At 47.5% G+C, this 60,948-nt stretch overlaps 1 long non-coding RNA gene across 1 annotated transcript; it reads left to right on the forward strand.

Annotated features, from left to right (window-relative positions):
* Positions 1-31,262: 31,262 nt before the first annotated feature.
* Positions 31,263-48,507, forward strand: LOC143269681 (uncharacterized). The gene is made up of 2 exons (XR_013046259.1): positions 31,263-31,409; positions 47,443-48,507. It is a non-coding gene; the product is annotated as an uncharacterized LOC143269681 (long non-coding RNA).
* The last annotated feature ends 12,441 nt before the right edge of the window (positions 48,508-60,948 follow it).

The raw sequence follows: 60,948 nt of genomic DNA on the forward strand, positions 1-60,948 counted from the left end.
TGGGTCGAGAGCAGGAGAGGAATAGGGGGTGAGATGGGGATCTAAATCCTCACAGGAGTGTCACCCACTTGATGACACCCACATCTGTCCCACACTGGCTGTGGACAACAATGCAACTCTACCGTCTCTCACTGAGAATGCTCATGCGGCCCTGCCAGGTGCTAGCTCCCTGATGGATGCTGGACAGAACTCACCATTCTGTACTTGGCCACATCCTTACTCTACCAGGCTCCTGGTCCAGAAGAGGGTAGGGTGGATGTTGTCACATAATGTCACAATGCCCACTTCTCCCTGGACATTAGGATGCAGTTGAGTCTGAAGGTAACACTGCCACCAGCATCACCCTGGCTTTTCCTGGAACTCTAGAGTGCTAAGAAGGCTGGGAGAGTTTCTGCCAACTTCCCAGTAAATGGAGGGTTAGGCTGACTGTGGGTTGAAATACATGGTCAGCTGCTCCAAGTGCAACCAAATTAACAGTCCTGAAGAAGACAGGAGTTCCTGTCTCCTGCAACAGTCTGGCTCAGCCAGCTCTGCTCCAAAGGTTGCTCAGCTCTTCCCAGCACTCCAGCAGTCTTGGCTTAGGGTGTGATGGTGATGACTCACCCAGGCCACCCAGCACGTGATCTCTGGGCGCCTGGCAGAGAACACAGTGATTGATCTTGTGGTCTCTGGAGTCACGGACACAAATAGCACTTCTCACTTCTGTTCATGAGCCTCAGATCACAGCTAAACTAAAGCTCATGGCCTGGCTTGGCTGCAGCAAGACCTGGACAGGAAGACTGTGTCTTTGTGTCCCCATACTCAGTTAGTCATGAGACATCCATGACCACAGAATGGTACCTTCTGTCTCATCCTTGTAGAAAACTGTTCTTCCTGAAATGTCATTCTCTGTCACCTTGCTTTCTCCTTTGTAAGCAGGAGAAACATATAGATATAGAGCCATCCCCTTGTGGGTAGCTCTTGTTTTTTTTTTTGTTGTTGTTGTTTTTTAAGATTTATTTATTTAAGCCAAATGAATGGAAACACATGAACTATGAACCAAAGGCTGAGGGGCCCCCAGCTGGATCAGGCCCTCTGAATAGGTGAGACAGTTGATTGGCTTGATCAGTTTGGGAGGCAACTAGGCAGTGGGACTAAGTCCTGTGCTCATTGCATGAGTTGGCTGTTTGAAACCTGGAGCTTATGCAGGGACACTTGGCTCAGTCTGGGAGGAAGGGACTGGACCTGCCTGGACTGAGTCTACCAGGTTGTTCGCAGTCCTCGAGGGAGGATTTGCCCTGGAGGAGGTGGGAATGGGGGGTAGGCTGGGGTTAAGGGGAGGGTGTGGGAGGGGGGAGAATAGGGGAACCCATGGCCGATATGTAGAACTGAATGGTATTGTAAAATAAAATAAAATAAACATAAAAAAAGATTTATTTATTTATTTATTATGTATAGTGTTTTGTCTGCATGTATACCTGCGGGCCAGAAGATGGCGCCAGATCTCATTACAGATGGTTGTGAGCCACCATGTGGTTGCTGGGAATTGAACTCAGGACCTCTGGAAGAGCAGTCGGTGCTCTTAACCTCTGAGCCATCTCTCCAGCCCCCCGCTCTTGCTGTTTTTAATTTAACTTTTTATTGATTCTTTGTAGATTTCACATCATGCATCTCAATCCCACTCATCTTCCCATCTCTTCAAATCTGCCCTCTGCTCCTGCAAACCCCCACCCCAGATAAAGCAAAATAAAATTTAAAAGAAAAGAAAAGGGAAATCTTGTTGTAGAAGTCTCGTAGTGTAATACAGTGAGTATATGATATACCCTTTAGTCCATACGTTTTACTTGCAAGTGTTCATTGCAGAGTCACTGGTCTGGTTCAAGGCCTCTGGTTTCTGCTACACTATCAATACTGGGCCCTCACTGGGACTCCTCTCAGATATCCTCTTGTTATCCTGTGTTATGGGGATCCTGCAGCTTCGGGTCTGCAGGACCTGCCCCTTCATGTGCTCCAGCAGATCATAGATTGGGTGGATGTTGGGCTTGGTGGTATGCTTCTGTAATCCTAGCAGTTAGGGAGGCTGGGGCAGGATCGGTGATTGAGAGCTCCGGGCCAGTCTCCTGAGCAGTTGTTTTGTCCCATTGAACTTCTTTCTGACTCTTCTAGAATTCAGGTGAGTCATGCTATGTGAGAGCCAAAAGTTGTGTTTTAAGTTTTAATTCCTGTGCCTAAGAGACCTGTGAAATAAAAATGCCTCTCAAGCCGGGCGGTGGTGGTGCATGCCTTTAATCCCAGCACTCAGGAGGCAGAGGCAGGTGGATCTCTGTGAGTCCGAGGCCAGCCTGGGCTACAGAGTGAGATCCAGGAAAGGCGCAATGCTACACAGAGAAACCCTGTCTCGAAAAACCAATAAATAAATAAATAAATAAATAATTAAATAAATAAATAAATAAATAAATAAGAATAAATAAATATATATAAATAAATAAATAGATAAATAGATAAATAGATAAATAAATAAACAATGCCTCTAACCTGTAAGCCCCTTGCCCAAAGACAAATGCTTCCTGGAATGCTGGCAACTATTGTTTATGGGAGACAACAAGCCATGTGTTTCTCCCCTAAACAAATTTGTTTGACCCAACTGCCCCAGATGTGCTTGATCACATGTAGGCGGGAGGTTCATGGGCAGGAAATACGTCACCATATATGGTTGCCCCTGGATGGCCATGTGGGTGTGCCTTTTTAAGCCTCTGCAAAATGTGCCTGGTGGCCATTTTCTGGGAACCCAGAAATGGGCCTGGTCAGAGCCGATCATCCTGGCCAGTATTTAATTAAAGCTTGTGTCACATTTGGCTCAAAGCTGTGATAGTGGTTTTCTTCTTCCCTAGTGGGGTTCACAGTTGCTCTCAAGTCTAACTTCATTCAGATTCATTCTCGGGGAATGCGACTTTTAAAAATACTAACGTCAGGGTTTGGAGAGAGAACTTCGTGGTTAAGAGCTAATAGTATTATTATTCCAGAGGACCAAAGTTCAAATCCCAGCACCCATGTCATGTGGCTCCCAACTGTCTCTAACTCCAGCTCCAAGAGAATGGAAGCATCTGGCCTCTGCATTCACATACACAAATCCACACACATTGATATAATAGAGAAATGGAGATGGCTCAGCCATTAAGGGCACTGGCTGATCTTACAGAAGACCAAGGTTTGGTTCCCAGTACCCACCAGGCAGCCCACAACCTTCTGTAACTCCAGGGAATCTGGTGCTCTCTTCTGGCCTCTGTGGACATCAGACATACACATGGTTCACAGACATACATGCAGGCAAACCATCCATATACATAAGAAAAATACTTTTTTTTAAAGGTAGTGACCACCAGGCCCCCTTTTCCCAGGAAAGCCTAGTTTAAGATATTTGAGTTGCATCAGAGAAGCCTCCTTTGCAGTAGATAGTGATTAATAGAGACCACAAATGGCCAACATGCAGAGCCTAAGACATTGTGGAGTGCTCAACTCTAAATGGGACATCAACATCACACTTCCTGTCCCTAATGAGCAGAGGTCACTACAAACCAGGGGCAAAAATATTGTAAGAGCCACAAGGGATAGATGTCGGGTGTTGCTGTGACTACATTCAAAAGACCCGCATAAGCTCAATCCAGCCAAAATCCTGGCATGGATAGAGGAGGGGCTGACCCTTAGCTGAGGAGCTATTGGCAATTGATGGCTTCTGGGTGTGGGAGGGTCATTTTTCTTCAGCTATGTGGGTCCTAGTAGGCTACCCATAATCCAGAGTCCAGTAGACAGTCCTACATCCATGTGCACACAGGCAGCACTAAGTGGACCGGTGGATGAGAGAGAGAGAGAGAGAGAGAGAGAGAGAGAGAGAGAGAGAGGGAGGGAGGGAGGGAGGGAGGGAGGGAGGGAGGGGGAGGGAGGGAGGGAGGGAGGGAGGGAGGGAGGGAGAGAGAGAGAGAGAGAGAGAGAGAGAGAGAGAGAGAGAGAAGTTGGGAGGACAAATTGTTGGAAGGATAGGGGAGGAGTTGGAGGGGGATTGAAGTATAGATTTGATGAAGCATATTACATGCATGTACAAAATTCTCAAACAGAAAAATAATAAAACCATATTCAAGAAGAAGCTGTGTATTGGTTACTTTTGTATCACTGTCACCAGACTTGACATAAACAGAGATTGATCTGGGCTCATAGCTTTGGAGGGTTAGATTTATCATGCCAGGAAAGAATGAAGGAGAAAAGTAGTTGACATTGTGTTAGTCAGGACACAGAGAGAGACTAAATGCTGCCTCTTGGCTGGATTTCCTCCTTTTCTCTTTGTTTAAGCAGTCTGGGTCCTCAGTTCATGGGAAGGTGCTACTCACATTCAGCGTGAGTCTTCCCTCTGAATTATTCCCCTGGAAATGGCCTCTCAGACACCCTTGACTGAGGTGTACCTCACTGTCTCAGTTTTTTTCTTGTTGCTGGCATGAAACACCCTGACAGAAGCAACTTAAGGGAGGAAGGGTTTTCTTGTCTTCTTACTCCAGGTTACACACAGTCCATCGTTGCTGGAAGTCAAGGCAGCAGGAACCTGAAGCAGCCTGCAATGTAATGTCCACAGGCAAGAGCAAATAGCAATGAATGAGTGAATGCATGCTGGTGTTCAGTTCACTTTCTCCATGCAATCCTCTACGCAGTTCAGGAACCCCTGCCTAGAGAATAGTGCCACCCACAGAGGCAGGGTTTAACCACCTCAATGAGCCTAATTAAGACAATCCCTCAAATACATGCTCATGGGCTAACCCAATGTAGACTGTTCATCACTGATACTTCCTAGTTGCTTCTACTTTGTGTCCAAGTGACAATTAAAATTAATCTTATACTCACCTTCCCCTAGGTGCTTCTAAATCTAGTCAATTTGATGATGAACATCAGCTATCAAAGGTTGGGAACAAAGCCCCAGGAGATGCAGATGGCTGTCCAAGCTGGGAATGGCTCCCCCAAGCTTAAATCCTCTTTTCCCACTAAGAATTAGGCTGGCACTTCTGGACACTGGATGACAGATTCACCAGAGTGAGCCAAGATGTTCAGAGAAGTGTTAGGATTGTAGTGGGTAGCCATTCCAGCTTTGATCTGGAAGTTCCAACCCCCATTGAGGCTTCGGTAACCATCACACCTACAAGGCAGGGCCAAGAGAGGACACTGAAGATCTGAGATCCAGTTGCACTGTCTCTCTTGGTTCCTGGACCCTGGACAATGGAGGTAGACTGAGCAGAGTTCTCCAGAGAACACCACCGGACTGTGACACACCTTCCCCAGACCCTGCAACCTACCTATCCCTTCATTTGTAAGTTACACCACTAAATAAACCTCCCTTTTAACTACGTGGAGTGGCCTTAATAATTTCACCAATAAGGACGGTTATGACCTCTATGTGTGCTAACTACTGATGCTTGGTCTGATACTCAGCGCCATGCAGAAGCTGTCACCTGCTGTTCCTGAGATGGAAACATCCTCCCCTTGGCCCTCTGGTGTCAATGGTTTCTTGACAGATCATCAAGAGCTATATAGAACATAGATTCATCTCACCTCAGTGGAGATGGAAAAGAAGAGTATTCTTTCATAGTCCCCTTGCCTGGAGGTTAACTTTTCTCTCCAAAGGTTTCCAACCCCTAGTTATACATGCCTTTTATATAGCTACTTAACTATACAAACCACACATTTTATATTGGTGACGGTTTTCTAGTTTGGTTCTCACAGTGACCTTTGCTGTATTTGCTGTAACCCCATCGCTCCCCTGTCCTCAAGGCCTGGGTCTGCCTCTCTGCCATGCCTTTCTCACACCTCTCACCTCCACCCTGGGCTGGGAATCATCCTTGTCTCCACCAGAGAAGTGGACGGGACCCACCCAACTGACTTCTCATATTGCCTCCTCTAGCCTCATGGCCTTTCCCTACTCCTTCCTCCAAAGCAAGCCTGCCTGGCCAAACCATCTAGCTGCTGCCTCCCCCTCTGGAGTTTGGGATCTTTACAACCAGATGAGTCATGTTCCCATAGTGTCCCAGACTCAGGAGAAGCTCTGAAGGGCATCAGTGAATGGGAATGTTGTCAGGTGGTGCTTGTTTCCTTGGAAGCGTCTAAGCCAGTGGTTCTCAACCTGTGGGTCATGACCCCTTGGGGAGGGCTGCATATCAGATATTTACATTACAATTCGTAGTCGTAACAAAACTACAGTTATGAAGTAGCAATGAAAATAGTTTTATGGTGGGGGGGGTCACCACAACATGAGGAACTGTATTAAAGGGTTTCAGCATTAGGAAGGTTAAGAATCACAATTCTAAGTTGTTGAATAGGGATCCATTCTGATCAGCTAAGGGCTAGCCTTTTGTCGGAACTGGCTTCTTGGTGTAGCAGATGGAGATCAATGGGAAGGAGTTATTTGGAGTTGCCTTGGGAACCAGGGAAGGAAGTAGGATTGAACCAAGATTGGATGGGAATGGTCCCAGGCCTGCTCTGGCTACCTGGAGCTCTGTAGGACTGAGCTGTTGGCCCTGCAGACAGCGGTCATATGGAGTTGTGCCAAGGTAGTGAATTTGTTTCCTGGCATGAACTTGGTGGTTCAAGACAGTAGAAATACAATGTTCCTCAGTTCTGGAGGCTGGGAAGCTAAGGCTAAAGGTATTGCCTGGTGTAGTCTCCTCTGTTCCTGTATCTGGGAAGACAGAATTCAGCCAAGACATGTAATTTAAGCAGAAATTATGTCACAAAGTGTGTGTGTGTGTGTGTGTGTGTGTGTGTGTGTGTGTGTGTGTGTGTGTGTAGAAAGAAAGAGAGAAATAAAGATGGATGGTGAGAGACAGAGACAGAGACAGAGATCACAGCAGGCTAACCTGAAGGATCAGGTAACGGCCTATTGGGTTCTGCCTTACAGATTTTTATGATGACTTGTGAATATTCATGAAGCTGTTGACATATTCATGGGAATAAATTAACCTTTTTCCTTCTCAAATCACAGCAGGCCATATATCTTCCCACAATCCTCTTGAACAGCCCATGGATGTCATAAGTGCCATACCAATAGGATTCTCATGGAGCTGTGGTCTTCTCAAGATGCAGCTGTTTCATACATGTTTAGAAGTGGGAAAGTGCCCGGTGCTAGTTTCTCATAAATCAGGAAGAACATTCACTTTCCAAATAAGAGATTCTGGCACCAGAATCTGTTAGCTAGATACTCACAGATAAGGCCTCAGTGGGGTTCCTGTCAGTATCTGTGAAGAAGGACAAGGATGCTTGCATGAGCAGCAGCTGATTCTAGCTCTAATATTACATTACACCACTCTTGCCTTGTCTAGGCACTAGTACCTGGCAGAACTCCTTGTCATTCTTTGGATTTCAGATGCATTACCCAAATCTGTGTCTCCATAGAAAGCTGGAAACAATTGCCTCTGTCTTTTTGGATAAGGACATGGATCATATTGAATCAAGGTTCCATCCCACTTGATGTGATCTTATCATAAACAATTCTATTTGGAACCACAGTATCAAACAAACCCTGAGGTATTGGGAGGTAGACCTTCCATTGTATCTTTATAGAGGGGATACAATTCAACTCACATCAGTTAGCCAGGCATTTCTGCCTTGTGTCCATTAACTACTGCCTGTGATCAAGCAGTGACCTCAGACAAGGAGACTATGAAGTTGCTGAAGGGGATCACAGAGGATGACTGTCTAGGACAGTGCTCCTGGCAAACGAGACTGTGTGCCCTATCCTGAAGGTGAGTCAGGCAGACGACATAGGATAGAGCCCACTACATGAGTTAATTGGGAGTTGGCTTTCTTGGTCTGTTTGTTTTTAACTTATACTGCATATTAAAATTTGGGTCAAGTGCATTCTGTTTTACTTTTATGAGCTCTGACGTTAGGTTCCTGGCTCCAAAGCTTGCACATGCCTGGCTCATCTTGGTGCCTCCAGTGGATGTGAAAGATGCAGCCAAAGTTGCTGCTGACAGTGCTTTTGTGATCAGAGAAGAACAAGGCTCAGGATGGAACCAACAGAGGAAAAGATGCAACTGAGATGGAAGATAGTAAATCTTGTTGACAGCCATAGAGGGTCTGGATCAAGTCTTTTTTGAAGTCCTTCCCAATTGCCAAATTATTCATCTCTTTTAACTAGTGGATTCCCTTTGTCATTTGGTTCAGATATATGTAGGTGTTGCTGTCTCTTGGAACTAAACCTTTGTAACTGGTTTGAGAAGTTACAGTAGTGTCCAGAAAGTAGGAAGTAGCAGATCAAATTTAGCAGCCTTGGACTCAGACCCCCATGCCACCAACACATCTATCCCTCAACTTTGAAACTAGGTGAAATCCAGATGGAATGGGGACCAGGGATGGCCTTAAATGGACACAGCAATCCATAAGCATCCCTATGTAGTATGGATGAATGGAGTCTCATAAGTCATACCTTTGGAGATTTAATGACGACTATGTCTCTCGGTTTTCTGATACTGTGACAAAATACCCAGGACAATGACCTTCAAAGAGGAAAGGTTTGGTTAAGCTCTTTGTTTTGGGATGCTGGTCTACAGTCACTTGACCTTTGTCAATTTGGTCCTGTTATGATGGCATAGGACACATATTGACAGTTACCTCATGGTGACTAGGAAAACACACACACACACACACACACACACACACACACATCACATCACAGAGAGAGACAGAGACAGAGACAGAGACAGAGAGATAGAGAGGCACGCAGAGAGAAACCTATTATCCTAGGATACTCTCTAAGGGACCTACTTCCTTCCACTAGCTCTTATCTTCTGAAGTCCTTATCACCTGATATTGCCATAACCTGGTGGCCAACCCTTCTACACTTAGTTTCAGGGTGTGTGCAAGAGCCCATCTACAGCCAAGCCTGAAAGGGTAGGATAGATAGTTCTTTGCTCATTCATGTTAAGCCTTGTGCCATTTCTCCCTTTTTTTCCTTCTTTTCAGCTACTGTCCCCCTCACCAGCTGCTTTTCTAGCTCATTGTCCAAGATTCTAGAACCTTCTTAATAAGATACAGGTGCTTGGAATTAGCTCTAGCTTCACAGAGTCCTGCAAGAGTCGGGTGAAATGCAAACCACTATGTAGTTGCCTCACACCTGGGAGTCACAGGTTCAGGCACAGCTATAACGATGATGAAGTTCTCTCTTCCCCCCCAGAACATCATTGGCCCCTCTGTACTCGTGGCCATTTTTGGGGGATGGGGTAGGAAGTTTCTGAGACAGGGTTTCTCTGTGTAACAGCCCTAGCTGTCCTGAAACTCACTCTGTAGACCAGACTGGCCTTGAACTCACAGAGATCTGCCTGCCTCTGCCTCCAGAGTGCCAGGATTCAAGGCATTCACCACCATCACTCAGCAGTCATGACCCTTTCACTGAATGATGCTGGGTGATTACTTTTAGTGTCCATATTCTCTTTCTACTTGAAGATATCTTTCCCCTGATAATGCACAATCTTTGTAAGTCTTTCCTGAGGATAACCCCATCACGATGCATGACCTGTACAATTTTTGAAATCTTAGACAAAAGGGGAGGTGTCTCAATCAGTAAAGTCAGCCTTAAGCATGAGGACCTGAGTTTGAGCCTCAGAACACACAAGAAAAAGGTGGTTGTGGGGTGAGAGAGAGAGAGAGAGCGGGCTCAGAGGTAAAGGTGCTTGTCGAAAAGCCTGAAGACCTGAGTTGGACACTCGGGACCCACATTGTGGAAGGAGAGAACCGATTCCCACTGCTTGTTCTCTGAGCCTCACAGGCCACCATGAAAAGTGCATAGTCTCACACACAAGTAAGTTCTTAGACAAAAGTAGCCTGGGGCTCTACGTTTTGTTACACCCCAGTAGAAGTTGGTGTTAGGGAAAAAAAAGTGAATCCGAGCTGTCACTGAATAGCTATGTGGTTTGGGGAAGCCCCCTCAACCTCTCTGGGACACTGCTCTTGCTGAGAAATTGAGAACACAATCATATTAGGTCAACTAGAAGCCCGCTAGTGATAGCCAAGTAGATAACCCTGATGCTTGTGTGAAGGGCTCTGGACAGATGTGATGAAGCTTTGGACCTTGTGGAGGGAAAGTACCCTAGGTGGTCCAAGGGACCCTAATGCTAACTGTCAGTGTCTTCATAAGTCAGGAAGAGATTTGGCGCAGAAGAAGGGAAATCATGAGGGATGGGGGAATATGTCAGTGGGCAAAAGTACATGCTGTGCAAACCTGATAACTTGTGAGTTCAAGAAAAAAAAAAAAAAGAAAGAGAGAGAGAAAAAAATCCACATAGGAAGCCAGATAAAGGTGGGTATGATGGCACATGTGTTTAATCCCAACACTCAGGAGGCAGAAGTAGGCAGAGCTCTGAGTTTGAGGATAGCCTGGTCTACAGAGTGTGTTCCAGGATAGCCAGGGCTACACAGAGAAATCTAGACTTGAAAAACCAAAACCAAAACAAATGACAGAAAGAGAAAAAGAAAGAAAGAGAGAGAGAGAGAGAGAGAGAGAGAGAGAGAGAGAGAGAGAGAGAAGGAAGGAAGGAAGGAAGGAAGGAAGGAAGGAAGGAAGGAAGGAAGGAAGGAAGGAAGGAAGAGAAAAGAAAAAGCCAGAAGTACTGTGTGCCAGAAATCTCAGCACTCCACAGGAAGTGGGAGGCTAAGACGGGAGAATCAGCTGGAAGCCAAAGGCCAGCTAGACTGGTGTGTGCAGCTGTACAAACAGCAGGAGAGACCCTGCTTCAAAAACAAGGTGAAAGGTGAGGACCAACTCCAGAAAGCTGTCCTGTGGTCTTCAAATGCACAACACGGCACATGCATGTCTACACTTACACACACACACACACACACACACACACACACACACACACACACACACACGCATGCATGACATACAAAAAAGAAAAAAGAGGGGACCTGAGGAGGAAGAGGGAAGGTATTATGACCAGAGAGGCAGACACAGTGATGTGACTTGTCACAGCAAATGCCACCAAAGAGGCAGGGGGCACATTCTGCCCTGAAGACAACTTGATGTTAGCTCAGTGAGATTAATTTTCAGACTTCTGGATTCTAGACGATGAGAGAATTGAACTTCTAGTGTGGACAGACTGCTTCCAGGCTGCTGCAATGCTGCATGTACCCTGGAACCTAATATAATAATCACTAGCACACTTGGGAAGTCCTCCCCAGAATCTCCTCCTCAAAAGAAACTTCTAGAATGCTTGATAACATTCAGGTTCTGGGGTACCAGCCTAGATCCCCACAGCCAGAATCACCAGCAGAGGCCCTGGGCAGCTGTGCCACCAACATACATGTGATCTGGATCTCTAGCTTTGGCTGTAGCATCAAGGTCACCTCCCCTTTGGGCCTGAGGCACAGAACAGGAGGCTGGAAGAGCATGGAAAGGAATCTGCCCAATGAGGTCAGCTGTGTGGGCCTAGTGTCTGGGCTTGCACAGCCTCTCTTAGCCTTACTTTCTTCTCTGTGTGCCAACACAGCATGCACGCATGTAGACCCCCAAACAGTCGTGCTCTCCAAGGCCAAGGAGGATGGCCTGCACGTTTGACTCAGTGGGTCATCTTCTTGCTCCCACCTTCTGTGAGTGTGTGCCCAGGTGGGCACCTTGCGAGGTCAAGAGCAGGCTCTCTGGGTTCCCAAGTGTTCCTGTGGCCCGGGGACATCTGAGGACAGATCTGAGGCCGCCACAGGGATTGCTGGCATGCACGTTGATCATAATGCAAAGGGGACAGATTTCCCTATGTGATGTGTCATGCTGCAAAGTCACTGGATGCTACTATAGCACAGATTTGTCGAGCAGCAGCTATGAGCCAGGTGTTAGCTTAGATACTTAAAGCAGCAGTGGAGTAGCAAAAAAAAAAAAAAAAAAAAAGCAAACAAACAAAAAACCAAAAAACACCATCCTTGTGGAATCCATCACAATCTAAGTAACAACCAGCCACGTAGTGAGTGAACAAGGAAGTAACCAGCTTGCTCACTGGACACCAGCGTGATGGAGAAAGGAAATAGAGCAGGGAAGGAGACTGTGTGTGTGTGTGTGTGTGTGTGTGTGTGTGTGTGTGTGTGTGTGTGTGTGTGTGTGTGTCTGCCTGTGATTGAAGGGATGCTTCAGTTACTTCCCCACCCACCCCACCCCCAGTGCAACCTTTCAGAACTTTATGGATTTGTCACTTCCCAGACTCACAGTCTAGGGTGAGCTCAGGTGAATGGTTTTCCAGCTCTCTGTGAACTGGCTGGGGTGGATGGACCAAGACAGCATCTTCTGGTCACATATCTCTCCCTTTTGAGCAACACTCCAGCCTCCGATAAGTACCAGACATCTCACATGCTGACTGCCACAGGTGGAAAGGAAACTCCCAAAGGTCCGGATTTGCTCAGTGTTACATCCACCTTCCTGGGTAAAAGGCGTCTGAAGGCAGCCGTGATGTGAACGGCGGCGTATTCATCAATTTTCTGTTGCTGTCCTAAGACGTCATGACCAAAAACAACTTGCAAAAGAGACAGAAAGCAGCTCTAAAAAAGAGAACTGCAGAGGCCCTGAGTCTGAAAGTGCTTGGCACAATGGAGGACCAACAAGAAGCCAAGGTGGCGGGAGTAGAGTTCATGAGGCCGGATGTGAGGAGGTGTTGATAACTAAATTGATGAACTGGTGTTCATGAGTGTACACAGGCCTCAGGAAACCACCACAGGAACTAAGATTGAACCCCAAGAAGATGTGATGGCTACCAGTTGCCTGCATTCTGTCCAAGGGGAGTGGCTCCCTGGAATGTAGGCTTCTCCACACTAACACTGGGAGATGTGCTGGGTAAGAATGGAGCAGGCTGGGTACTGGGGCAGGCCCGCCAGTGTGGGGCGATGCAGCTTGGCCAAGTGAGGGAGCTGGAGATGGTACGATAGAATCTTCAGTCAGCCCTGTAGAGCGCATGTGTGGTTTGTCTCAACTCCACCCTCTGAGCAGCTCAGAAGCCTTCCAGAGTTAATTGTGATTCCTGAAGACTGCATAAATAAGGTAGATGTGCAGTTTGACTTCTAGAAGGTAAGTCTCCCCTGATGTCACGTGCTCTGTTATTTCCCTAAGGTGCCATTCTGTCCCCAGGGTCCCACACAGAAATAAAGGGCTGCGAGCTACGGGCTGAGTCACCGAACTGGTATCTGATTTAGAATTCCCTTGGCCGGAGCCCTGGTTTCACTTCTGCTCAGTTGCAGCTGGGGCCTTATGTTTAGCTCCTGGAATAGCAGCGTGGTACCAGCCAGTACATCCCAGGCCTTAGCAGACTGTTACCACTACCGATTTCTATATCTTCCCGAATGATAATGGCTATGTGAGGAGGTCCCGCCGGCCTAGAGAAAGACACTGCAGTTCCAAGGTATTGGTGCAGCTTAGAGCTGTTCTCTGTGCCTGCAAAGTAGCTGGCCAGTCATTTCCAAAGTGCCCATCTAAAGGCTGGACCTTAAGAGAGATCAAGGGCCTAGCCTTCATGTGTGGGAAGAGAAATCACAGGTCATACACATCACACACAAGGCATGGCACTTACTTAGCATCTAATTTCCTACAGAACAGGGTGCAAGGTGATGAAGGGGAGGAGAAGAATGCTGATGAGGCCCTTCCAGGGGGCAGGACAAGGAAGCTGGATTATAATATAAACATATTCTGGTGGTACAGAAGGACATTCTGGTTTGGCCAGAGAATAAGCTTGGAGAGGAAAAGGCAGAGGTAGAGGAGACGAACTGGTGTTCTTCCAATTGCAAAAAGCTCTGGAAGTTTCCTTGAGTGAGACATCTGAAGTGGCCTTCCAAATCAAAAGCAGGGCTTTTTCTTTGCTCCATTTCCATACTTAGTGCTCACCCCACCTGGTCTATCCAACCCAGACCCCAAACCCCAAACACAGCAAAGATGCTTTCCCTTCCGGTCTTAACCTGTCAGTCAAGTTGGCTCCTGACTTTCTCACTGTGACCAGGGAGTCCAGCTGCATTTCAAGGCTTGCTCCTTTTAACCTGATTTCAGCAGGACAGGGGCTTGATAATGGGTGGCCTACCCCCATATTCCTCAAATGGGAACTAGGACCCTGAGAAGGACACACAGCCCCAGAAGTCAGGGTTCCTAATAGTGTCCCTCATCTCTTGAGGTCATCAAAGAAAGATGACATCAACCTTCAAATGCTTTCTGAACATCTTGCCTCAATAAAAGCCAGGGCTGACTTTGCAGCAGCTTGCCCCTCACGATCTGTGTAACCAGGGACCCTGGGTTTGTCTCTGTGTCTCCCTCTCCTCATCCCCCTCATCTCTGAATGAGGTGCACAGATAAAGCACCTGCAGTATGCGGTGGGCTCTGGAACCTGTTGAGTGGTCCCTATCATCATCATCATTCTTTAGGGCTCTGGACAGTTCTGAGTTCCCTCCGGTGCGGTGTCTGGTCCCATGGCCCTGAAGCCTGGGAGATTAGGGGCCATCTCACCTGCAGGGAGGGGTAGGTCCCGGTAGAAAGCTGACACCCTTTATCAGATGGCACAACCACCCTGCAGGTATGCAGGCCACACAGGCTACCCTGCAAACTTGTCCTGGCCTCAGCTAAAGTCCAACCACTCCTCTATGGAGTCTGACTGACAGATATCAGCACATCGGGGGCCATCCTCAAAAGAACAGAACAGCGGTGAAGCCATATTTCCTTATCCCTGGTCATTCCCAGACCACCTCATCTCTGCACCCCTGACCTCTCTTGGGCTGCTCTTCCCAGCAACTCAGATCCAAACCCTTCAGTGACTTTCTGGAAGCTTCCCCAGACTCCAGTAGCTTCTGGATTCTCCTAAGATCCACTGACCTTCCACACCGAGGACTTAAGTCTTATCACCTAACACCATCATTATCCACGGAGCAGGAGCCACCCAAGAGCCAGCCTTATCACTGCACGGACACCGGAATTATAGTCATTTAGGCGCCGGCTTCTTGCCTCGCCTGGAGTCTTCACTCTGTTTTTAAATGCATTTCACTTTGGAAGGCACTACTTTCCCCGGGGCTGGCTAAGGCGGTTTTAAATCATAGGTTGGGAACACAGAGCAGGATTGCTGAGGAGAGGGGCAGGCATGGGATTGAAAGAGAATGATAAGGGAGAGCAGAAAGTAGGGAAAAACAGAGAGCTAGAGAGAGCGGGAGGCAGGGAGGGGTGGAGAGAGCAATGAAAAGAGGGATAGAGGAATAGAGAGAAGAAAAGACTGAGGAGGGAAGAAGAGAGGAAGGTTAAAATGCACAGCAGCAACAGGTCCTACTGTGGCTGAAGGTGGACCACAGCCAGCCTGACAATCTAGTTTGAGGGGAACTTTCTAGACTCCGGCAAGTGGCCCCACTGGGAGGCCTTCTTATGGATGGTGCAGGGAGCATTGGGAGCTGGCCCCGGGAGGTCAGTGCCCCTGCGGAGCAGAACTAGTCACACTGGGAGCAGACCCAGGCAAGAGGCCAAATCCAGTTCTAGGAACGGCTTCCACTGGGAACTCCAGGGTGACATTGGGCCAACAACCGGGAGCCTCCCGTTCCTGTATTGTGAAACAGTTCATCCTCAGAGACAGGGCTTGTGTGCAAGCCTAGTCTGGGTACCAGGTGGGAACCAGGCATGGGGGCAGAGCTTAGAAAGGAAGACTGAGAACAGCCAGGGGCTAGGTCCCGCATGTACATGATCGGTGAGGTTCGTTAGGGGACCCCAGGACTACGAAGCAGGAAGGCACAATGCAGCCGAGAGGAGCATATGCAGGACAAGTAAGACCAGGGATCTAGGATGACTGTTGGGGAGTCTGCGGGTGGGAAGGTGGGCCGATGCTACAACCTCAGCTCTTCTGAGCCCAGAATGGAATCACAGGCACACATGTTCCAGGCCTCTCCCTCCCATCTCAGGCAGCCCCAGGGAAATCTAGCAGCTCACATGGCCAAAATACCGAAGGACTAGAAGATGCAGGCCGGGCCAGATTCAGGCACCATGATGTTATTCACTGTCTTCAGAATATTCCACATGTGCACGCTTTGTGTGTGTGTTATGTATGTGTATATGTGTGTGTTTGCATGTACATTCCTGCATGTGCACATGCATGTTGTATGTACATAGAGTAGATGCATGAATGCATGCATACAGGCACGTGCATATGTGCTGGGTACATGTGTCACATGCTGTGCTCTGCTTCCTCTTTGCGGTCCTCAGGCTTGGGCACACTGCCCTCAAGCAGTCACAGGGTAGGTTTTGCGGCAGCCTTGGCTTGTAGCCTGTGGGCAACAGATCCCAGGAGAGCAGAATGCCACTTTCTGTAAAGTCAGCAAAGCCTTGGGGACCCTCCCTGGGCTGGTGATTATATAGCTGGCGAAGGATGCTCCCAGGAGCCAGAATCATGGCTGAATTGTGTCCATGCCTCTCCTCAAAATAGAAGCCTGTGTCCTCACTCCAGAACAGGGAATGTGCTGCCTTATATGGTAAAAGGACTTTAAACAAGCCTATTTAAATTAAGGGTCCTGAGATGAGGGCATTGCCCTGAGTCACTCTGGTGGCGGCTGTATGAGGAATACTTCCGGTGTGAGGGAGGTTGGCAGAGGAGATAACCACAGGCTGCTGTCCTGCATGCAGACGGAGGAAGGGGGCTGAGTGGACATGTGCAGGGGCCACCAGGAGTTGGAAGTGTTTAGCTAGTGGATCTCCACGGAGCCTGCAGAGGGTGGATGGTCCTGGCCAACATCTCTTTTTTTTTTTCAAAACATCCCCTTCAAGCAACTGACCCCTCCAGAGCAGTGAGGTAACACATTTGCATCGGTTTCAGTTACCCACAATGTGCTGAGCAACATGGGGATTGATACACCCTGCTCACGGGCCATTCTCTGGACATCTTCCAGAACCTCTGATGGCCCAGGCATGAGGGGGTGGGCCCTAGGGCAGAGGGAAGCTCCTTTAGCAGAGAAAAGGCTAAGGACTGGCCCATGGGAAGAAGACTGAAAAGAATCATTGTGTGCTGTCTTTAGATGATGTTTAAGAGCAGGTGAGATGGACTAATGGGAAAGGGCCCTTTTTAAAATATAGAGTATGATGTAATCCAGGCTGACCTCCTTGCTGTACAGCTGAGGATGACCTTGAACTTCTGATCCTCCTGCCTCTACCTCCCGAGTGCTGAGGTTACAGGATTCCACTAGTGCCTAGCTTATGTCTTTGGGGATCAAACTCAGAGCTTTGCCCATGCTGCATAAGTACTCTACTGTTAAGTCTCAAATCCTGGGACAAATGGCTGAGGTGCCCATTTAACATATCAGAGTGGACCTGGCCACCAGGTTCTCCTCTCCCAGCATCCCTCAGTCCCTGCCTGTTACATGGCATACCCTGCCGTCTACCCCAAACTCTCCAGGCAGGGGCTGGCCTGCCCTTCCCCCAGAGGCTCTTCCCTATATAACCCAGACATTTTGGTTACCTGCTCATTTTGGACCTTTGCCCATCTAGGTTGCTGCATTTTCTTCCCCCCTCTACCCCCTTCCCTCTCCCACATGGCCCACCTCAGTCTGGTCACGTCCACTTCGGACTCTCCCAGGTGTCTCCGCCTCTGGCTATGCTCCCCCACCAAGCTATAATTAACTCTCTCCTCCACCATACCTAGGAGCCGTCATGGCCTTTCCTTTCTATTTTGTTTCTTTTGTTCATCTACTGAGAAACTGGGTAACCCCTTGGAACTGGTATTAACCATGAAGGAGCAGGAGTTTGTCTTGGTCTCCACTCGTGTGAGCAAGCCTTCTATCACCCTTAAGACCCACACGTTTGTCCCTTCTTCTACGCCAGGCACCCCCACTGAAACAGCTGGCCGCTGTGAAAACTAACGGCAGAAAAGCCTGTCTCTCAGCCTAGCTGCTCTCCGGTCTTACAGATGCGTGCCCTCACCTTGCTGCTGATAGAATCTTCAGCGACTTCCTGTGCATCTGCATCGAGGGAGAGACCGACTGGGTACACCTCAGGTGCTCACACCTGAGAACCACTGGAATGTTGTGTGCCAACCCCAGCCGGTCTGACAGAATGCTTCTCATCCACTCTGCCTCCACTGAGCTAGGGCGGATCTGATAATCCCGGTCTATAGCTTGGGGGAGGAAAGGTCACCTTCAAGGCTACCTCTCTGATGCCTTCCTCCATTCTGTGGCTTGTGGGCCGAGGTGAGGGTGTGAATCTCCCCAGTACTGTTTGGAACCTCTGTTGCCTTACCTCCTTGGGACCTTCCCGGCGCTCACCTGGGGTGTGAAAACCCCTCCCCACATTGCCTTATCAAAGCACCAGACCTCATGCTCTGGGCAAAGGGAAGGGCATGAAGATTTTTTTGCCAAACCCCTGCTATTCATTCCCCTTCATTCATTCAATCGACGTTTCCTGAGGAAGAAGTTAGGGCCCAGCCCAGGGTTGAGACAATCAGGCAAGTGAGCCATGGAACAAAATGATGGGTGACCGTGCCTGAGCTAGCTGGGAGCAGGTTCTGTGTCATAAAAAAGGGGACGTGGCACGCCCATCGTGTCCTTTAGACTGAGCACCCATGTGGCAGAGATGGAGCACAAAGGAGGAATCATCAGCCTCCAAATCCTACCAGGGATCACAGGTGGGCTTTACCCTCCTCCAAGCTGGGGAGCCCCCTTTCCCATTGAGAGGACCCATGGTTTATGGCCCATGTCCCCAGAGACAGGCGGAGACAGCTTAGGCCTGACTTGAAAATCTGCAAGTCTGCACATGAAAAGCAAGATCAGACAGTCCCGCCCAGGTCGCCCCTTTCCAGGAGCACCATGATAGAGTTAGACACTGTCTCTCTTGCTGATCCAGCTCTTGAAGAAGTATGTGGGGGCAGGGGGAGGCGCGGGGGTAATGTAGTTCAGCTCCAGAACCTCAAGGAGGCCCTTGGTTTGTGCTCTGGGCTGGGTGTGCTTGTCCTGCTGGCCCTGTTTTACAGCTGCCTTCCCAAGGTGGTGGAAGGCCAGAAGGGACTGAGGACTCAGGAGGGAGGTGGTGCTAGCAGCCACACCCGATCCAAGACAGACGTGCAATAGCTCACACCCCTCCCAGAAATCTCTGGGCAGGAAGGAGACTCGGCTTACTCAGCTTGGCCAGATCTATGAGTGGGCGGTAGGGGAGGACCGGAATGTGCAGCCTGCAACCTGCACCCTAGAACTTTGTCCCAAAACCAGCGGGCTTCTCTTTCTTCTTAGCTCCTCCCACCTCTTCAACTCTATCCCTCTCCTCAAACTTAATCTTTTGGCTTGGGGCTATTGGGCAGAAGCACTTGCAGAATAAAAGCAACCTCTCGCCTTGTAGGTGGTTCTGCATAGGTATGTGGGGAAACTGAGTCTCAAAGCAGTGGTGCTGGAGCAAGGGTCTAACATGTGTATCTCCCCTACCCTGTGATGCTGGGTGGGGTGTTGGGGGGAATCACAGATAGACTCAGTTCCCCATTGCCCATTTTAGAGAAAAGGGAACCGAGGTAAAGGAAAGGGAGGTGACGGTTGATGGGGCGGGGGAGAAAAGACAACATAATCGTTTCTTAGGACTTGACCATGGATCTTGGCATGCCCACGGTGGGCAGCGTGTGTGTGTGTGTGTGTGTGTGTGTGTGTGTGTGTGTGTGTGTGTGTGTGTGTGTGGTGCTGCCTGACCTTCCTGCGACAGCTCCTGCTGCCTGTGGCTTTGGAGCCTTGACATGTGGCAAAGGAGTGGGATTTTTAACTTTATTTCTGTCAGCTCAATTACATTCACGAACCCGAGCCACCATGACTGCTAAGGTGGTCTATTGCAGGGCATACACCCTCCACTCTTCTTCTCAAGTTTGGAGAAGTCAGGAGACTTACACAGCTCACACAGCCCAGAAGTGGCAAGGCCAGGGAATCAGAAACCAGGAGAGCTAGGATTTGAACGCTGGCATTCGGAGGCTAGATTCTGAAAGCTTTCTCAATGGGGGAACTACCCTTGAAGATATAAGATAGTCTGTATTTCCTCAGGCCCGACTCTTGTCACTCAGTATCTAGAGAGTACCTTGGCTTCTGGGTGAAAAGTTTCTGCACCCTGATAAGCCTCTCTGCCAATGCAGCAATCCAAATCAAACAGAATCAGACCGAATTAAGAAAAGCCCTGGTTAAATGGGTAGAGCACTCCTGGATGATTTTCCAGCCCTCCCAGAGAGGAGACGAGGGAGAGAGACTGAAAACCACGTGTCTGTTTTCTGGGGTGCAGTTTAAATACCCCGTGGGAGTAGTCTTGAGCATCTCTGGGAGAGGAGCGATGTTTGACAGGCTTCAGACAGGGCAGGGTCTGGGGAGAGAGATGGGGGAGGGGAGTTGAGGTGGAGCTTCCACCAGAACATCCCAGACTCTTCCGGTATATGGGTACCAGGGGCTGAGGTGGAGTTTTCTCCAGAACATTCCAGGCTCTTTGGGTATATGGGTGCCAGGGGCTGAGATGAAGCTTCCACCAGAATGTTGGATGCTAGGGGGCCTCTGGGAATGATGGGACTTTGGTTCCCAGGTGAGAAGCAGAGAAACTATGTTGGGGGGAGACCAGAGAAGGGAGACAGGGGCTGAGGTCTAGATAAGTACCCAGGTTGAGAGATACCCAGAACTCCACGTGTGTTGGCGAGGAAATAACCAGAAATAGTCACGGGGCTTGGAGAGAGGCTGGCTGTGCACTGCTAACTCAACAGGGTGTGAGCTTGGGATGGGGGTGGAGTCAAGGCCAAGAACTCCAGGAGGTGACCACTCTGCCATTCTGCCAGGGAAAAGGGCCCCACGGAATACACCTGGAGGCAAAGGCTCCTGTGGGGAGCAGGGGGTGCATGGGAAAACCCCCCATCCACCTCCCCAGGCAGGCCACCCAGGTTCCAGCATGATTACTTGATGGCCAATGATGGGCTCACTGCTTAGTTCTTAAAGCTGCAGCAGACAGATGACCCCCCTTGTCAACAAGGTTTCAACCAAAATAACAGCCACAGGGAAAGTGCAGGGCTGGTACCTCTCCCCTCTCTCTGGTCTGGCTTTCAGAGGGGGCAAGTTCTCTAGAGAGGAAACAGATTCTGTTTGTAAAATACAGATTCGCTTGGGAGAAAGCTGAACATAGTTTTAGGGATCTAGAGAGATAACTCAGTGGGTAGGAATGCTTGCTGCCTGAGTTCAAGTCCCCACACCCTGCCCCCCGCCCCCCACACCCCTCGCACGTCAAGAGCAAGGCATAGCTGCCCAGGATGCCTGACATCCCCACAACCAGTGCCCTCCTCTGGCCTCTGCATGGGCATGCCTCTGTGCACTACCCCCCACCATCCCACACCCACCACCCACAATTTCACCCTTGTGTAATGGCACTTGAACTCAGCAGATAGAAACACAAAGTTCAGAAAGTCAAGGTCATCCTCCACTGCATAGTGAGTTTGAGACAAGGGCTAGAGGACATCTCGTCTCTCTACTCCCAGACCATTAAAAAACAAAACAAAACAAAACAAAACAAAAACCACAAAAGAGATATTTAGAGGAGCTGCAGACCAAAGGTGGAAGCCGCCCACGCTCCTCCTGGCATGCCCTCCTGGGTTCTTTAATTCGCCACTGACACTGTCTCGCAGCCACTTCTGTATAAAATCTGAATTTGTTTTCCTGACAGTCTCTCTCCTCTCCTCAGAAAACAGGCCTCCTGAGAAGGGATGTTCTGGGCTCTCACTAACAATAGAAACTGAAGGGTCCAGACTGTATCTGGTACATAGTAGGTGGTCAGTAAATTTCTGTTTGATGGCTGAATGGTAGCAGTCACAGGAAACCCAGAACAGTAATAAGAGAGCTGAATAGAGCAGAAGTAGATGGAGCTGCAGGCCAGGCCCCTGGGGAGGGGTTCTGCACAGGGAAGGTCAAAGTCTGCTAAACCATTGTCTTAGTAGGTTTGCAAGATATCAGCCCTGATGGGTTGGTAGATGTTGGCTCCAGAGGTTTCCTGGCGGCTTATCTCCTGTGCCTAGTACCAATACTTCTCCCCTGACTCTACTCCTCAGACCCTATTTACACTGAAAAAAAGAGTCATTGATTCCTCAAAACTAGTCACTGCAGAAATCTGGAAGCCTTCAGAACCAGAGAGGAATGGCACACGGAGAGGCAGGCCACAGTAGTGGACGCAGAGGCCTGATGGGCACAGCTCAGGTCATCTAGGGGACAGCTCAGCCAGACCTCCGACACACAATAGTGAGAGCTTGTCACCAGAACCCACAGAAGGAATTCCCCACACCAGAGTGCCCACCTGCTGTGATGGCCCGGCACTGTGGTTCATCACAAACGTACCAGCCTCCCAAGGATGCTGAGAGCTGGAGAGGCTGTGCAGGAGGGAAGGAGGTCCATGGGAACTCTGTATTTTCTTCTCAATCTTGCTGCCGACCTAAAACCTTCCCTAAAAATAAAGCCTATTTAAGAGCAAAGGATTAGCCAACACACCAGGAATTGTTTATCTGCTCCAGGGTGGGGAGGGGATGTGCATGTGGAGGTCAGAGGCTGATGTCTAGTGTCTTTTACCACTCTCCACTGGCTTTTTTTTTTTTTTTTTTTTTTTGAGACAGTCTCTCACTGAATCTGGAGCCCCAACAAATCAGGGAGACTACCCACCAGAGAGGGTCAGGGATCCTACCGTCCCTGATTCCATAGTGCTAAGATTACAGGAATACACCAGCCGGATGGTGGCGGCACACGCTTTTAATCCCAGCACTTGGGAGGCAGAGGCAGGCAGATCTCCATGAGTTCAAGACCAGCTTGGTCTACAGAGCTAGTCCCAGGACAAGCCAGGGCTACACAGAGAAACCCCATCTGAAAAGACAAACAAACAAACAAAAAGATTACAGAGGTGCCACACCCAGCTGTTTTGTGGGTGCTGGGAACCCCAACTTAGGTCCTCACACTGTGCAGCAAGCATTTCAGTGACTGAGCCATCTCCCCAGTCACTTATCTATTTCTGTGTCTCAGCCACACAGTTATAATCCCTGACACACAAATGGGTGACCGAAACCCTTTTTCTTTTTACATCCATGGTTCTCAACCTAATGCTGTGACCCTTTAATACAGTTCCTCATATTGTGGTAGCCCCCAACCAGAAAATTATTATTTTGCTACTTTGTAACAGTAATTTTGCTACTGTTATGAATCATGACGTAAATATTTGATATGCAAGATATCTGTGATGGGACCCATGTGGGGGTCTCGACCCATAGGTTGAGAACCACTACTTTAGCTGGTTACCGGACACATGCCTGAGCAACTTTCCTCTTGCTATGCTGCATCTTCCTCCTCAGAGCAGTCAGCACACGTGGGTCTTAGCAGCGGGTAGATGCTGTGTCCCGCCACTTTGAGAACCCATCATTTGTTAATTCCGTTTCACCCCGTATTGTCACAACACAGCAAGAATCTTGTGCAGACCTGCATGAATGTTGAGCTGTCAGAAGGGTTTTTAACTGGCACAGAATGGAGAGAGCAGGCAGTGGCGGTCACTGTCATCCGAGTGTCTGGGTCACTTGCCTGCAGGGGTGTCTCAGTGCTGAATCGATTCATAATTTGCCCTCTCTGAGGACTGTCTCTGGGAACACAGCAGAATCGGTATCCTGCCACGGGATCTGTAGCTAGAATGACTGTTAGGAACCAAGGGCCACCCAGCCTACCTTCAGTGGCCTGGTGCCAGTGGCCACATCATCATCAGCCACCATCCCCATGAGCTGCATCTTCTCCCTATGTCATGCACCATACATTTTTAAAAAGGTGCCTGCCATCAGGGCCCATTCTCTCCATCTCACTCTCCGTCTGTCTCTGTCTCTCTTTCCTGGCCCTGTTCTGAGGTGGCCTTTCACACATCCCCAATAAACGTCTTGTGTGAGAGATCTGTTGCGTGGTGTGATCTCTGTGGCATTCCTTGGCCCCATCTGTTGAGAATCTCTGCTCTGGCTCCACTCCTCCAATTCCAAACCCCACCCTCAGTGCACCAAGCAACAGCTTCTTCCCTGGAGCTGCCCTCTCCAGACCGTACCCAAAGAAAGCCTGCCAAGTGGAGGCTCCTCCCCTGGAGGGTATTTAATGGCCCCTCCTCTGAAGCAGCATGGTGGCTTCCCCCCCCCCCCCCCGGGTTTCTCCTCTTCCCCTGGGACCACCTGGGACCACCCCCTGGAAATGCTTTGCTCAGATTAAAACCTGGACTTTAATTTGGCCTGATCTGATTTATTGCATAGGCAGAGAAACCCAATATCAGGGTTCAGAAACCTTCCACTGTCCGCCAAAGTACTCTTTGCTGTTAATCCCTAACAGTGACTACGTCCAGTACTGACAAATGCCCTGGTGGCCGACCATGGTCCTGGCAACCAGGAGGACAGAGAGGATCCAATCCTGTCACTCCTTAATCCCCAGTAACGACACAGTTGTAGTGGATTTAAATCCGGTGGTTGTCACTTTACAGCTGTGTGTCTCTGAAGTGACTTCACCTCTCTGAGTTTGGATTCCCTCATTTGTATCATCATTTGCTTACAGGGATAGGAAGCAGTGATCCTTGCTGATTCAGTGTGGTGCCAGCATGAGCTGGGAACTGAAGCAAATCACCAAATGGATAGTCTCACAACCCTCCCTCAATGGGTTGTTCTTTTGTCTCACCCACGTCCTAAGCAATCTTCTTAGAGGTTGACCATTACCCGCAACCTCAGAGACTCAGTGCTCCAGAAACCAGTTAGGTGGAGGCTGAGCCAGGGCCCTTGGGTGCAGGATTTATTTTGGAAGGAGTCACCCTCAGGCTGGGAGGAGGGGACTGTGCCGAGGCTGACTCCAGGCCCCAGAACTCAGGTCCTCCCCACATCCCCCCCAACCCCCCTGTAAACAAGGGCAGAGCAGGCTTGATGACCTACCCCTCCCCGCCCTGGCTCCGTCTAAGTTGTTTCCCAGAAAAGCTAAATGTCATGATCTAGAATACCAACCCCAATCCAGCCCCATGCCTGTTTTTGTAGCCCCGGAGAGCTAGGAATGGTTTTTATGCTTCTGAAAAAAAAAGTATCAAAAGAATAATATTTTGTAGTATTTGAAATAAAAAAAAACTACATAGAACCCAAATGTTAGTGTCCACAAAGTTTTACTGGAATCCAGCCACGGCCACTCATTTGCATGTCATCTGTGGCAGCTCTTGGGCTCCTCACACTCTGGCTCTTCCTGGAAAACCCAGCTGCTTCTTGCCCTGGAGCCATTTCAGTAGACCAGTTAGTTAGTTACCTGCACACAGACCCATGGTGTCAGCTTCCTCCCACCCTGGGAATACAATGCCTGAGAAAACAACTTCGAGAGGGAAGGTTTATTTTGGCTCACAATTTCAGACAGTTTAGTCCATGCTGAACATCAGAGTGCTGGAGAATGTGGGGGAGGAGCTTCCTTACCTCCAGGCAGAGAGAGAGGGAGCCGAGAGAATAACAACAGAAGGGGCCTTCCCCACAACCCATCTCCTGCAACCAAACAAGTTACACACACACACACACACACACACACACACACACACACACACACACACACACACACACACACACCACCACCACCATAGTTTATTCAAGTTTCGGATCAAGGTCAGAACCTTCCTGAAGTAATCATTTCTGTATGAACATGCCCTCACTGACACATCTTCCAGAGTCTCACAATTCTTTCAAATTGACTAGGAAAAGTAAACATGGCACCCTATTTCACAGGAAGTCACTTCTGAGGGCAGGTATAGGGAGGGTAAGACTTCAAAATAAGAGTTCTTGTGGTGAGTGAGGAGTAAACACAGTACAGCCTCTACCATTCCCTCGTCAGCTGGAAGGCAGACTGCAGGATGTCGGGAATCTGGGCCACTGTAGTGACTTTAGTATCTGCAAACTTTATGTTAATTAATAAGCGCTGTTAGCATGTCAGGATGGAGCCTTGGCTCTAAATTACAATAACACTCGAGTTCATCCCTCCAGTGAGCATGCTGGAGAGAGCTGGGCAGCTTGTGCACTACACAACCTCGGGGCATGCTCTTTGTGTCATATCTGTATTGATAAAGACATTTTTCTATAGCAGGGTTTCCCAGTTTCTGCAAAGGCACAGAGTGGCCATGGGTGACACTGTTGGTTTTTTGCAGCTCTCTTACCCTGCGAGGAAAAGTCACGAAAGACGACAGAATCCACTAGCAAGAGTTTTATTAAGATGAGGAGAAAAGGACAGATGTGATCAGGCCTGCTGAAAGGACACGTGTGTAAAGGGATTGGAGAAACATGGGGGCCGGTTTTTAAAGGCCAAGCTGCACCTGCGCACACAGGCCGACGTGGCTATTCCGCGCATGTGCATAGATCACGTGGTTGTGCAACGTGCTTTGTGCAACCACGCAGCCATGGGGGCATGGGTCACGCAGGACGTATGACCCAGAAATGACTAGGTGGAAATGACTAAGTGTCCTGCTGGGCATGTGTGACCCTGGGGGGCGTGGTGGGAATTCCTATCAGACACTGCTTCTTAGCCTCCATTATTTTTCTTAAGGGTGGAAGTGGACCTTGGCACATAGTGGGGACTCAAGTCAAGCTGAGTGAAAGTGGAAATAAGCCTTTCTCTTGGACCTTACACTGGAGTGTGAAGGCCTTGAGGGCAGGGTGCCCTCTGGCCCAGTCACTCATGTGACTGAGGTATTCAGTTTAATGAAATAAACAATTCACTCATGGCTTAAGCTCTTTGTCCTTCCCTTCTAAGCAAGTCTTCTTCACAAGTCACAGGGACTTGGAAGCAGGACAGCCCATTATTTATTGAACAGCCGGGATCTTTTAATGGCTTCATTACCTTTCTCCGGTGAGCTTGCTTCTTAGTCCTGTGGAATAGACTGTTCGAGAAAGAGGTAATTTTCTATTACCTCCAGCTGCTTCATTTTCGTGAGGTGTCACTCTCTTCCTGCTGGGAGCGCTGTTACAGTCGCAAGGGCTTAGCAGAGGCCTGCCAGTGGGTGCTCAAAGTCGCGTGACCCCCTCTTTCTCCTCCCTAAGATGAGTGGGCTCATTCACTCCATAGCAGCCACCAGCAGTCTTACTTCTTTGGGGGGGGATTCCAGCCACAGAGGTGGAGGAAGAGAAAGTTGAAGGGAAAAGGAAGAGACCTCCTCTAGATCAGGTGCGGGGCCAGAGCAAGCAGCCCTCAGCCAGGATCACTGGGGGTGGGCACCTGCTTCATCCCAACAGGTGCAAGGATGTGTCAGGCCACCCGCAGGAGCAGGGTGGAGGTGGCTGTGGGGAAATGTCCTGCAGGGCTTCCTGGGTTGCAGGGCTGTAGGAAGCCCTGGGCTCCATGGAGGGCTGAATGGCTCTTTTCTCTCTGAAAACAAATGCTGGCCTTGTTTGCAGGTTTGTTTGTGCCTTTGCTTTCCCCAGGCACTTTCTGGCTCTCCTCCCCCAGGCTCAACCTCAGGCAGGCCACTCTGAGAGCCCAAGCTTCCAGAATTTCAGGAGCTTGTTCCTCAACTCAAGCCAAGAGAAGAGAGGGCTTTCCCTTTCCAAGTGCAAGACTGGCCTCAGCTTCCACAGCTCCGGAGCTTCTAGGAAGCAGACCCATGCTCCCCACATTCAACAGTGAATACTCCATTTCAGTGGCGTATTCGATAATGACAGAGTGATTAAATTAAAAAAAAAAAGGGCTTTGTGGGTGATGACTGCCTACTCTACGCAAATGCAGATGGTTCTGAGTGCAGTTAAGCCGGGCAGGCCAGGTCCATCAATTGCACTGACATTCAGGTACTTTCACCTTACAGAAGGCATGTCTGAAGGTGATCTCATCATAAATCGGAGAGCTTAGAAAACTGAAACCTACCTGCAGAGTAAAGGCAACACTCAGGGAGCCAGCTTTAAGGCCAGGCGCCATGCTGGGCTTCACATGTTCCTCCAGCCAATTCTACAAAGTGGACATAATTCACTGATTCTATCATCACCATCTCCAGACCCTCCCAGGCCCAGCTTTGCTGGCTGGAAAGAAAATCTTGAGGCATAGAGCTCAGTGCTTTCCCAGCTCTGTGGCCCAATTCGAACCCAGACCTTTCTGAGCTATCTACACTCCTGCCTCCAGGATCAAGGCTCAGCAGGCTTGTCTCTCAGTCAACTCCCATTTGGGACTTCTTTCCCTGTTTTGGAAAAAAAAAAAAAAAAAGCATCAGTACTTCCTGTCAACTGGGTCTGCCTCCCCAGAAGAGAAGATTTCCTTCTTAAGGCACCTGTGGACCACTGCCCTGCGTGTCTTCTCATCAGCTGAAGATTATCTCAGGCAGGCACTGCTGGCATCTTAATTTCAGAGATGGGGCCACTGAACCTCGGAGCAGTTAGGAAACTTGCCTAGGGCACCACACAGCTGAGAACTGGGGCTGGCCCAGAACCTGCTCTTCTTGTAAAAAAAAAAAAACAAAAAAAAAACACCACACTACAGTTCACACTGACCTGAAACACAGCCTGGAGGGAAGGAGAGTACTGGAGGGCAAAGACTGAGGTAGGGTGTGTGTGTGTGTGTGTGTGTGTGTGTGTGTGTGTGTGTGTGTGTGTGTGTGTGTGTTGGTAGTCATTGCACACATGTGCTCTCTGAAGACTCCTTGCCCATGTATGTAACAAGGGCAAGGCCTAGAGACTGGGAAGGACCTCACCCAAGTGCTGAGCCAGAAGACAAGGAAGGCATTGCACAGGTGTGGAATTTGAAGGTGGAGCAGCGCACTGTTCACATGCAGAGCCTCCGGGGTGGAGACGCCAGTGGACAGGTGCACAGCTTGAAGGTGGGGCTGCCCATTGCACAGGTGGACGGCTGAAGCGGAGACATTCCACAGCCGCAGAGCTCTGGGGGTGGGGGATAAAGGTGCTCAAGGGCGGAGTATTAAGACCAAAAATCTCTTACACAAGTCGGGAGCTGGGAGGGGAGGTATGCCTTTGCACAAGGTGAGAGTCTGGTGGTGGGTGAGGCCACGGCAGCTCCGGTGCACAGTCTGAAGGGGAGACATTCCACAGCTGCAGAGCCTTCAAGGGGGCACTGTGCAAACACAGAGCCTAAAGGCAGGGGGCCGAACGCTAGGGAGGATTTTGCTCAGGTGCACAGCCTGAAGAGAGCATTGCACGTGCTCAGAGCTTAAAGTGGAGGCAGCGACTGCAGATGCTGGAGGTTGGGAAACCATTATACCCTTGAAGAACAAGGAGGTAGGAGACTGCTGATACACAGGCGCACAGCCTAGAAGCCAGAGACGGCCAGGCTTCACGTGTGGAGACCCTGGGGTCTTGAGGGTAGCCGTGAGCGTACAGGGGTTGCTCTCCCGCAGGTGGTGGCGGTGGAAAGCTAGCTGGTGGCAAGGCATCACGGGAAGAGCTGAGGCACTTGGATGGCTTGCAGGCATTTAGGACATTTGAGAAGATCCTAGAGTCAATTTCTCAAACAGCCTTCCTTTGGGAGATCCTCTACCACAGCCACATAGCTGGCATCTCTGCATGACTCAGAGGTCACACATCCTTCTGAAGGCATGTGTGGGCAGTCTGATATGAGCCAGCACCAGTGAACACTGACTCTCCCCACCCCCCACAATCTCTACAGAGCCCTTTTCTCATGTTTCCCATGGGGGCCCACATCACTGCCTCCCATCAGCTTCCTCCCAGTGGTACCTCTCCACCCCTTCTCTGTCCTCCTCACAAAGCAGTGGACTTGTAGTTTAAAAACGGCAGGCACCGGCCTTGGTGGGTGGGAAAGTCACTCACACCAAAGGAGACTGAAAGGGGACAGACAGGAAAAGAAAGAGGAAGAGAAAAAGGGGGCTCAGCGCATGCGCAAACGAGGCTATGTAGGACGGCCTCGTCAGGACCCTGAGCCGACCATGGTACTGCCTGCTTACTGGCAAGATTCCCAAGGGGCAATGTAATGTCTAAATGCTAACAGGAGTCGTGGGCTCTTACTTCATTAGGGTGTTTGAAACAAAACAGTACTAGATAAGGCAGAGCTAACTACTCTAGTTCCTAGCCATATTCTGGAGCTCCCCAGACTAAGCAATGGGAATGCATGCGGCCCAGCTGGGAAAGGGTCTTCAGCCGGGGGTAGAATTATTCAAAGGGTATTCTGCTAATGTGAGGGAGGAATGGTAGGATGTATAGAGCATGTGTGACATTCAAACTCCAACAGACCCCCAACCTGGAATCCTGAGCTAAAAAGCGCCTTTTCTCCCTGAAGTTGCTTTTGTCAGAGTATTTTACCACCACGACAGAAAGGGAAACCTCGACAGGCTTGCTTGTTTTGCCCCATGTGGATGGCCATCGGTAGAAGCTGCTAGGCCTTTGAGGTCTCATAGTCCTATTTTATAAGACAGTGTCTCGCCGGGTGGTGGTGGCGCATGCCTTTAATCCCAGCACTTGGGAGGCAGAGCCAGGTGGATCTCTGTGAGTTCGAGGCCAGCCTGGCCTACAGAGTGAGTTCCAGGAAAGGCGCAAAGCTACACAGAGAAACCCTGTCTTGAAAAACCAAAAAAAAAAAAAAAAAAAAAAAAAAAAAAAAAGAAGACAGTGTGTTGGTTAAACGACACGCTGCTCGTGGCTGGCCACCGCCCACAGCGGCCATGCTGGGGGAGAAGAGTGCTGACTGGAAGTATCAGAGGCCATGCTTACCTTTTTAGAGCTTTATTGGGAGGGGGGGAGCGAGGGAGAGGGAGAGAGAGGACAGACAGAAGGCAGGAAGGAGCAGAAAGGAAAGAGAGAGGGGGATGCACAGAGGGCCCACCCACTTTTCAGGCTGGGACGTCGCAGGCTGATGATGTAATTAAGGACAGAATCCTTACACAGTGTCTCAGTCCATTTTCTCTGTGCTATAACAACATGCTGGAAGTAGGTAATTTATATAGTGAAGATGTGTTTTTCTTATGGTTCTAGAGCCTGGGAAGTCTGAGGACATGGTACTGACATATGGATGGCACATGACCTTTCTGATACAACATAGCATAACAGAGAGTACCACATATAAGACATGAACTGAGCCAACTCAGGTCTCTCTACTGTTTCATAGAAAGCCTCTAATGCCATCACAATCTCATCTAGTTCCAATGGCCTCGCAAAAGCCCCACCTCTAGATGTCATCGTCATGTGAATTTAAGTCTTCAACATATAACATTTGGGGGGCACATTCAAACCATAAAAGGGTCCTGGGACACCAGGGTCACTTCATCATCTTTCCTTTTAATTGTGAACATCTGGATGCTAGCGATCACAAATCTGTCCTTGCTCTGTCCCCAGGTCTGAGCCCTGGCTGCTATCTTTTTGGCGCGTTCCTTGATGCTGTGGAGTCATTGTCAAATACTCTCAAAGGATTGTCTGTGTTGCCCTCATGAGTACTATTATCTCTATTGTGCAGATGAGGAAAAGTCAGCTTGCTTCAGTCTTTGGGTGGGTAAGTGGTTAGGCATCGTGGCCCTGCTGCAACAGGACCACATGTCTTCAACACCTACTGATAGTCAATGCGCTGAATGCTCAACTGAGCTTGTTGATGGAATCAAATGAGGTGATCTAATATAGAGGATTTAATGTAAGACTAGGGTATTCAGTAGGAGCTCAATAAATAACAGATAGTTCTTCAAAGGACCTCCCAGCAGGTCTTCTGACAAAGTTGCTTGAGATAAAGCCACAAACAACCCAGACGTCCCAGGATGCCTAGTGATTACATCAAGTTCAAGGGCCCTGAGTTCTCTCAGGACCCGATCTGGTCCAAGCATCTTGCCATTGAGGAGGTACTAGGGAGGCTGTTGACCTCACCAGTTGATGTTTTGTCTGTGCCTAATATACTGTGATAGGCAGCATCAGGAGGTAAAGACTGGATCTTGACATTTCCCATTGGCTTCAAGGGAGTGGTTGTACAAGTAATGCTTGGCCATTATAGTTGGCTGGTTGGCTTCTTTAGTCATGGAATAAATGTGAGTGTTGGAATTCACATGGAAACAACCCTAGGGCTCACCCTGACCCTCAAGCTCTAGCCTGGGAGGCAACTGTATTTTCTGGGAGGATCTGTCCTCTGGAGGGAATGTGGCCACAAAAAGGTCAACCTTCTCTGTGGAACTTCAGGAATGAGAATAGACAGAGCAGTGTTGGTGTGTGTCCATTATTACATTTTCCCTAAGCACTTTACATGAATCAACTCACAGATGAAATGAGTACCATCCTTGTTTCCATTTGTAGATGAGGAAGCCATGGCTCAGAAAGGTCAAATAATTAACCAAAGGTCACACAGCTCTGTTAGGTGGGAAGCTGGGGCTTGATTCCTCCCTACCCCCTGGTTTCTTTCTTAAGCTTCTAGTGGAGAGAAATAGGCCCATAGCTGGATTCATGGGTACAGACTGATTTATAGGATGGGACTGGATCTCTACTTAGGGGAGGTTCCTGCTCTATGAGAAATGCCTACATCTCAAGTTCAGTGCATTTCTGCTAAGACAGAAGAACTAAGCATGGATCTCACATTGGCTCAAGACAATGGAACACAGTATGTCTGTCCTGTCTGAATTAGAGTAGTTCCAGGAAAACACCTCCAGCCTGCAGCTTCCCCCATACAGCTGGTAGCAGGCTGTCAACTGCCATAGTACTATTCTATAGGTTCCCACCAATGCTCCCTCACTAATTCACACCGAGGAAAACCTGAGAGGACCCTGCTGCTTGTATAAGGCTCAGCTTTGTTCTTCTTCCCATTATGATTTCAGACTCGGGTTTTTTTTTTTTTTTAAAGAGGGAAAAAACACAAATAAAAAAATTCACTCTATATTTTTCACTTCCTCTCCATTTGTCTGAATATGTGGGTTTGAAAAATATTAACAGAAAGAAATGAAAGGAGGGAGGAAGGAGGGGAGAGGGAAAGAAGAGGGAAGTCTGACTCTGCTGGTGAGCTGCCCCATAGGATATATCATGATCAGATGTTTAGCTGATCACAAAGTTCTAGAAGGGACAAGCTTTGTCTCCCTACTCTTTCTAGTGGACTCTAAGGGCTGTTGTTTAAGCCCATCCCAGAGGCAATCCAAACAGAGAATAGCACACATCTGGATTCCAGGACTACCATGCCCCTTGAGAAACCCAAGGCAACCACACAGTGTGGTTATCTTCCTAAAGGGGAAGTAACTGATGCTGTGCCCTGAGGGACTGATTACTGTGAGGCTGTACCAAAGGCAACATGGGACATCATATTGCACCGATAAAAACAAGCTTGGTTCAGGATGTGCATTAAAAACTTGGTTCTTGGCTGGGCGGTGGTGATGCATGCCTTTAATCCCAGCACTCGGGAGGCAGAGGCAGGAAGATCTCTGTGAGTTCCAGGACAGCCAGGACTGTTATACAGGGAAACCTTGTTTGGGAAAACCAAACCAAACCAACCAAACAAACAAAAAAACCAAACCAAAACAACAACAACAAAAAACCCTTGGTTCTTCTTCTTCTTTTTTTTTTCTCCCATTTTTAGAAGTCTTCCTTAAGTGGACTTTTAAAACTGTAAAGCAATATCTTCTTTATGCAGCTAGTAGTTGGTGCAAAGGTAAAATGTCCCCATAGGCTCATGTGGTAGAACTTGGTCCCCAATTGGTGGTGCTGTTTGAGAAGGTCAGGAAACTTCTAAGGGGTAGAGTCTTGCTGAAGGAAGAAGGTCATTGGGAGTGGACTCTGAGTTTGTAGAGCTGGCTCTCATTTTCTGGTCTTTCTCTCTGCTCAGGCCTAGGGCTGAAATGTGATCACTCTGGTTCCTGACATTCAGGCCTGCTGTGGATATCGCTCTGTATAAATAAAATGCCTATTGGCCAGTAGCCAGGCAGGAAGTATAGGCGGGACAAGCAGAGAAGAGAATTCTGGGAACTGGAAGGCTGAATGAGGAGATGCTGCCAGCCACCGCCGTGAGTACCAACATGGAAGATACTGGTAAGCCACGAGCCATGTGGCAAGGTATATATTTATAGAAATGGGTTAATTTAAGATGTAAGAACTAGATAGCTAGAAGCCTGAGCCATTAGGCCAAACAGTTTAAATAATACAAGAGTCTGTGTGTTTATTTTGTAAGTGGGCTGTGGGACTGCCGGGGATTGGCGGGAGCTGGAGAGAAACTCTCCAGCTACACGAGCCAGCCTCACACTCTACTGCTATACCTTCCCTGCCATGATGGACTGTATCCCCCTCAAAATGAACCCTTCCTCCTCTAAATTGCCTTTTTTGGAATATTCTATCACAGCAACAGAAAAGTAACTAATACACCAATCAACCAGAAATCTATTTGTGTTTGAAGTTAGTCCTCCAGGGCTGAGGATCACTGCTTGTCTGCTTAATACCACTATCTGCCAATAAATTTTATGTTATTGGGATTGTCCAATTCTGTATCATGCAGTATGATGTGAACCAATATAATTATTATGACCAACCTGAATTACAATTAGATATTATGGTAAGACTTTGGAAACAGCTCCCTAAAGGATGCATACTAGCATCTTCCATGCTCCACCTAGCCAAGAATTTCTGTAGAGTACTAACCACCATCTTATACCACTAGGTATTCTTAAGGCTTGGATTAGTTGATTTCCTCATTGCTGTGTCAAAATTCCTGAAAAAGGCAGCTTAAGGAAATCAAGATGTATTTCGGCTCACAGTTTGAGGATATTGCCTATCAAGGCTGGGAAGGCATCTTGGAAGGAGTATGAGGCAGCTGGTCATATTACTTCTGCTGGTGATCAGCTTACTGTGTGTGTGTGTGTGTGTGTGTGTGTGTGTGTACACATGTGTATAGTCCAGACCACAGCTCATGGAATGATGGTGCCCAATGAGGATGGGTTTTTACATCTCACTTAACCAATTAGAGACCTCTCATAGACATGCCCAGAGGTATGTATCCCAGGTGATTCCAGATCTTGTCAAGTTGACAACTGGTATTAACCTTCAAAAATATTTGCCAAGGATGGTGGACTAGAGTGACAAATGCAGCCCGAGTTGACAATCAACAGAGATTCAGCCACATTAATTCTGTCTATCCTGAGACAACCAACTATGTTTGCTAAGCTAGAGGTTTCTGGGGTTTTTGTTGAATGAATCTGGATCTGATTATAACTGATGGATTTTCCCTTTGACCCTCTATTTGACCTTCTGGCATTAATGATTGTCTCTTTCCATATGCTGCCAGCAAAGACCTATGTGGGTACATGCAAACAAAATGATGTCATGCCATGTAATTACTTAGTAACACACTATTAAGATAACTCTCCCCCCGCCCTGGGTCTGCTATACACACATCTTTTTATCAATAGACTATTAAGTGTAATGTGGAATAGCTGCACCATGATAAACAAACTGGGGGAATTTCCAGTTTCAACTAACTTAGGCAAGACATCTGGTACAAATGGCCTGGCCACTTTCATAGACTTCTATGGGGGATGGTTAATTCCTGACCCCTTCCAGCGCCTGCCTTTCATAGACAAGGCAAGAGAGACGATGTACCGAAGACAGCAGAGAAAGGCCCCGGCAGCAACGCCCCAGATCCTGAGTAGAATCCAAGCCCCACATCCAGGTGTCCTGTGTTGGCAGCATATGCGTTGAAAGAATATTCAAAATAATCATTATAGGAAAAGTGTTCCTATATCTGTTTGGATATGTTTGGGGGCCAGGGAGACTACCCTACCACCTTGTGTCTAATCTTTAGAGTAGGGAGTACTAGAATGCACCTGAATCTAATTGTATGAAACTTCCACTTGCTGACTCAGTTTGGATTTCCAGGTCCTCCAGCACTTTCCACCTCCTCCAATGTCAGGTGGGTTCCACCAATGAGGAACCTGGTGGAAATGGCACTAGGGACTGTCTCTTTGTGGCATATCACTTGTGATGTTTCCTAAGGTGAAGTGTGTGTCACAATCAGACCTTGATCACATCATGGCCCCCAGGGTACAGAGGAAGAAGACCTGGTCTCTGACCTTAGTGTGTGGTCCCTTATCTATACTTGGTGGTGGGGGACATTCCCAGAGTGAATTTCATCCTCTGACTCTCAGTCTTGGAGTAACATGAGACCCCATAATAATGCTTTCCTTCCCTCCCCCTTCTCTGGAAAAGTCGACAGAAGGAACACAGTCCTAGCTGTTTTCCTTTCCAACATTCCCATGCAGCCTGCTTGATTTGGCCATTGCAGGGATGGAACACTCATAAAACACTCTTGTCATTGTGATTAAAGAAGCATTTTAAAAGGAAGGGTAGTTTGTTTGGGGTCACAGCTTGAAGACATGAAGTCTATCATGGCCAGGAAGGTACAGTGGTGAACCACCACGGCAACAGAACACATGGTCACTTGCTCACGCTGAGTGCTACAGGAAGCAGAGATGGGACATGGGACAAGAAGTGAGGCTGGACTATAAACTTAAAGGCTTCCCAACCCTGTGGCCCTCACCTCCAAAGGGCTCCACAACTTCTCAGAACAGTGCCATCAGATGGAGATCAGATGTTCAATTATCCAAGCTTGTGAGGGACAGTGCACATTCAAACTCACTAGTTATCCAAGAGCAAACTAACAAGTGACATCTACAGAAATAACAGCTCAAGAAACAGAAGGGGCAGGCAGCCCTCAAACTGGACTCTACCTCAGTCCCCAGATACCAGGAGACCTCCACACACCACTGCTCTTTGTAGCTCCATAGACTTATAGACAGAGAAAAGGAAGAATGTTAATGGTATAAATGACGTTTTCAAGAGAGAATTAAAAATAAATAACAAGGTAAATGACTCTCCACACAGTGCTGGGCCCAGTGGAGGTGGTCAGCAGCTGTTGGCTTTTCCCTTCCTGCCTCTTCACCTGTGCTGTGGATGCCAGAGCAACTTTCTGCCTGTCCTCACTGGGTAAATGAGGCCCGAATAGGCTCCCTTGTTCCTTCCATCATATGACATGGAGCAGAGAGATATGCAGTTCTGCTGGCCCGGTGTATTTGGACCTCTGAGCTTCCAGCATAGTGAGTGTTACATTTTTATTGTTCATAAATGACCCAGATTCAGGTATTTTATTAATAGCGGATTATTAGACTAAGACAGTTTCCAGGGATGCATAGGTTGCCACAAGGTCATCAAGCCAAGTGAACTACCTGTCTGGTTCCCAGCTTCTATCTGGCTGACTCTACTTGGGTAAGACAAGAGGCATTTGAATAAATGTCATGGACATGGGGGAAAGAGTCCTGAAGTCCTGTCTGGCTTTTACCTCTAGCCACCAGGGTGACCTGGGCAAGTTGGTAAACTTCATTGAGCTTCAACAGTCTGCCTTGTAAACCAAGGATACCGACACATACTCACCTTCCTGAAGATTTCAACAAATCACTTCCTGAGACTGTCTAGGGGTGAGACAGAGAATGTTCTGGAAGGTCACCAAGGCTAAAGGAACACAGGGGCTTGAGATTTCATCTATGCTTCACTTGGGGAGGGGACAGTCTGCCTTCATTCCATCCTGCACAGAGCAGGCTGACCTTTGCTTTCCGTGGCCTTGATCTCTTTACTGACAGGCAGCCTAGGGCCATGGCCTGCCCCAGAACATTCCATGGTCAATGATTGTCAACCTGACCCCATGCAAGGAAGTGCAGCAGATATCTGTCCCAGTGAGGTGAGTGGGGGTGAGCTAGGCCCGACACAGATGGCTTGCAGATGTCTGTAACCACAGAGCTTACAGCAATGGAGTATTATCCCGCCCTAGAGCAAGATGCTGGTGTGAACACATTGGAAAGCATAATTATTTGCATATTCATAATGACTAATCTTAGTTGAAGGCTTATTCTGTGCCAGGGGCTCTGTGTACTTACATTGTTTATTTCACTTGCTGTCTCTGCAGACTTTGGGATTCAGTGACACTTCTGCATAATTTGGTGCTAATTAGCAGCAGCTAAGTGTGCCTGAGAATTGAGAGCACGCTGGGCGCAAAGCAAGACTTACATAGTACCCGTCATGCCGGGGATACACATGGCTTGCACACCCCTCTCACTAACTCTTTGCCTATCTTAGCCACAGGTTAGTTAGCATTAGTGTATCAGTTTGAGTGCTGTAACGGAGTCCCCAAGTAACAATAGCTTAAGTAGTGCAGAAATTTATATAATGCAAGAATCTAATGACTATTCCAATATATATTTGACTAAGTGAGCCAGAGCTCATAGAGTGACTCTACAATAATCAGAGCCTAGACTTCCACATCTTGTTCTATCATCCTCATCGTTTGCATCCTATGGTCCAAGATGCCTGCCTGCTTCCTACCTATCCCATCTTCATACTAGGTAATGACAAGAGGGGAAGGGAGACTCCATTTAGTACCTCTTCTCATAGCCTATTAAACAAAGTTGAGGGAGTTGCGATCCTGATGGTGGCTGGGGCCATCATCACCAGGAGACTCGGATGAGGCTTGCTGAATGGCTTGTCTTTGGGATTGTCAGCAGAAGCCCCCTTTCCTTGCCTTCGGAAACACTGTATGGTGCTGCATGAGAGCTGCGGCGGCTGGCTTTCCCTGATGCATTAGTTACCATCCCTCCCCCCCCACTGCTGTGATCAGATGCCTGGCAAAAGCAACCTAAGGACGGGTTTGTTTTGGCCCACAGCTTGAGGGGACAAGCCCATTGTGGTGGACTAGTCAGAGTGGCCAGAGTGTGAAGCAGCTGGTCGCGATGTACTGACAGTCAGGAAACCAAGAGAGATGAAGGCTGGGGCTCAGTTCACTTCCTCCTTTCTTATGCAGTCCAGAGCCCCATCCCAGAAAATGATGCCAGCCCCAGTTAAGATGGTCCTTTCCACCTCAGTTAACCCGGTCTAGAAACTCACCCACAGACATAGGCAGAGGTTTGTCTCCGAAGTGATTCTAGACACTGTCAAGTTTACAATCAGTTAACCATCATATCTGGAATGTGTAATTCATAGAAAGAGTGGGGAGGAAGTCACGTTGCTTCTTGCCACTGGCCTCCAACACCATGGCTTGGACCACAATTTTTCTGCCAATGTCTCTAAGAGCTACTTATACCCATTTTTGCGGGGAGCAGGGGAGGGGCAGAAGTATGAGGATCCATCTTTCAATAGAAGGAGCATCAACGAATTTGGGGTCATACATTAAAACCACCATTGCAAGTTAGTTATTCTTGCTATGGAGATATAGCCTCTTCACATATATAAGAGCATGGGGCCCGGAGGGGTTTAGAAGAGGTCACAGATGTGGGAAGAACCAGGCTCAAAACGAGCAGGAGAGAAGAGGTAGTGGGTGCTGCCCTCTGCCTGCCCCTGGATAGGGGTGACCTTGCTCTCCTGTGAGTGCAGTCGTCTGTGCATTCACAGAGTGCATGTGTAGTAGCGCTGTGAGGTCTCCTGAGCCTGACTTGTTTATGAAGATGTTCGTAGCTATAATGTAGTAATTAATTCAAATCCAAGTGAGTGGGTAGTTGTGTGTTGAGGGATGGCGAGTGTTCTGCCTTCTCCACTGGCACAGCACTTGTTCCCATATGGGACCACATAAATACAACTCATCACTCACTCCACATGCCAGCAATGATGACTGGCACATGCTGGAGTATGCCGCAGAATTTAAATGAATTTTATTACCGCACATTGGCAGCATTTTATGGTTTTATAACATATAATGCTGTGGTTTGAATATGCACCCCCCCCAAATTCCTATGTTGGACCCTTTTTACTCAAGGTAGTGGTGCTGCAGTGGGGAGCTCTGAAATGGGGCTCTCTCTTGAGGGCTCTGTCCATGTGAATGGATCCATGTTGTTGGCACTGGTGAGTTTGTTATGAAAGTGGTTTGGGCTCCTTGCCTCTTCCTTACCCTTCTGCCTCCCACCGTGGGCTGACTCACCAATAAGGTCCTAGCCAAGGCCGACTCCTTGACCTGGGACTTCCCAGTCTCCAGAATGATGAGAGATGATGGATTTACTTTTATAAATGTAGCCTCTCCTTCCACCATGGTGCAGCAGCACAAGGGAACTGATATGGTTCAAGTGGAAGGTGAGGTGCTGTGTTTACTAATGGATTCTTTAAAGACATATGCCACCATAGCAAGCCAGGGAAACTCTGATTCCTCTATTTGTGTGCACTCCTGCACACTCATCCCTGCTGTGACGATTGGGTGTCCAAATGACGCAAGCACTTGGCAGAAATCCATTCTCTATCAGTGTGTCCAGCCTTTCGACATCATGGCATGACATCATCTGCATAGCTCATGCTCAAGAACAATGTGATTGAGTTTCCAAAGGGAAAAAGGAGATCACAAACAAATCTCGTAATATTTTTAAGTAAGTTTGTATTGAGCCTTACTCAAAGCTATTCTGGAACGCAAGTGGCCCACAGGCTAAAGGTTGAATTTGCCTGACTGAGGCTAGTGAGTGTTGACCAAGGGAAAAACCGCTGTTACTGTTGGAGATGATGACAGGGATGTCTGGTCTTCATTTCTCAAGGGCTCAAGGAGACAGAGCCCAGGAGACTGAAGGCAGCGAGGGGAATGGAAAAATGAGAGGCAGATAGAATGTAGAAATACATCAAACAAGGAATAAAAATAACAGAGATCCAGGCTGGGCAGACGGCTCCGTGAATAAAGTGCTTTCTCTATAAGCATCAGGACCAGAAGTGAATGTGCTAAGTGTGTGTGTGCTCACTCACGCACGTGCATGTGGGCATTGGAGGTTGGTTCCCTTTCTAATGGCTCCACTGGCTTAGTCACATACTCTTTTTGGTGCACAACTGCCAAGACCAACCAGTCTCCCTGCCCTACATCTTTACCCCTCATCCAGGCAGACATCCCAGCATCCCTACATGTCTAGACCTTGCTTCAGGAACCAACTGGACCTCTCCTCTCTTTCACTGGCCTTTCTCACTGCAAATCCATTCTCTGGAGGGACCCTAAATGCAGCAAGGAGCACCCCACCACCCTACTGTAAGCCTCTGTGTGTGTGTGTGTGTGTGTGTGTGTGTGTGTGTGTGTGTGTGTGTGTGTGTGTGGTGTGTGTAAACCAGAGAACAACCTCAACTGTTGTTTCTTAGGCTCTACTCACCTTGGTTTTAAAAGACAGGATCTCCCACTGGCCTGGAGTTTATCAAGTAGGCTAGGCTGGCTTCCTGCCCATTGAGCCCTCAGGATCCACCTGTCTCCACCTCCTCAGGGCTGGGACTCCAAGCATAGGACACTACACCTATGTTTCGTTTGCTTGTTTATTATTATGGGTCCTGAGGATAAAAGTCAGATCTTCATAGACCAAGGAAAGCCTTTACCGACTGAGCCATCTCCTCAGCCCCTCTCCAACTCTTCTGTGCCTTTTTATGACACATGGTTGGAAAACAACAACAAAAACAGACAAGTTGGAAAAAAAAAAAAAAAAAAAAAAAAAAAAACAGACAAGTTGGGCCAAGTAAGTCGTTTTGATTCAAAATCATAATCTTCCAGATAGCAGCTACTCTGTCCCGTGTCCCATGTCTACACCCCCTCCACCCTTCTTGCCCTAGAATTAATCCTTCCTCATCCAGGGAGCTTCCCTCCTCCCTGCCCATTCCTTCTTCTCCCCTTCCAGGTCCTCTGTCACACTTTGAACCTTTGCTTCATATCTTATTGACATGTTCCCACAGCAGTCACTTGTGTATCTATGGATTTCCCTCTACTGTAGATCTAGGAGTTTGCCTTATTGACTTAAGTATTAGGTGTATGTATTAAGTGTAAGTGTTGACATTATGTATGGGAGGCGGTGGGGTGGGGAGAGAATTCAGGAAATTCAGTCCTCAGTAGGAAGACCTAGCTACAAGAGAAGCTTGGCATTGCATTGGGTTAGTAGTTCTTTCATAGCACATAGTAGGTATATAGTAGGCACACAGTAGTATGACACCAGAGCCCTTCCCCTTTAAAGTGTATCTCTTGTGTCACCCCATGGAGGCTGTTGAGATCAGAAGTGTCCCTCACTAGTGTGAGATGACAACTTGTGGGGGAAGGGATTCATTGTGCGTGGAGAGGTGTGCACAGTCCTAGAGGCTGGGTCCAGTAAGTGATGGGAAGAGACAGGGAGAGGCAATAGAGGATGCAGCCACTGCATCTCACAGGGCCCTAGAGACACAGCAGAAACTGGCTTAGACCACAGTATCTGAAAGCCAAAGCATGTTTCAACTTCTTTAGTTTATTATATTTTTTATATTTAATTGTGTGTGTGTGTGTATGTGTGTGTGTTCATTTGAGTCCAAGTACCTGTACAGTCCAGAGGTGTCAGATCTCCCAGGAGTTACAGATGGATGTGATCCATCCGACACAGGCACTTGGGAACTGAATTTGAGTTCTCTATAAAAATCACTGAGCAGCCTCTCCAGCCCCCAGATGGTATTAGGTATGAATGTTCCACTCACTGCTTGCCTTCCACAGAAGCAAGTGATGATGGTCATTTGTCTAATTGCAAGTCTTGACCGTATATACAGATGTAGGCCCTGAAATAGTCCCTAGAGGCTACTACTGTGAGTCAGCAGTCCTCACTGTCCTGTTATGAAAGGCCAGCTCTATAGTGGCCATCTGCATGGACTGCTCAGGCAGTGCATGGTATCTGACCCATCTTGGTAGCCTACACAGCCTATCCCAACTGCAAGCTTTGTCTTGCTGTGATACCAAGCCTATAACTTACACACAGCAATTTTGGGCCCAGGATGATGAAAGGATGCCATGGTTTCCACACCCCCACTTCTATGTCCCAGAATTATGACCCCAAATCCCCTCCATTCCTACAGGAGCCCCCTTCCCATGCTGCAGAGTCTTTGGGGTCTTCTATAGTGAATTTAGAAATGGAAGTGGGGAGTGTGGATGTTAACAGATACCAAGAGCTGGAAGAACACCTCAGGGCCTTCCCTGTCCCTGCTTCGTCCTTGGTGTTCTGCATCTATTCTGTGGCTTCTGCCCATGCCTTCCTCTGCTCTAACCCCAAATTTCATCCTCCTACACCGAGTCCCAGCTCTATGGTAAACCTTCATTCCTCTGTCCCCCAGTGATATCTCTGTCTTCAAACTCATTATGGCTTTATGCCAGCAGATATGGGAAAAGACACGTGGAGGGTACAGAGCACCCCAAGGATCAACATGTGTTATCTTGCTAATCCTCAGACGTCAGCTTTCTTATAGGTAAACTGAGGCTAGGAGAGGTGGAGTGACTGGCCCAGGGCCAGGACGACTGAGTATGGATTCACCTCTGGCCCTGGTCTGCATGGTGAATAGGACTGTCTCCTTTGCCACTAGAGCAGGAGCTGCTGAGATTCTCCATCAGCATCCCTAGTGACCTGAAATGTAGACTATTTCTTTCTGAGTCCTAGGCCCTGGGACTCAAGAGATAAATAACTACAATAATCATTACTGCCAGGGAGAAGCTGCTGAGCAAAATGGTTCAGAGTTCACACCCTGAGTCATACTGACCCAGTTCCTGCCCCTGTCATGTGACATCACTGCTCCATGCTTCAGCAGGTAGCACAGCTCTCCTGATCCTAGTTCCAAGTCCCAAAATGGAACAACCAATGTCCCTAGTTCCTCCCCACCAGGGAGTGTGAAGAGATCAAAAGAGTTATAAACAAGAGGGAGATCCATGGTATCTAGGTGCTGGAGGCTAAGGGTCCAATCTAAATTCCAGCCCCTATCCAGCAGTAATAAGCTATTGTCACTCAATGGAGGAAAATGAGATGTCAATCAAACCTGAAGTGTTAAATGTCATCCAGAGTCTAACAATATGAGAATGCTCAGGGTTCTTTTCTTAATCACTTATCAACACTGAGAAAGCATTCACACTAATCAATAACAGATAATCAACAGATGCTGTTGCCAGCAGCAGAGGTATCAGAATTCTCTAGCAGAGATTTTAGAACAGCAATGATATAAATAAATAAATAAATAAATAAATAAATAAATAAATAAATAAATAAATAAATAAATAAATAAATAAATAAATAAATAAAATGCTTTACCTCGGAGATGGCTCAGTGGATAAAGCATTTGCTGTTGCAAGGGTAGGGGTCTGGGTTCAGATTCTCCGAATTCATGTAAAGCTAACTTTGGTAACATGCCTGTAATCCCATCATTCCCACAAAGATCCTGTCCCAAACAAGGTGAAAGGCAAGGACCCACACCACACCCAAGACTTCCTCTGTTCTCTGTGTCACAGCATTTGTGCATTGAGCATGCACACGGATATACACACATACACACAAAGACAAAGTTTTTAACCAGCAATTACAAAAACAATGGAAACAAACAAAACAACAGAGGGCCTTTCAAAGCAGAGATTTCACGATGAGACAGAATATACAGGAAAGGAGCAAGTGGGAATTCAGAACTGAAAAATACCACAACTGAAATGAAGGGGCACATGGGTGGACTCAAGATTAGATTAAGGATGTGGTGTGTGTGTGTGTGTGTGTGTGTGTGTGTGTGTGTGTGTGTGTGTTTGTGTGCATATGTGGAGTGTGTGTGGTATGTGTGTTGTGTGTGCATGTGTGTACATTTACAATGTGTGTGTAGGTGTCTGTGTATGTATGTAGTGTATGTCTTGTGGAGGCCATTTTGGGAGAAACTCTCACTGAATCTAGAGCTCCGAATTAAACTAAATTGATCAGTCAGCAAGTCCCAGAGTCGTCCTGTCTCCACCTCCCCTGTGCTAGGGTAACAGGTGTGTACTGCCATGCCTTATTTTATCAGTGAATGCTGAGGATCAAACTTTGGTCTTTTTGATTGCACAGCAAATTACTGACTTAATCATCTTCCCAGGCCAGGGACATAATTTTAACCTCAGGGTTAATCTCCCCTGTATAATTTTGAAGTATCCCGAAGGGTCTGGGAACCTGAGAACCAAGTGACCATCTCTTCATCCTGAGGATCCAGACCCAGACCAGGCTCCAGGGCTTATTGGAGTATTACTGGAATCTGGGTGGCTGTGAGGTCATAATTCACAGATAAAGTACATGCAGTGGAAAGCTCCTCGTCCTGTGTCAACTTGGGGGGCACAGTGCTAATACCTGGGTTGGGGACATGGTTTCTAATTCAGTCTGGCTGATCATGGGGTCATTAGAAGGCCTTATCTAACAGGGGCCTCCTCTAGGGGATGCCAACCTACAAAGAATAGTTTGGAAGATAGCACCTGCAGGGATGGCTGAACCATCACAGAACCACAAATTCGAACCCCATTTTTAATCCAGGAAAACTGAGGCACCGAGGGGAAGAGACTTAGCTCAGGGCCACTTTGAGTGAATGTTGAGAGTCAGAATGAATCTAGGTCTTTGGGTTAAGCCTTCTCACCCTGAAGTAAATGTGTTACAGATTGGGCTGAGATTCCCAGTTTCTGGGACCCATCTTGACCTAGATAAAGAAAAATGGCAAGAAGCTGTCACTAGCTTATGTTGGCCACTTGCTCACACTGAGTGCTACAGGAAGCAGAGATGGGACATGGGACGAGAAGTGAGGCTGGACTATTAACTTAAAGGCTTCCCAACCCTGTGGCCCTCATCTCCAAAGGGTTCCACAACTTCCCAGAACAGTGCCATCAGCTGGGGACCAGAGATTCGGTTACACAAGCTTGTGAGAGACCGTTCACAGTCAAACTGACTAGTTATCCAAGAGCAAACTTACAAGTGACGTCTACAGAAATAACAGCTCAAGAAAAAGAAACGAAATAGTTTCTGAGACCCATATTTTCATTAAGGTTCATAGCATGTGTTGTTTCTGTGGAACCGTTCCAAACCCCAGTGGCCTGCACCCAGAGACATTGGACATGGTCCATAAGTCCATGGGTCAGTGGGCGGTTGTGGACATGGAGTCAGGCTTGACTGATCTTGGGTGAGCTTTCTCTTACATCAGTGGGAGGTAAGGAAGAGTCTTACTCGCTGGGAGCTGGCTGTGCCCTACTCTGTTACTCCCTAAAACAGTGGGTTTTCAGGATGTGATTTGCCCTAGGAGACGCTTAGAAGCAGCTTTTGACTCCAGTTTGAAAAAGGAGGAAGACTGAAGCCCCTGGGGCCGTGACACAAGTGTTACCACCTGCCCAGCACTACCCATGCAGCACAGACTGGCAAACGCCCCTCTCCTGAGAGTAGAAAGGGGCCACTCTATATATGCACCAGAGTGAATTGAGAGTATACTATAAGGACATGTGGGCATATTAAAATCATAACTGGGGAACCAGGGCTGAGAACTTACTAGTCACACCAGACCACAGAAAGAGTGGAACTGCTCTGCCTGAGCTCCATAAAATGGTAGCTACTTAAGTGCCCTCTGTGAGAGCACAGATACCTAGTGTGCTTCAAGGGCTGACAGACGAAGACCTGTCTGAGCCTGGAGCTTTAGCTTGGGTCCTGCTGTTGACTCAGCCTACCTGATTGCCTGCTTTCCACCCCTTAACTAACTCATCTGGGCCTCAGTACAGCTCTCTCTCTCGGGACTCGCTTTAGGCTCCTCATTTAGTCATTATAGATTCTGGTAAAAATGTTTATCAGCACTTTTGAGGCTTTTTCAATTCTACTATAGATTTTTAAGCTTGAATTTATTTTGTAAATCACAAGTATGCATGCAACTACGTATATATGTATATACGAGAGGTTTATTGTGTGATATGTGCTGTATGATATGAGAGTTGATATTAGTAATTAATATCGGAATCAAAGGATCTGCATCTACCTTGGCCAGATCACCAAAGTAGGTGGGGTTGTTTAGCAAATGGCTGCCATTGACAATTTAGCACCGTGTGAATGTACTGTTATTCAATCAATTCTGACACTGTGGAAAGATATAATGGTGGTGGTTTGAATGAAAAATGTCCCCTCTAGGCTCACATATTTGAACACGGGTCCACAGTTGGTGGTGCTGTGTGGGGAGCTTGTGAACTTCTAGGGGATATAACCTTGCTTCAGGAAGCATGTCACTGTGGGCAGAATTTGGGAGTTTATAGCCCCACCTCTCTTCTAGTTCACTTTCTCTGCTCTCTGTTTGTACCTTTTTTTTTTTTTTTTTTTTTTTTTGAGACAGGGTTTCTCTGTGTATCCCTGGCTGTCCTAGAACTCTTCCTGTAGCCCAGGCTGGCCTCGAACTCACAGACATCCACTTGCTTCTGCCTCCTGAGTGTTGGACTTAGAGGCATGTGCCATCACTGCCCAGTGCCTTTTTTTCTTCTTTTCTGCTTCTTCTTTGTGATTGAAGATGTGCTCTCCCGGCTTCCTTATTATTAGATTGCCTGCTGCCATGCCTCCCACTTTCAATTATGGTCTCTCTCTCTCTCTCTCTCTCTCTCTCTCTCTCTCTCTCTCTGCAACCATAAACCCAAATATACTCTTCATTTCTTAAGTTTCTTTTGATCGTGGTGTTTTATCACAGCCATGAAAAGTAACTAATACTGGAAACCATTGGGCTTTGTGAATTTATTGTTATTCAATAAATTCTGACCTTGTGGAAAGACACAACTATGTTCGTTTTTGTTTCTTCACAGCCTCACTCTGCATATTCTTTTGACCTCACCGGTAACAGGACCTGTCAAGACTCCAGGCATGGGAAGTACATTCCACCTCTTGATGGTCAACTACAAACTTCACTGCCAAGGGGCCTGGATGCAGGGTGACTGACAGCTGTAGTCAGTTTTGCCCTTCATCCTGGAGCTGCTTCTGTTTCCTTCTGGTTCTCCAAGGCTGTGAGAAATGCTTTAGTCAATAAGATGACACCTGCCACTTTTGGGTGAGACCCTGGGTGTGATTCCCCACATTTTCCTTCTGCTGTCTATGGAGGACAAGGCCACCAAGGGGGTCTCTACCAGCCTGAGACCCGGAGTGACTATGACATTCAAATTCTGTACCTGCCACATACACATGTATCTCTCACATACACACATGCTGTATGTGTATTATTGGAAACCATTAATGAAAAGCGATTTTTTTCTGGCCAAAAAAAGGGAATCTGTCTTTGGTGAATGCATAAGATTTCAAGCTATGTAAACATAAGTACTTGTACAGCTAGGCCTGTCAATCATCTGGCTAAGAGACCATGCCTGGGGAAGGCAGATTTAACTAACACCATGCTAATGACATGCAAAGAATAATTATGCTTTTAATGAGATGATAGACGTTTCTTTCCCACAAGCCCTGCTTTGGTGGAGCTGCTGTGGAGCTGCCATGAGGCCCTGCTGGGTCTGCTTACCTATCTGAGTCCTAACTCGGAAAGACGTGACCTTTGCTTTTTTTTTCTTCCATTTTATTTCATTTCCTGGCCAGAACCTAAATATACTTTCTCCAGAATTTTTTTTTCACTGTTTATCTGAGGCTACCTCCCTTTTGCCATGAGGCTGCTTGCCAAACCTCAGTGCCTAACTTAAAAAGACACGGCTTTCTAGCTTCCTCTTCCCTGGCTCTGGGTGGCTTCTGGGGCATACAGTTTGCCTGCCCTGTTGTTTTTTATTTAAACTCTAGTAAAATTGTGCCCAAGCCTTTTCTGAGTCCGCTCTTAAAGACTGAGAATATTGAAAGGAGACCCCAGTTTCCTAGTAAAATGTAATACCCCCAAATTTCTGGTAACAACATGACAAAGAATTCCTTATTGTTTTGAGTCCCGGGGATCTGAGGGTGCTTGTCACCGCTGCATATCTTATTGTATCCTGACTGATACAAACCCTGACCCTATGCCCCACACCACTCACTCACTGGCTGTGAAGATTAAAAAGGAAAAGGAAAATCCTCATCTCTTCCAGCTCACATCCTCATGATGGCAAAATGCAATAGAAAGTCCGAGAGCAAACTAACATGTATTCAAATTGTGACTGATATGGTGAAGGAAAACAGTAGGACTTGGGTGACCGTGCAACTTTGTCACTGGTTCAAGGCCAAGTTTCTGAAGGAAACATTTAAGCCAAGACGGGAAGGTAGAAGGAAGTTCTCAACCGTGTGGGAGCAAGAACAGTGTTCTGGGGAGGGATTGGCACGAGAAGAGGTCTAAAATGGGCAAGGCCTGGCTCACTAGAGGAAGGGGGGGCAGCGTGGCAGGAAGAAATGGCAGATGATCCTCCGAGAGTAGGATATGTGTAGGGAGGATGTCAGACCACCAGGCCTTGGAGCTGTGAGAGCTATTTTGGGCTTATTGAGGCATCTGTGGGGCTCCACAGCCTAGCAACATGCGACCCAAGAAACTTCATATATCTTCCGAGGGAACAGGGCAGTTATGGCTTTGCCTCCTTGGCATAAACACAGATTCTAAGACTTGGTCCTGGCATTATGGGACCTCATAAAGGGAAGTGTGACTTCCCCCCCCACAATGTTAACAGCATGGTGCCGCTAACTCTTCTCTCTTCCTCTCTGAAGTTGGAGACCAGATTGGGAGCTGGGTAGGAAGGTATCTTAATGAATCCTGGCCCAGCCTGGAGCCCTCAGAAACTACAATGTGATGAGATGTTTGCCTTTAGACACTCACTTCAGGCCAGAGATGGGCAGGAAATGTAAGCCTAGCTGGCTGCAGGGACAGGGAAGAGCTAGGTCAGTTGGATTCCTGGGGACAACAATGGAGCCTGTTAATCCCACTGGACGAGACTGAGACCACTATCACAAGTTTTGAGCCAAAGCTGAAGCAAGTTTTATTGAATAGTGGCCAAGACGATGGACACTGGCCAGGTCCATACCTGCCATTCCTAGAAAATGGCCACTAATCACATTAGTCTGGTGCTTATAAAGGCACAACCCACAAGGCTATGTACTTCCCTCCTTCATCCCATCAGGACAGGTCTACATCATGATACATTTCCTGCCTACATACCTTCCACCTACATGTGATCAAGCACATCCTGTGCAGTTAGGGCAACCAACCTTGTTTACAGGGGTGAAAATACATGGCTGTTATCTTACTTGAACAACAGACCCCCGGAATTCCAGGAAGTTATCTGTCCTTAGGTAAGCTGGCCTTACAGCTTGCAGGCACTTTGGTTTTATAGCTCTTTTAAGCACATCTCTTAAGCACACTAATTTAAACTTAAAACATAACTTTAGCCCTCACAGGTCTTGGCTCAAGTCTTAGCTCTTCCTTCCTACAAGCCTGTTAGCAGGTAAGGGGAACCTAGTCTGAGAGACTCAGGCTACCTGCTTTGTCTTGTCTAGGCTGTTGGCTCAGTGGTTCATAAAGGATGCACATGGCCTGAAGTGGGCAAGGCCTGGTTCACTGGAGGAAGTGCGAGGAAGCCAGTGTGGCTGAAAGAAATGGGAGATGATCCTTCCAGGATAAGGACATGAAGAGGGAGGAGATCTGACCATGGGCCTTGGAGCTGTGAGAGGGCCTTGAGCTGAGCCTCCCTATTCCAGTCTGTTCAGGTGTGTGTGTATGTGTGTGTGTGTGTGTGCGCGCGCACGTGCGTGCGCATGCGCACACACACACACACACACACACACACACACACCATGTTTTCCATACTCCCATGAATTATATTAGGTATATGCCATAGCATGGCAAACACGTATTGCACTCACATACCTTACACACTATACCACCCCACAACATACCTGTACCACATTTTCTTGTCATATCATATATATGACATATATTACACCAAACATGCACCCCACATTATACACATCTCATACACTCCACATATCCATAAATGCACAAGCACCATATGAACCACATACAAGCCACATCATAATATATACCATATCATGCCATGCCACATCATGCATGAATACATAGATATGCATACTATGCATATCTTCAACATGTATCATACCCACACTACTATTAACTACTACTACTACTACTACTACTACTACTACTACACACAAACAACTCTGTATCTCAGATATAGCAGGAGCAATGGAAAAATCAAGGTCTCTATAAGGACCTGGGGAGGGTTCTGAAGAGGACTTCAGGAGGGCATGGGGTGGGTACTGATTTCCGACAGTCTCCTTTTCCAGGGAAAGCAGCATATTTTTAAAAACACAGTTCTAACAAGTGCCTGTGTTAGCATCAGGGGTTATCATAATAGATGGCCCAGTGACAGAAGAATATTCTCTCCCAGCCATGGAGGTTAAGAGTCTAAGAGGCTGGCTCTGAGGAGTATCTGATTTCTTGTCCCCAACTTCTGATAGCCTTCCTTGAATGGTTAGACATACCCCTCAGAACACTGCCTCCATCTTCATATGGCACTCCACCCCTTGTCTTCTTGTTATTCTAGTAAGAGTAAGGCCAGAGTGACTCATCTTGTAGCCATTAATTAAATTAGCAAAGATGCTATTTCCAAATGACAGCTCTGGGAGGGTCCACTCAAACCATAACAGGTCAAAGGCCTTTCTCAACTTCCAGGGAAGGTCTTTGAAGAGGAGTCCCATGACTCTGGTTCAGCTAACTAACTCTGTGCACTCACTGTTTTCCACCCAACTAGTTGGAACAGCAGGGACCCTGAAGGGTGACAAGTACAGGGGTTATTGGAGAGCTTCATGGTTGTCTGAGTTACTTTTCTATGTCAGTGATAAAACACTATGGCCAAAAGCAACTTGGGGAAGAAAAGGTTTATTTTATCTTATACCTCTCAGATCACAATCCATCACTGAGAAAAATCAGGGCAGGAACTCAAGGTAGGAACCTGAGGCAGGAACTGAAGCAGAAGCTATGGAGGAATTCTGTATACTGCTTATTGGCTTACTCCTCATGGCTGGCTCAGACTGATTTTCTTATATAACCCAGGACCACTTGCCCAGGGATGGCATAGCCCACAGTTAGCTGGGCCCTCCTACATCAATCATTAATGAAGACAATACCCTCCAGACTCACTTATAGGCTAATCTTAGTGAGGCATTTTCTCAATTAAGAGTTTCTCTTCCAGAGGGAGAGGGATTATATGAGCAAGGGGTGTGTGTGTGTCAAGGTCTTGATGGGGAAACCTGCAGAGACAACTGACCCAAGTTCATAGGAACTCATGAACTTTAGACCGACAACTGTGGAGCCTGCAGGGAACTGGACCAGGCCTTCTGCATACAAGAGACAGTTGTGTAGCTTGGTCTATTTGAAGGGGCCCTGGTAGTGGGATCAGGATCTATCCCTGGTTCATGAGCCGGCTTTCTGGAGCCTATTACATATGGTTGGATGCCTTGCTCACCCTTGATGCAGGGAGGAAGGACTTGGTCCTGCCTCAACTGAATATACTAGGCTTTACTGACTCCCCATGGGAGGCCTTACTTTTTTGAAAGAGGGCATAAGGGGTGGGTAATGGGGTGGGTGCTGGGGAGGGAGCGGGAGGAGGGAAGAGAGTGGGATCTGTGGTTGGTATGTAAAATGAATAAATTTTTTTAATTAAAAGAAATAAAAAACAAAAAAAGGAGTCTCTCTCTTCCTAGATATGCCTAGGTTTGTGTCAAGTTGACCAAAACCAACTATCATAGGGCTCAAGGAGTGGCTGGGTTCTCTTCTGCCAACTCCCTTGGCTGACTGTGCCCTCTCAATGACAATGGGAGGTCTTGGTTGCAATTGCCCACATTCCCATGGACAGCAGAAGAAACAGATGTGTGAGAACCAACATTATGTTTTATTTGAATTACTGTGCCTAAGAGATCCATAAAACAAAAATGCCTCTAACCTGTAAACTCCTTGCCCAAGGACAGATACTTCCTGAAATGCTGGGGGCTATTGTTTATAGGAGATAACAAGCTACAAGTTTTTGCTCCCTTAAACAAGGTTGTTGGACTTTACTACACTGAATGTGTTTGTTCACACATAGGCGGGAGCTACATAGGTAGAAAGTATATCAGGATGTGTGCTTGTCTCTGATTGGATGTAGGAGGGAGGTATACAGGTAGTAAGTACATCAGGATATATGTTTGCCCCTAATTGGACCTGATGGGAAATACGGTGGCCTTGTGGTTTTGCCTTTTAAGCCACTGTAAAATGTGACTTGTCGCCATTTCCTGGGAACCCTGGAATGGTCCTGACCAGAGCCCATCATCCTGGTCAGTATTTAATTAAAGCTTGCTTCCAAATTGGCTCAAAAATTGTGATAGTGGTCTTCTTCTCGACTGGTGGCATTAACAGATGTCTCAGGAGGATCAATGGAGCTTTGTATTCTCTGGAGGGCACAGAGTTGAGGTGGGGCTTGCCTATTTTAAGGACTTGAAGAAAGAAAGGTCAAGTGGAAGGCCCTAGCAAAGAGATATCATTGTATCATCTGGGACAGGGCAGTCCTCACCCTACCACTGGCTCCTATCACATGACCATGTCCACCTTCCTGGAACAGAACTTACTTTCCAAAGAGACCCAATGAACCCTTCAGGCTGCTGACTTTCAGATGTGCAGGGCTTGCAACATCAACATCATCAGGCAAGGCAGGGAGAGTTATTGGAGCCCTCTCTTTACCTTTGTTGCCTTCATAGTATGAGTGTATAGTGTGTGTCAAAAGGCTATCAGAAGGCTCCATCCGAGGGGTCGGTCAGTAGTACCCCTAAGATTATTACCTCTAGAGAGTGTTTGCCTCCACAGTGGTCCTTTCCTTCCATCATTGTCCAATCTCATCCTTGAGAGTGTCACATGCCATTTCTGCAATAAACTCTGTCTTCTTAGTTCTGCGTCTGATCTGAGGTCACAAGGACTGAGGAGCCAAGGAGGCTAGAGCAAATCCAGATAACAGTGTGGCTGTGAGTGAGGAAGGGTGAAGGCTGTGCCCCACAGCAGCCACCACCTTGTCACACTGACCACTGGCTGCACACCAAGAATCAGTCTGTCTTTCTTCAAGATCGATGTGTCTGTCCATAGGCGAGACAGAAGATCTTATACTATTGTCTTTTCATACCTAGGGAAACTGAGGCTGGCAGGCCATTCTTACCCAAGCACACCCAGTTGGTAGGTTGACAAGGACAGAAATGCAGAACCAAGGCATTCAAATCTTTTCACAGACTCTGGTAAGGCTCCTTTGTTTTGGCTTGTCTTTTTTGTTTTCCATGAAATTCAAAGCTGGGTGGGTAAAGAAAGGAATTTGATAAACTTCTCCAGTCTGGAGCTCTTCCCAGAGGTCTGGGGGCAGAGAACCATTTTCTGCTGGCACACCTTCTCTGCCGGAAAAGCTTTTAAACATCTGTCCCTGCTCTCTGGGTTTTTGTTCATGGCACTGGATAGGGGAAGCCTGGAGTGTGTAGTGTGTTCAGGAACCGTCTCTCCTGGATCCTCATACTCTGGACAGCCTGGGTCTTCCTGGATTCCAAGTGCAGAGGATTCGTAGCAGAGACTTAAAGAACCTGCTGTACCAGCAGAGAAAAGGGGATCGATCCCAGGATACTTCTGCCAAACCACAGCCAGCCTCCAAACAGCTTTCAAAATAGAAGTGGCCTTAGGATCAAGGGTGGTGAGCAGAGGCTAGAAGAATGGAGCTTATTGCACTCCAGACCTACAGAACACTTCACCTTTCCCCTAGTGTGTGTGTAGCAGCTTACACTTCCAAACAAGAACTTCTCCCCAGGATCAACAACTCAGCCCTGCCCTCGAGAACTCTGCCCCAGGGAACCTCAGCCAGTGAGCAAAATAAGAGTCCATGTAACACGTTTGTTTTTATTGTTCCCTTTCCAAAGCTCCAAGGCACATTCAGCAGCTTGCTCTGCAGTTATGAGAGCTGTTGACCTGGGAGGTCTTTATAGGGCAGCTCTTCTCTGGAAGCAGTGAGAATACCTTCCAGAAGCTCCAGGCTCAAGTCTTTGACTCATCACAGCCTTGTCCCGTAATGGTGGCAAGCGTAGTCCAAAGTCCTCAATGACCTTCAAGCCTGCTTATTAAATAGTTGCCTTAACTTGTCTTACAACTGTTATTCTGGTTCCTAGGTCATCTAGAAATTTCTTATCTAGGAATAATTGCTCAGATATGCACTTAATGATAATCTTACATTTTCCCCTTTATTTTTATTTTATGTGTACATGTGTTTTCCTGGCATGTACATCTGTGCACTGTATGTGTGCAGTGCCCTCAGAGGCCAGAAGAGGATGTTAGATCTCTTGGGACTGGAGTTACAGATAGTTGTGAGCTGCCACATGGGTACTGGAGATTGAATCCAGGTCTACTGGAAAAGTAACTGATAAGTCTCTCTGCCCACGCAGCAATCCAAATCAAACCAAATCAGAAATTTGAATTAGAAAAACTGAATTAGAAAAAGCCCCAGTTTAATGGGTAAAGCATTTCCAGGTGAGTCTCCGCTCCACCCCCACCCCCACCCCCCACCCCACCAGAGAGGAGATGTGGAAGAGAGACCAGAATACCACCTGTTTTCAGGGATTCACCTTATACACCCTGTGGGAGTGGTCCTTAGCCTCTCTGGGGGGAGGAGCTGTGTTTGTCGGGCTTTGAAGGGGTGGGTTTGAGGAAAGAGATGGGGAGGGAAGTTGAGGTGGATCTTCCACCTAAACATTCCAGACTCTTTGGGCATAGGGGTGCCAGGGTGTCAGGAGTTGAGGTGGAGCTTCCACCAAACAGTAACTGAATGAAAAAAATGAACTAAAAGAAGGAGGACCTGACTACTCCTGAAGTATGGAGAAGATCGTTATTGTAGATAGGAAAGCAGGCAGAGGGAAGAGTCCAGGAGAAAGGAGAGAGGGAGAGGGAAAGGAACAGAGGAGTCGCTGATCAAGAGAGGTGGCCAGGGCCAAGAGACCAGTGTGGCCAAAATGGCTTACACAGGGATCAGGCTGGGGAAGGGAAGCGGAAGCCCAGCCCCTGGGAGGGAGAGGTTTAGAGTGGGGGTGGGGTGGGGTGAGAAGTGCTGGGAGGAGCCACGCACACTGAGACTCATCTTCATTGCTGAGCCATAGGTCCAGCCCCCAAATACTACAGTCTTTAAACCTCAGCTTTCTCCATTGAACAAGAAGGGGTTCATCCAGCTGTGACCCTCAAGTCAAGGTGGTTTTTCTTATTTGTAGACACCTACAATGTCCTTCCCATCATGGTTTCTTCCTCTTCTCTAGCTCAACAGCACACATGTGCCATCAGCGTCTCTGAAGACTAATATTGGTTGGCAACTTGACAAGACCTACACTCATCTAGTATGTGGCTGGTGGCTTCTTCAGCCATGTCAGTGCTTGCTTAATATATGCAGGGACTGTGGTAGTTTGAATGTAATTGACCCCCCACCATAATCTCATAGGGAGTGGTACTATTAAGAGGTGTGGCTTTGTTGGAGTGGGTATGGCCTTGTTAGAGGAAGTGTGTCACTGAGGGGAAGGGCTTTGAGGTTTCCTATGCTCAGGATACTGCCCAGTGTTTCAGGAAACTTTCCTGTTGCCTTCTGATCAAGATGTAGCCAGCACCATGTCTGTCTGAACACTGACATGCTCCTTGCCATGATGATAATGGACTGAACCTCAGAACTGTAAGTAGCCAACTCAATTAAATGTTTTCCTTTATAAGAGTTGCGGTGGTCATGGTGTCTCTTCACAGCAAAGAACACCCTAACTGAGACAGGGACCTTGAGAATGGATACATAAATCTTTTTAATTGTTTTGGTCTCCTAGTGAATTGATCCCCTATTATACAGAGCCTTCTTTAACTTATGGCAGTTTTGTTAGTTTTGTTTTGTTTTTTTTTTTTTTTTTTTTTTTTTTGGTTTTTTGAGACAGGGTTTCTCTGTATAGCTTTGCGCCTTTCCTGGAACTCACTTGGTAGCCCAGGCTGGCCTCGAACTCACAGAGATCCGCCTGCCTCTGCCTCCCGAGTGCTGGGATTAAAGGCGTGCGCCACCACCGCCGGCCGTTTTGTTTTTTTTAATAGTCTTGGTATATAATCCAGGCTGGCCTCAAACTTATGTCCCTCCAATGACAGAGTTATGAGTGCTGGTATCACAGGACTGCACTACCATGCCCAGCCATTCTTGTGACAGTTTTTGACTCAAATTCACTTTGTGTGGGATTAGCATAGCGATTCCTGCTTTCTCTGGATTACCATCTGCAGAGACTGTGTTCTGGCCTTTCATTTCCAGTCTGTGTGTCCTGGATTTGAAGCGTTTCTTGTAGGCAGTGCCTTGGTGAATCCTAGGGTTTTTCCCCCAATCAACCACATTACACCTTTTGACTTTGGATCATAACATGGAGGAGAGTGGAGTGGAGCCAACTTTGACTCTTTCTCTCCCGGGTTGGTTGTTTGCTCTTGGTGTCTTTGGAACCTTCACAGCTACTGCCTGGCACTGGGGCCACTAGACTGTCTTATAGCTCAACATTCCATGTAAAAATCAGTGGCTCTTTGCCCTTCCCCTGACACTTTGCAAATCATAGTGCCAAGCATGGAGCAGGAACTCTGTTCCTTCTCCCGAATGAATATTGTTGATGAGCACATTAACATTTATCAAACTCTTGTATTGGGTCAGATGCTGTGTGACACATTTTGCTTCTGTCTTAGTTACTGTTCTGTTGCTGTGAAGAGACACTATGATCAAAGAAACTTATAAAAGAAAGCATTTAATTGGGGGCTTGTTTACAGCTTCCTAGGGTTAGTCCATCATGGTGGAGAGCATTCTGGCAAGCAGACATAGTGCTGAAGCAGTGGCAGAGAGTTTTCATTTGATCTGTAAGTTACAAAGCAGAGAGGGAGAGGGAGGGGGAGAGGGAGAGGGAGAGGGAGAGGGAGAGGGAGAGGGAGAGGGAGAGGGAGAGGGAGAGGGAGAGGGAGAGGAGAGAGAGAGAGAGAGAGAGAGAGAGAGAGAGAGAGAGAGAGAGAGAGAGAGAGAGAACAATATTGGGCCCTGCATGGGCTTTTGAAACCTCAAAGCTCACCTCCAGTGACACACACTTCTCCAATAAGGCCATACCTCCTAAATAGTCCATCATGTTGGATCCAGACAGTCAAATAACTGAGCCTGTGGGGACCATTTTCATTCAAATCACCACAGCTTCCATCGTCTCTTTTCATTCTTCCCACAGATTGATGAAGTAAGGGTAATGATTAATGATTGCTTGAATACCGGAGAGTAAAGGAAATTTCAGTCTCTCTCAACTGGGAAAAGCAGACCAGTATTCAAACCCAGGTATCCAAATCTGGTTACCACCTCATTATTGCCTCAGTTAGTATCTCATTTTGTTCTAAGTGACAGAACACTCCAAAAGACTAACAACCTAGATCAAAAGGAAATTGTGTATCTCTCATTTGGAAAAAGCCTGAGACAGGCAGCAGAGATCGGCACAACAGTGGAGCAGACTCACCAGGAACTCACCGTTCTGTTCTCTGTGCTCACCCTTTAGGGAAGCATCCATCTCTAAAGCCTCCTGGTCAAGATAGCTACTGCAGTTCTAGATAAAGAAAACACACATTCCAGGCCTTTGAGGCAACTTTTTGAAGTTTACACATGTTCACATATTTTCTTTGTGTATGTCTATGCTGGCTAGTTTCATGTCAACTTGACACAAGCTAGAGTCATTGGAGAGGAAGGAGCCCCTTGAGAAAATGCCTGCATGAGATTGGGCTATAGGCAATTACTTAATTAGTGATTTATGTGTGCAGTGAAATAGTCCTCTTGTACACTGTAAAGATTTGTCACTCGAATTGGTTTAATAAAAAGCTGACTGGCAGGTAGCTGGGCAGGAAGTTAGGCAGGAAAGCCAAACTGAGAATGCTGGGAAGGAGAAGGGTGGAGTCAGGAGTTGCCAGCCAGACTCAGAGAAAGCACGATGAGAATGTTGTACTGAGAAAGGTACCAAGCCAAGTGGCTAAACATAGATAAGAATTATGGGTCAATTTAAGTGTAAAAGCCAGTCAATAATAAGCCTGAGCTACTGGCTGAGCATTTGTCCATTAATATAAGCCTCTGAATTATTATTTGGGAAGCAGCTCCTGGCTATTTGGGAGTTGCTGGTGGGACAGAAACTTCTACCTACAGATGGGGTAGGATCCAGCCCACTGTGGGTGGTACCACTTCTGGACAAATGGTCCTAGGTTCTATTAGAAATTTGGCTAAGAAAGCCATGAGGAGCAAGCCAGTAAACAGCACCCCTCTGTGGCCTCTGCATTACTCCCTGCCTCAAGGTTCCTGCCCTGTTTGAGTTCCTGTTCTGACTTCCTTCAGTGATGAACAGTGGTGTGGAAGTGTAAGCCAAATATGTTTTTTCTTTTCCTCCCCAAGTTACTTTTGGTCATGGTGTTTCATCACAACAATAGTAACTGTAACCAAGACAGTGTACATGTACATGTTTATGTATACATGCACATGCATGGTGTGTGTGTGTGTGTGTGTGTGTGTGTGTGTGTGTGTGTGTGTGTGTACATGCATGTAGAGGCCAGAGAACAACTTGTGCTCTCATTCCTCAGGCATTGTTCATCTGTTTTGGTTGTTTCTATTATTTGTTCGGTTTTGTTGTTGTTGAGACAGAGTCTCTCACTGGCCTGGAACTTACGAGGAACAAGCTTGGCTGGCTGGTCAGGGAGCTTCAGGAATTTATTTCTTTTCACCTTCCCAGTGCTAGAATTGCAAGCATACCCCTGCTCATCCATATTATTTGACATGGGTTCTAGGAATTGAACTCAGCTCCTCATGCTTGAAAGGCAAGCATTTCACCGACTGAGTTACCTCCCCAGCCCTTCAATACACTTTTTGTTACTATTCATTACACAACTGCCAGCTGAGCAGCATAGAAAATACACAGTCATGACACCAGACTCCATGAATGAGGAGACCAAGCATGATTCAGCTGTCCTTAGAGCCTTATGATGCTGCAACCCCGGTGATAACGGGCACAGATCTCATCGGAGGATGAGGAAAGTCTTGCTTCCAAGCTTGCTTGCCAGTTCAGACTGTTGAGAGGATCTCACTCCTGTATCTGGAGAAGCAAGGGCCTCAGTCCCTAGCTATCCGTCAGCTAAGGCTGCATCAGCTCCCAGTTAACCTGTAAGTCCTACCATGTACATTCCTCAACAAGGTCATCCAGTGAGCAGGAAGAGAGAGTCCCTGGCAAGATGAGTCCTGCATTCACTGAGATGTGCTCACCAGAGGTTAGTAATATTTGGATGGTTCTATCAGACTTCCATGACATCTCATATGCATTTTTACTCTGCTCCTACTGGCTGAGACTTACTCATGTGGTTACATTAGACGCAAGAGACATTGGAACAGAAGTTCTTCAGTTCTTCCGCTACGTCCATTTAGAAGGAGGCTTCTGCTGCCCAAATAGAGGAATATTCACAGCTGGAGTCACCTCCAATTTAGACAGTTCTGCTGTTTCCTGTGACACAAATAAATAAATAAATAAATAAATAATGGATAGGAAGAGCTTTTCTTTTTCTTAGGTTGCCTTGTTGTATTAATCTTACCAAAACAAACAAACAAACAAACAATCAAAAAAGACTGAAGCAAAGTGATGCCTGCTGTTCTTGAGAAGTTTCCTGTATATGTGTGTGTGGATGGATGGATGTACTGTTAGGATCCTGTACATGTGCAGCTCAGGGTCTTTCATATCTTTCGTCTTATGTCATCAGTGGGCGCTGGTGACTATGTACCTGGCGCGTGGTCACGAAATCCCTGCCTTAAAAACCTGGACACGGACCCCCACCCTCTCTCTCTGTTTTCTGTTTTCTCTCTGCTCTGCTCCCTGCTTCCCTCCCCCACCAGGCCTGGCTCTCCTCTTTTTCTTCTCCCCGCTTTCCCTCCTAATAAAGCTCTAAAACTAGCACTGGGTTCTGTCGTGACCCATGACCTTTCCACGCAGTAACCAGCACCACCACTAGTGCCACCAACCAGTGCCATTTATCATAACCATCATGCACTCATCCCACAGAGAACGTGTGAAGGCCAGAGGATATCTTGTAGGAGTTGGTCCTCTCCCTCCAGTATGTGGGTCCCAGTAGTCAAACTCGGGTCTCCAGGCTTGGTGGTAAGCAGCTCTACCTGTTGAGCCGTCTTGACATCTCTTCTCTCTTACTCAGCTTTCTTTCAGGTTCACCGTGTGCTTTAATGTAAATTCCCATTACTCAGGAGTCAATAGGAGGGCTGGGATCCTAAGGAACACGTCGAGGTAATTAATAAAAT

This window comes from Peromyscus maniculatus, chromosome 20, assembly GCF_049852395.1.
Source record: "Peromyscus maniculatus bairdii isolate BWxNUB_F1_BW_parent chromosome 20, HU_Pman_BW_mat_3.1, whole genome shotgun sequence".
In the NCBI taxonomy this organism is placed as follows: Eukaryota; Metazoa; Chordata; class Mammalia; order Rodentia; family Cricetidae; genus Peromyscus; species Peromyscus maniculatus.